At 37.1% G+C, this 72,089-nt stretch overlaps 1 protein-coding gene across 2 annotated transcripts; it reads left to right on the top strand.

The window, feature by feature from the left end:
* Positions 1–33,264: 33,264 nt before the first annotated feature.
* On the top strand, positions 33,265–41,498 carry LOC143619024 (uncharacterized). Of its 2 annotated transcripts, XM_077091055.1 has the most exons (7): positions 33,265–33,490; positions 40,291–40,370; positions 40,457–40,607; positions 40,702–40,800; positions 40,888–40,976; positions 41,074–41,173; positions 41,263–41,498. In XM_077091055.1, the coding sequence occupies exons 4-7, from the start codon at positions 40,717–40,719 to the stop codon at positions 41,392–41,394; spliced, it is 405 nt and encodes a 134-aa protein (XP_076947170.1). In that variant the 5' UTR covers positions 33,265–33,490; positions 40,291–40,370; positions 40,457–40,607; positions 40,702–40,716; the 3' UTR covers positions 41,395–41,498. The 2 variants fall into 2 exon arrangements, with proteins under 2 accessions (XP_076947170.1, XP_076947171.1); XM_077091056.1 differs by lacking the exon at positions 40,291–40,370.
* Positions 41,499–72,089: the final 30,591 nt, after the last annotated feature.

Below are 72,089 nucleotides of genomic sequence, written 5' to 3' on the forward strand. Positions count from 1 at the left end.
TAAATTAAAAACTAATCTCACTAAATATTTGATATACAAATCCTATAAAGTAGGAATATACTAAAAATTAATATTTGATTTATTTAAAAAAAAGATATATATAATTTATAATTAAAAAACCGATTTTATAGTAAAAAAAATAAATGGATCTTGGGTCTCATCAAACTCATATAGCTTTTAAACCGGGTTATAACATCTCATTTATTTGTGAAACAATTTATTATCAAACCATAAGTATATTATTAACTTTCATACAATAAAAAAAATAAAAATTCAAAGTATAAATAAATATTAAAAACATAAAATATAAAGTGCGATCTTGGCGTGTGTGGTTTAATTTCATCTGATTCTTTATGGTGGAATAAGTGCGAACAATTTACAAACATTTTTAGGGCTTTTGTGCTTGAATCGTAATTAGATAGATCGTCGACAGTGAAATGATGGTGACAATGATAATTGAAAGATCCAGTGGTGGTGATGGTTGTCGTTGCTAGAGATTAGATGGTGACAGGTGGTGGTGGTGAATAAAAAGAGAAGAGAGAGATTTTAAATTTCAATATATATATATATATATAGAGAGAGAGAGAGTTGATTTCATTTAAAAACCAGTTTAAGTTTTAGGAACTCGAAAGAACTCAACGTAACAATTTTTTGTTTTAATTTTTTTTACATATATGTAATATATGTAGGTTACATGTACGTAGAAAAATTAGAGCATTGTTTACGCACCGAATCGACTTTTTACATATGTGTAACAGACGATTGAATTAAGTTATAATCACTGTACATCTTTATTCTCTCTCTTACTTAATTTTTTTAATCAGCTATAACTTTAACCACATTGTGTGGTTAAGAATGAGGTTTTTTAAAATTCTTAAAACTCAACAAGTTCTTAAATTATCTATCTCATCTATAATATATATATAAACGAAAACATAAAAATCCTACGTGTCGCGATGTGGTCGCTCCCCTTTGTTTGGAGTCACCAGATTTGCTTAATATTTAAATAAAGGTTTCTCATGCATTTGACCCGAATTCATGGGTATAGGTCTTACCAAACCCGGATATTTCTTAAACGGGTTATAACATCTCATTAAATTAAAAACTAATCTCACTAAATATTTGATATACAAATCCTATAAAGTAGGAATATACTAAAAATTAATATTTGATTTATTTAAAAAAAAGATATATATAATTTATAATTAAAAAACCGATTTTATAGTAAAAAAAATAAATGGATCTTGGGTCTCATCAAACTCATATAGCTTTTAAACCGGGTTATAACATCTCATTTATTTGTGAAACAATTTATTATCAAACCATAAGTATATTATTAACTTTCATACAATAAAAAAAATAAAAATTCAAAGTATAAATAAATATTAAAAACATAAAATATAAAGTGCGATCTTGGCGTGTGTGGTTTAATTTCATCTGATTCTTTATGGTGGAATAAGTGCGAACAATTTACAAACATTTTTAGGGCTTTTGTGCTTGAATCGTAATTAGATAGATCGTCGACAGTGAAATGATGGTGACAATGATAATTGAAAGATCCAGTGGTGGTGATGGTTGTCGTTGCTAGAGATTAGATGGTGACAGGTGGTGGTGGTGAATAAAAAGAGAAGAGAGAGATTTTAAATTTCAATATATATATATATATAGAGAGAGAGAGAGAGAGTTGATTTCATTTAAAAACCAGTTTAAGTTTTAGGAACTCGAAAGAACTCAACGTAACAATTTTTTGTTTTAATTTTTTTTACATATATGTAATATATGTAGGTTACATGTACGTAGAAAAATTAGAGCATTGTTTACGCACCGAATCGACTTTTTACATATGTGTAACAGACGATTGAATTAAGTTATAATCACTGTACATCTTTATTCTCTCTCTTACTTAATTTTTTTAATCAGCTATAACTTTAACCACATTGTGTGGTTAAGAATGAGGTTTTTTAAAATTCTTAAAACTCAACAAGTTCTTAAATTATCTATCTCATCTATAATATATATATAAACGAAAACATAAAAATCCTACGTGTCGCGATGTGGTCGCTCCCCTTTGTTTGGAGTCACCAGATTTGCTTAATATTTAAATAAAGGTTTCTCATGCATTTGACCCGAATTCATGGGTATAGGTCTTACCAAACCCGGATATTTCTTAAACGGGTTATAACATCTCATTAAATTAAAAACTAATCTCACTAAATATTTGATATACAAATCCTATAAAGTAGGAATATACTAAAAATTAATATTTGATTTATTTAAAAAAAAGATATATATAATTTATAATTAAAAAACCGATTTTATAGTAAAAAAAATAAATGGATCTTGGGTCTCATCAAACTCATATAGCTTTTAAACCGGGTTATAACATCTCATTTATTTGTGAAACAATTTATTATCAAACCATAAGTATATTATTAACTTTCATACAATAAAAAAAATAAAAATTCAAAGTATAAATAAATATTAAAAACATAAAATATAAAAACAACCCTGTAATACGAGGGATAAAAACTAGTGTGTGTGTGTGTCTATATATATATATATGTTTAAAAGAGAACTACAAAATAGTGGGAAACCGTGAACTCCCTTAAGAAACCCTTGGATTTAAAAAATAAAAGGTTGAGATTAGATCTCACACTCAGGAAAACACAATGAGGGGTACATTTGAAAAAGGAATATTGGATTTTAATAATCCCTATTGAATGGTATTGGTCGATAATAATCCCTATTCATTTTATCGCCACTGATGTAACATTTCGGGTTTTCCGTTTCCCTTTCGGTTTCGGGTATTTTATCAATTAAGTTCGTTGTTGTTTAACATTCTATTTATTTATTTATTTTAATTGATTATAACTATAATTCATGTACAAAACTAACCCCTCAACTAACGTTAATATACTTTTAAACCATCAACCACTTATCAAGGACCAAACTGCAAATATTAATTAAATTCCTTTCTTCCTCTTCCTCACCTACGATCAGCCAACGAGAAACACCCCCCCCCTATCTTGGACCATAATTTTTGGACTAATTACGTGTAATTGATCATGCCCATATTATTCCTTACCTTAATTCGATTCTACCGACACTCTCTTCATGGTAAACGTTAAAAAATTGACAGCTATTATACCAAAACGAACCGCGACTGACCTCCTCTCCAAAACACTATATAAACACGCTTGTAATTCAATTAATCGTGCACACACACTCCCTAAACCAGCGCGAATCATAACCCTAACCTAATTGCAACGTACAGGTTCGTCAATATCCTATTCGATAATCAAGGTTGAGTCGTAACCCTAAGGTGTCGTTAACCCTTAATCCGCTACTGTGTCAGGTAACTAATTCATGCTTACAATTCGTTTATAACCCAGTAACATTAACCCCAAATCAGTTGTAACAAACATGGATCAATTATACGAAATTCGAATTCTAGGGTTTGTTTATGAAATTGGGGATTTTCTTTTGAGTGTATAGTTAAATATGATGCAGAATGAATCTTTCACATAATGGGTGGGGTCCTGTGTAGGGTTTCTCAAAATTGTTTTCAAAACTTTAGAACGACAAAAAAAAGGGAAATTCCTTAAGAAATCCCACCTTTTTGCTACCCTCTCCTTGAGGAAGATTCGTGGGACGGATATGTAGTAACTGTAAGAGTGACACACTTGTTTACCGAACACTTGACACCAAGGCTTGCGAGCCTAAGGAAGTGCAATGCGCATAAATCTCAACCAACCGCGAGACCTGGTTGCCTTCCTGGAGGGTTCGGTAAGGGTGTGGAACTTATTAGGCAAAAGCCTATCACACCAAACGTACCTGAATCTGCTACCCTCATTGTATCAAACGAGGTCATGTGACGAACACACTCTTAAATCAATGACGAGATTTTAGTTTAAATATATATATATATATATATATATTATTTTATTTTGTTAAGAATGAATATTTTCTCAAATTATCAATTTCATCAATACTCTAAGTTATGGTTCTTAGAATTTTATTTTGTATTCTCATGAATTTTCACAAAATTCGAAATTTCACATAGTTATACAATTTTTCTTTTTCCAAAAACATAATAAATCTTTCACGTGTCGTCATTGTAGAATGTCTTCTTCCCGCCTTATCAACCGTAACCGTCGCACCGGAAACTCTGGCCGCAACATGTCGTCCCGCATTGCTAAAGGCATCGTTGAAGCCCTCCCAACGATTATCTCTCAATTGAAAACTGTGAATGCTTCTTCATCATCCACAACTCCGAACTCAATTGCTTACCCCCTCAAACAATTCAAGAGTGCCAACCCGCCCGAATACTTAGGTATCGACGGTGTTACCATTCTCCTTCAATGGTTCGAAGAAATGGAGAGCATATTCTTCCATTGTGAATGTCCTGAGGAAAAGAAAACCACTTACGCCTCGAGCATGCTCAAGAAGAATGCCCTCAATTGGTGGAACGGTGAGAAGCGCACTCTTGGAGCTAAGGTTGCCATGGCCTTGCCATGGGATGACCTCAAGAAACTCATGCTCAAGAAGTTTTGCCCGAAACATGAGCTTCGGAAGTTGGAAGAGGAGTTTTGGAATTTGAAACAAGAAAGTGGAAATGACGCCATCTACAACTATCGTTTCCATGAACTGAGCCTTCTCATCCCCCACATGGTCACTCCCCTTGAACGTTCAATCGACAAGTACATCTCGGGTTTGCCTATGCAAATCCAAGATTCCGTCGTAAGTCGTGACCCTCAAATCCTCCATGACGCCATCACCTTAGCCGGTACCCTCACCGAAAACCACGTTAAGGTCGGACCTTGACGCGGAAAAATTCCAAGAAGCCCATTGATAAGCCAATATCCGAGCCCACCAAAGAACCTAAACCTGAATCTCCCAAACCCGAGTATTCTAAGCCCAAATCATTCAAGCATAACAACTCTCCCCAATACCGCAACAATAAAAGAAAGTCCAATTCCCAAAACTATGTCTTGGCCCAATCGCAAACCCAACCCACCAAGAAACCCTACACAGGACCCCACCCATTATGTAACTTTCACCATTCGCCTAACCTCAAGTGTCGACAATGCATCTATTGCAATCGATTTGGTCACCTCTTTACCACATGTCGTGAACGCAAACAACTTTTGATGCAACCATTTACCTCACCTATTACCCAACCCTTACCTTATGCTCAACCGTTTACTCAAGCACCCTCAACTATTAGAGCTTGTTACAATTGTGGAGACCCTAGCCATTTTCGCAATGCATGCCCAAGACCCGCACACATGAACCAAATTCAATCCTACCCAACTCAAACCGCTCAATATCAAGCCTACCAAGCCCAAGTAAATCAACTTCAACCAATCCAAGCTCAACCCATCCAAGCAATTCAAGCCCAACCCATTCAACCAATTCAAGTCAACCAAATCCCAATCAACCAACCAGCCTCAAGTGACGAAGCTACTCAAGGGAAAGTGTGCTACATCAACGGTTCCCAAGTCTAAGCCTAACCCTTTATGAAGACATGCTACGCAAGACGTTTCTTTTATTTAGTTCTTTTCATTTAAATCTAATGTATTGACTTCATTAAATCTCCAATTTTGTTATGAATGAGAATTATGGTTATTTATAATGGTGTTAAATCACTCATTTATTCCTATTTTGTCATTTAGTGCACTATTTATTATTACACAATTTATTATCATGATTTAAGTGGTCTATGACCGGTTAATTACTGGGACTATGTGCATGGTGATGTGCATAATTATCTAATAGTACCGTATTTGTATCATAAACTACCTATGACCAATTTCCTATACACGTTTTGGAAATTGGGACTATGAACATGTGTTGTATATAGTTATCTAATAGGAGTCACATGTTGATGTGCGAAAATATATATATAAATAAAACACAAGTCGCAACTAAGCTTTAAAAACCAAACAATCTATCTTAGTTCACACAAACGGCAAGTGTACCGGTCGCGTATAGCACAGATGAGAAAAGTCCGGATATCGAACTCGAAGACACGTGAAAACGTTTATAATTACGAAACTCTAACCAAGACTCACCAAAATATTTAATTAATTTATTTTAGAATTTATTTTAACTACTTAACTTAATTAAATGAAAACTTTTGACAAAACTTTGAAAACTTTGGTTTAAATTCAATGAATAAAGACGTACCTAGGAATGAATCATGTTGATAGAAATAACAAGACAACGGATTGAAAATATTCATGACACCGGTTATAAAAGATGACACAACTAAAACTTGTTTAAGAAAGTCAAATTACCTCTCAGTCTCTCTAACAATCTCTAACTTATCTTAGTTGATTTTAAAGAATAAACCGGAAAAACAATTATTAACGTGTTCAAATGACGACTCTCCTCTCGGTCTCATCGACACACGATCCTAATGGAGACAAATACTATGCCACCAAGGATAGAGGAACAATTTAACTTAACCCAAATTAAACCAACTAATTGCACATAAACACTCAAACTTGACAAGACAAAAACCCGCTCTCGCGCGGTCTTAATTCTAACAAGTAAAAGCAACGAAACAATATTACTTCTTATCACCTCTCGGTCTCAAAGAAGGTGTATTTTAACTGATTTTAGATGATTTATATTACCCACTTATCCCTACAGTTGTACACCCCGCAAATAAACCCTAAACACCAAGTCAAGAGTCTAACAAGCAATCAACTAATCAAAACTAATTCAATTAACTAATGCAAGAGGATTATAAGTAATAAAACATAAAACACAGCCATCACACACAATCTAATTTATGGTTTAGTTAAACTTTACATCAATAATTTAAGTCTTGAACATTAACAATCCATTATACAAGTCTAAACTACTCAACAATCATCTATCCTAGGCAGAACAAGCAAGTTTAGCCTAACATAGATTTTGGGCAGCCATGCATGCTTAAGAAAAACATCACAAACATCAACTTAAACATGATCAAATTCATTCAAGATTCAAACACAATCAATCACAAGTCAAACTATCAATCACTTGCAAAACAATCCAAAATAAAAGACCAATTAAACAAAGTTAGGGTTCTTGAACAATAAACAAAGTTTAAGGACAATTACTTAGGGTTTATGGCTGAGATTAGGGATGTTATTGATGCCTAGCAGCTGCACAAGATCTCCCTTGATGTTCTTCTTCCTCTCCAGCCGCCACAACACCTCAGCCGCCGCCTTCTTCTCTTTTTTTTCTTCTTCTTTTGGCTGCTGAAGTCCGATCGGACTTGTAGAAGGAATTAGGGTTTTTGTATTTTCGGGATTTTTGCTTGAATAATGGCTGAAAACTCTTTTAATTATCTTCATATAATATTACCTAAGGCTTCTAACTTGTGGGCTTGGGTTGGGCCTTGAGTTGTAGCTTCAAAACTTGACCAACAAGTCCTCTAGAATCTTCCAAATTGACTCTTTTTTCACCATCTTTCATAAACTATCAAATAACACTTAAACTTTGTAAATTATTGCACTTAGCCCCCAATACTTTCATAAAATAAACAAATAAGCATAAAAACCATAATAAAATCATAAGGAAAGTAAGTGTGTTTCACTACACATCACATGTACAAATTTTATTTCGATATTTTAATACATGGCTACCCAAACCCTCCAAACTCACCTCATCCTCATGGTACTCTTATCTAATCTCATCGATTTTATAATCTTGGTTTCAAACCTTATCTACTATTATGCTCATAAGTCATGTGATTTGTTTGTTGTGTGAACATATTTATTATTACGTGAATTTTCTCGAACATCGTATGTGTAAGTTACTTATCTAATTTTAAAATTTTTCTCTATCTGTTTATTTCATTTTGTTGCTATTACTCTCGATGGTTAACTTCAACAATTTCGTCATTTTTTTACTAGTTAATTATGTTCATCAATTTTCATTCAATTTTAAGTTCATTGCTCTTGATCAAATAATATCGATAAAAAAAAGTTTTCTTTTATCCTTGTTTTCAAACCCGCACAACGGGACGAACCATGTGCATCATGCGGTGATCTAAATAATTATGAGTTCACGCATAATTATCAAAATCCTCACATGGAACTCATGGTGAATACGGTTGTGTGTCATAACTCGGAACCTAGGGTGATTTAGGGTGACGGTACAAATATAGATGTGATAAGGGCATGGTGGATACGCCGCTGGGACATCCTATATATAAGTGTCCTTATCATACCTTCCATTTGTAGCGTTAAACAGTTCATTCGAAGTTCTGTGTTATTATTTATTAAAAAAAATTCTCTCTTGATTTTTGTTTTCCTCCTTTTTAATATGGTATTTTTTTCTTTATTCTTTAATTTCGGGACGAAATTAAAGAATAAAGAAAAAAATACCTTCGGGTTTTCCGTTTCCCTTTTGGTTTCAGGTATTTTATCAAATAAGTTCGTTGTTGTTTAACATTCTATTTATTTATTTATTTTAATTGATTATAATTATAATTCATGTACAAAACTAACCCCTCAACTAACGTTAATATACTTTTGAACCATCAACCACTTATCAAGGACCAAACTGCAAATTATTAATTAAATTCCTTTCTTCCTCTTCCTCACCTACGATCAGCCGACGAGAACCCCCCCCCCCCCCCACCCTCTATCTTGGACCATAATTTTCGGACTAATTACGCGTAATTGATCATGCCCATATTATTCCTTACCATAATTTGATTCTACCGACACACTATTCATGGTAAACGTTAACGAATTGACAGCTATTATACCAAAACGAACCGCGACTGACCTCCTCTCCAAAACACTATATAAACACGCTTGTAATTCAATTAATCGTGCACACACACTCCCTAAACCAGCGCGAATCATAACCCTAAGCTAATTGCAACGTACAAGTTCGTTAATATCCTATTCGATAATCAAGGTTGAGCCGTAACCCTAAGGTGTCGTTAACCCTTAATCCGCTACTGTCTCAGGTAATTAATTCATGCTTACAATTCGTTTATAACCCAGTAACATTAACCCCAAATCAGTTGTAACAAACATGGATCAATTATACGAAATTCGAATTCTAGGGTTTGTTTATGAAATTGGGGATTTTCTTTTGAGTGTATAGTTAAATATGATGCAGAATGAATCTTTCACAACCTAAAGCACCAGCCTGATGGCTGGTGCGTGTCCGTTTAAAACTCTGAAACGGTCCAGGGCGCGGGTTCGAACCCCCTGGACCCGTTTTTGTTTATTTTCTTTATATTAACCATTTTTCTTGATTTTTGGTTTATTATTATTACTTAATAAATTTTATAAATATAACTTTGGCAAAACCGAACCTTCGAGTCCCCTAGAACCCGGTTTTGTATTTCATTACTTATAAATATTAAGTAATAAATGTTATTTTCTTAAAACCGAACCTCTAAGTCTCACGAAACCCGGTTTTTATAGCTCTATATTTTTAAAACCTTTTTTTAATCAAATTTTTACATTTACATATAATCCAATATTTTGATAAACCGAACTTAAATTGTTCATAATAAATCTCCTATTAAAACTCCACATTAATTTATATATTACATAATATTTATCTTATTTATCAAAAATAATTAATAATAATAATAACAATAATGATAATCACGTTAATGATAATAAACAACCATAATAAAATGACAACAAGATTAATAACCTCATCGAGACCCAAAATCCGTCTTATTATTTTGTCTTTTATGTTTAACTCACTTTATCGTTATCAACTATGATTAATTGTCGGCAAATCTCGAGAAGTTTGACCGTTTTTATCCTAGCTCTCTCTTTTGTTATCTCGTCCTCGTTTATCCTACTCTATAAGGTGATTTTACATATCCTCATTTTCATCTTTTAAATTTTTGGGGTGGCATGTATACCCTATTTAGATTACTCATTTTTATTCATTTATCTATTCATAAAACAATTCAATATATGTTTATGTGTGATTATTACATGCTCTATGATAATGCTCTCTGTGCTTAATTGTTTATTTTATGTTTGGTGGTTGGTATCTCATCCTCATCTAGTATGATAATACACTTACCCAAGTACTTTGATTTCGTATCAATAGGAACGGGTCCACATCTATTTAATTGTTTACATTTTCATAAGAATTGTAATACTCATCATTTACATACGAATTGTGGTTTTTATCTATATATAACTCAACTAAAACTTATGTACTCTCACCAACATTCATGTTGACAAACTCTATTTTCATACATGTTACAGGTACAAGTAGTTGATATTATTCAAGATTGAAGACAATAGTTTGACCTTAGGATATTTATCCAAACAATAATAATTGTCTCTTATTATTAAATTTGTGTACTTGTTTGATGTTAATGAAATTAAATAATTATTGTAACTTTAATTAGTGTCTTTTGAGCTACTGTCCAATCAATACGTTACGCCCCGGCATGTTCCGCCGCTTTTGGTCGGGATGTGACAACTGATTGTCTCAAATTCAAAAAAGTTGGCCATCAATGGTCCCCCATTATAAATGACTTAACGACGTTATAGTTTTTTCTGAATTTCAAACCAATGTTTTAGGGCTTTTGATCGTTAGGAGGATACGAGTCATCGGTGCAAAACTTAGTTTGAAACAGTGCTTCAAAATGACGAAGCAATGCTTCAATTCGGGTGTTTGAACTTACAATTAACCAAATTTAAGTCGTTTAGATCATTGTTTGGAGCTAAGTTTTATATCATTCGACTCGTACTTCCTTCCAATTAATAACCCTAAAAAGTTAGTTTGAAATTCGGAAAAAAGTATAACGCCGTTAAGTCATTTTTAACGGGGGATCATTGGAGGCAAACCTTTTTGAATTTGGGACCGTCAGTGGCGATAAAATAAATAAGAATTATTATCGGCCAATACCTTTCAATAGAAAACATTAAAATACAATATTCCTTTGAAAAAAAAAAAGAGTAAAGGTCAGCTTCTCCTCCTCATTGATATATCAAGTTCTCAACCATGGAAATTGCGATCTCCATACCGAACCACCATTGCACCGGCAGTTATCCGTCCAAAGCCTCCTTTATCGCTTCCTTTATATTCTTCTATGAACGATCCATGTTTTCTGTTGTTGCCTTCCACTTGAATCGGATCTGAACCACATCTGAAATTGTAGTGATAACGACCCTAGTTCTTCTATTGAAGACGCTTCACACCATGCTCGGTGAAGAGGTAGGTCCCAGCAGAGCCCAGTTGGACCCGCAAGACTCACCTTGAAGAGGGACGTCTTCGCAAGGACCAACTGGTTCCGCAGGACCCACCATGCTCAGAGATGAAGACCTTACACGCAGTACGCCAGCTGTTCCCGCAGGGAAAGCCTCCCAATGGTGAAGTACCCCGCTTGTTCCCGCAGCTGCGGATACAAGCCATCAGGGAAGGCTACCCGCACTAATAGCAAGGCTACACGCACAAGGCACTAACTCTCAATAATACAGTGTCACCTGAAGGAATGAGCAAGGCGGGAATACTCCCGCCCAAATGAGCCAGTCCGTATGCTTCTGGAAGATCTTTTGTACTATACCTGCCAAGGTATGGACAAAATAGACAAGATCTGACCAAAGCAGCCCATGAACCAATCACAGGGTGACAGCTCACCGACAACAGTACGAGGAGGAGCATGCTCTAGTACTGTTTCACTATTAGCCGCTGCCTACTCACCAACCCTTGTCGTGGCACACACACAGCCTGCAGTTGGTGGAAAGGGAACAGTACACAGCCGGCCTTGTCACTATCAGCCGCTGCCTACCCACCAACCAGCATGGCACGTGCGTAGCCCATAGTTGGTAGAACAGGAATATTATACAGCTGGCTGTACCTGCTTGGAAACCTACCTTCGGCTATAAATACTCCAACACTTTGGAACGGTATCTTATCTTCTCTAGCAATCTCTCTTTATATACACATATTCAGAGCAATCTAGTCTGATTCTCACGCCGGAGGGTGGTCACAAGGAGGAACCCCCCCCCCCTTCTCAGTGACGAGCTCACGGTGTCTGTTTTGCAGGTCATCAGAATAACCATCTCTGCCGGACCTAACCCTCGTGGGAAACATTACTTAACCCCCAGATTATCCATAATCTGCCCGGGGTCGATTAGTGTTTCTTCATTGGCGCCATCCGTGCATAAAAGCTAGAACTAATTCTTTTTCAGTTTTTTCAAAACTTCTGGAAAGATGGTTAACGTTACTCCGGTCCCAAGGCCAGTGAGTGACCAAGAAATCCCGGTAACCACAACCCCAGCTACTGGGGGGAACACCGGTGGTTACACAAATTTTACGAACACTACCCCGGTTACCCAAGCCGGGGCAAGTGCAGTAAACAATATTTCACTGGGGTTCACTGATGCCCAGTTGGAGAAACAGACGAGGCTCCCTCGCCAAACACTCGATCAAGTTAAGGCGTGGGCCGAAGCACGTCAGAAGGAATTCCAAGCTGAGTTGGATGAACGCTTGCGTTCACTCCAACAGGCTGACGAATTCGGAAGCACTCAACAGCTCAACATGAACAGTGAGTGCGAGTACTCGGACGATGATCGGGAGGAATCCGACACCGACGCAAACCCTCGCTACAGGGCGAAAGGGAAGCGTAAGGAAACGGACTTCCAACCAAGAAGGAATTTTGGAGAAACCTTCAAACCAAGGAACGCGGGGGGAAACCCACGTGACTTCTCCAAAACCTTTAGACCAACTGCTGCAAATGCGGGAACGTCCAAGTTTGCAAGGGACATTGCGGAAGCAATCGCCCCGAGAAGTGCCAAACAGATGTCCAACATCGGCACTTATGATGGTATATCCGACCCAGACGATCACTTGAACAGATTCATAGCGGGGGCAACCGTCAGCAACTGGACGGAACCCACGTGGTGTTATATGTTCCAGATGACGCTGGTTGGAGCGGCCAGGGCGTGGTTCGATCGTTTACCGGCCCACCACATCTATGATTGGGCGGACTTTCAGCACAAGTTCAGCCAACACTTCAGTCAACAGAGGAAATATACTGAAGAACAGTGGACGATCCTCAACTGCGTTAGAGAGGAGGATGAATCTTTACTAGACTTCATCACTCGCTTCAACTCCAAAAAGCTGAGTCTGGGCAACATAAGTGAAGATCTTGTTCGCGCCGCTTTCATCCAGGGCGCCGAATACCCAGAGCTTATCCGCACGTTGACGGGTAAGGACGGCATGCCATCCACATGGGATGCCATCATGACGGCGGCCAAGCGCTTTGCCGAGACGGAGAAGCAACTGGGTAGGGATCTTCCCCAGAGTACACACCTCTACACGCAGAGGACCAGAGAAAACAACGTTCGGACCGCCCGGCAGAACAAAAAGAGGAAGCTAGGTATTTGGTAGTCAAGGGTAAACTTTGACACCACATCCAGCTCTCGCCCTCTCGTAGGTGGAAGGGATAACACGCACCCTTCAAACCGAAAACACCGGTGGACGCCACTCACCAAAAGCGTCACGGAGATATTTGCCACTGAAAAACTCCCATGGCCGAAAGCTCCAGTGATTCGGCAACGACCTAATGCGGATCAGAGCAAGTCCTGTGACTTCCACGGGACAAAGGGTCACAACACTGAGGAGTGTACATCCTTGAGGGATATTGTTGAAACATTCGTCAAGGATGGAAGACTTACACACCTTGTGGCATCAATCAAGAATGGAGGGAGGAATGATAACCGGTATAAAGGCAACGGACGAAAGCCCGTTGACATCAGCATCCACATGGTTCAGAGTAACATCAGAGGAAGAAAACGACGAACAACAGAACCATGCGCGTGGAAGGAAGCTGAGGTGCGCTTCCCGCGAGTGCCAGGAGGACCCTGCAAAGAAGGCCATATCGTCATCAGAAGCCAGCTGGGGCACTACATCACTTCCCGCACTCTTGCTGATAACGGCGCCTCGTCAACGGTTATGTACAGGCAGTTCTTCGACAAGCTAGACGACGAAGACAAGGAACGCCTGGAAACGGTCTATGCCTCAATGGAAGGGTTCGATGGCAGCACAAACACCCCCATGGGTATCCTATCTTTCCCCGTCATTCTCACGGATGGGAAACACTCCCGCAAAGAAGACGTGGACTTCGTCGTGATGAGGAAGCCACACCACACATACGACATTCTCTTCGGGAGAGACGGGATGGCAAGATTCAATGCCGTGGTATCTTCAGTCCACGGCATGATGGGATGGCCAACAGCTGAGGGTGTAACGATGATCACCGGTATTCCCCAGGTATGCATCGCATCTGTCTCATCTAAACCCAAACCAAAGATGGCTAAACCAACCATCACCGAACCAGAAAAATGGGCCCTCAATGGCAAATACCCTGACCAGGCTGTTACCATTGGCCCAACAATCACTGATCCTACGCGCACCTTACTCAAACGCTTACTACAGAGAAACGCTGACATCTTCGCGTGGACACCAGCTGACATGACTGGTGTACCTCGAAGTAAAGCAGAGCATAAGCTCAAGTGTGACCCGACTTTTACGCCAGTCATACAAAAGCGCAGAGTAATGGGGGCGGAACAGGCTAACGCGTGTAGAACCCAAGTCAAGGAACTCCTTGACGCGGGCATCGTACGCGTTAGTAGATATCAAACATGGGTTGCAAATCCCGTTATGGTACCGAAGGCTAACAAACAATGGCGCATGTGCATAGATTTCAAAGATTTATACAAAGCATGCCCCAAAGATTGTTACCCGTTACCCGAAATTGACCTCAAAGTGGATTCATTAGCACCGTTTCGCCTTAAATGCTTCCTTGACGCATATAAGGGGTACCATCAAATCCACATGGCCGTAGATGATCAGGACAAAACCGCATTTCGGATGCCCGATGGCACATTTTGTTATCAAATGATGCCATTCGGACTTAAGAATGCAGGGTCCACATACCAACGCCTGATGGACAAAGAGTTTTATGCCCAAATTGGGAGAAACTTGGAAGTCTACATGGATGACTTGGTCATCAAAAGCCCTGAGCCAGAAGCGATGTTGAAAGACATCGAAGAAACTTTCAACACGCTCAGAAAGATAAACATGAAGCTCAACCCGAGCAAGTGTTCCTTTGGGATGGAAGAAGGGAAGTTCTTGGGAGTCATTGTTACTAAAGATGGCTTCAGAGCGAACCCTGAAAAGGTCGAAGCCATTATCAAAATGGAATCACCTACTACCATCAAGCAAGCCCAGACACTGAATGGACGCCTAGTCGCACTTAACCGCTTTTTGTCAAACCATGCGGATAGGTCGTTCCCATTCGTGTCAACATTGAGAAACTGTTTAAAGAAAACGCACTTCCGCTGGACACCAGAAGCTGAAGCAGCTTTTCAGGAAATTCGGTCACGCCTGATCGAACTCCCGACGCTCACAGCACCAGAAGTGGGGGAGGAATTAATCATATACCTTTCCGCCACAGACAGAGCAACCGGGGCAGTCCTGCTAGTAGAGCGAAAAGGTATCCAGATGCCTATTTACTATGTTAGCCGTGTCCTAACAGACGTAGAAACCCGGTACACTACCCTGGAAAAATTAGTCTTAGCGCTTGTACAGGCTTCACGCAGGCTAAGACGATATTTCCAAGGTCACCCAATCACCATTCTCACCAACTTCAAACTTGCAAACGTTCTAGGCAAACCCGAGTTATCGGGACGTCTAGCCAAATGGGCAATTGAGTTGGGGGAATATGCGATAAAGTACAAGCCAAGACCAGCCATAAAAGGCTAGGTCTTGGCCGACTTTATTGCAGAAGTCCCCGCTTCGCGGGAGAAAGAGTGCCAGGAGGAGGCTCAACCCTCCCCAGCACAGGACATCGATGATGTCTGGCGACTCTACACTGATGGAGCAGCCAGCAACGAGGGTTCAGGCGCAGGGTTGAAACTAACCAACCCAGCAGGCCAAGAATACACTTACGCTATTCGACTGGATTTTCCAAGTACGAATAACGAAGCAGAATATGAAGCATTCTTGGCCGGGCTGAGAATTGCCCGTAAGATGGGAGTGAAAAACTTGGAAGCCCACGTGGATTCCATGTTAGTAGCCAACCAAATAAACGGGACGTACACGGCCGTGAATGACACAATGGCCCTGTACCTCGCACAAGCAAAAACCCTTATGCGCGATTTTAATGATTGTAAAGTCATACACGTCAAGCGTAGCGAAAACAAATCTGTGGATGCGTTAAGCAAGCTTGCATCATTAGCCTTCACCCATTTGGGAAAGGACATCCGCATTGAACTCCTTGAAGCACCATCAGTCCCGCACAAGGAAATTTGTATCATCCAAACCGGCACAGAAACGTGGATGACACCGATAATAAATTACCTTGCAGCGGGTATACTACCAGAGTCAAAAACACAGGCAAGAAAAATACGTTGTAAAGCATTAAACTATCAACTCATCGATGACATCCTTTACAGACGTAACTTTCTTGGCCCACTCTTAAGATGCGTGGACAACCAAGATGCTGACTACCTCCTAAGGGAAGTACACGAAGGCATCTGTGGAGTACACGCAGGTCCACGCGCTGTTGTAGCTAAGCTAAACAACGCGGGATACTTTTGGCCGGGGATGCATACGGATGCGCTGGCATACATCAGAAAGTGTAGGTCTTGCCAGCTCTACGCACCCAACACGCATCGCCCGAAGAATGAACTTGTTCCAGTCACCTCTTCATGACCATTTCAGAAGTGGGCCATCGATGTGACAGGCCCATTTCCTACAGCAGCAGGAAACGTTCAGTTCCTAGTGGTAGCCATCGACTACTTCACCAAGTGGATAGAAGCAAAACCCTTAGCCCAAACAACCGCAAAACATATTAAAAAATTTATTTGGGAATTTATTATTTGTCGTTTTGGACTTCCACAGACTTTGGTGAGTGATAACGGCACCAACTTTGCTGACAAGAAGCTACAAAAGTGGCTGGAAGAACTTCAAATCACCCACACCTTTACCTCAGTGGCACACCCGCAAGGTAACGGTGAGGTGGAAAGAGCAAATAAAAGCATCGTCGAAGGCATAAAGAAAAGACTCCTGGAACATAGATCCGGCTGGGTAGACGAAGTTCCACACGTCCTTTGGGCAAACAGAACGCTGAAAAAGGCCAGTACGGGAGAAACCCCGTTCAGCCTCACTTATGGCACTGAAGCCATGGTCCCAGTAGAAATTGGTTTGCCCTCACCAAGAGTCTTGATTCAGCCAGAAGACAATGATGCGGAAAGACGGTTAGACCTTATGCTAACCGAGGAACGCAGAGACTTAGCCGCAGCGCGTGAAGAAAACTACAAGCGACAAATGCAAAAGTACTACAACACGCGGGTAAAACTCTGCAACTTCAATGTAGGAGACTACATATTGCGTAACAACGAGACTTCAAACCAAGAGCGCCCAGGAAAACTGGCACCGGTCTGGGAAGGACCGTACATTATCAAAGAAGTTTTGGGAAAAGGCGCATACCGGCTCGAAAGGCTCGATGGCACTCCTATCCCAAGAACATGGAACGGAGCTCAATTACGCAAATGTTACATGTAGATCAATTCCAAACTTTTAAAGAAAAGGCCTAGAGCCACTTCTAATGGAAATGATTCTCCTTTCACATTGTGTTGATAGCCTTACCTTTATACTTATGAACTTCCCACACTGATATGCCGGTATTCACAGCATAAATATGGGAAGAAGTAAGTCGTTGCGTGTGGAAGGCGGCAAAACCCGCATAAACACATAAAACGGTAAAAATTTCTAAGGAAAAGATAAGGAAAACCTTCACGCAGGTCAGCTATAGGTGAAGTTTGGCCATCCCAATAAATGAAAGTGACGGTCCTACCCGCACAATCATGATAGAGGAAACTGAACATTAACCTATTGGCAACCGGGCGTCGAAAGGTTAACTTATTCAAAACACTTAGAAAATTTCAAAGGAAAAGATGAGGAAAACTTCCACGCAGGTCAGATATAGGTAAAGTTTAGCCATCCTACTAAGTGAAAGTGACGGTCTTATCCGCACAATCACGAAAGAGGAAGCAAAACTTTAACTTATTATCTGCCACGTTGAAAAGTTAACTTATCTAAGTACTCAAGAAATTGCTAAGTTAAAACAAAATATGCGCGAAATAAACAAGGCAAGGCATTAACAAATAATCTTTATTCCATCAACATTCAAACATTACAAGAATTGCTGGGTACATACCCGCATACAAGATTAGAAGTCTAAACAAACATAAAAATCTACTCTAATGGTGGAAAGGGATCTAAAGTATCAAGCTTCAGGACCACTCCCACTTGGACCCGCACCATCAGTAGAGTGTGGCGGTTCAAGGAAAGCTTTAAGGATAGCTATCCCATCATCAGCAGCAGCAATCTCGTTTACCTTCTCCATCACCGGATGCGGGAAGGCGGCATACTGATTCACTGCTTGGTCATACGCAGCTTCAGTATCCACATTGTAAAGAGGGAAGTTGGAAGGCGGAATGCCTTGTTCAACAAACCCTAGACCAAGCAGGAAGCCAGCCTTTTCCCCATCCTCATGAGAAGCGTTGAGGGCTGCTCTCATCGCATCGTCATATGATGTGTTCGTGAACACCCGATGCACAACCTAAAAAACAGAAGTATATCAAAAACTCTTCTAAGGAAAAGCATAAAGAAATTGTGAAACTGCGCATACCTGAGACAACGCTTCTCGGAGAAGCCATTCCTTGGTAACCAGAGCCTCCTGGAGGGCAGCTTGAGCTTCATTACGGGCGCGTTCGGCTTCGTTCTTTGTAAGGTTGGCAAGCAACACATCTTTGGCTGCAGCCTCTTCGACGCCCTTTAGCTTACGCTCAGTGTGGTCAAGCACCCCCCTCTGGTCCAAGATCTCTTGGAGCTTCTTGGCATCTTCCATGGCCAAGGCATCATGAGCCTGCTGGAGTCTCTCTAATTTGGCTTTAAGTTCCTCATTCTCGATGCGTAGAGGCTCAGCAGCAGCTTCAGCCTTGGTGGCCCTCTCGGTTGCGTTCCGTGCAGTTTCCTTAGCCAACCGAAGCTGTTCATTAACAGCTTGGGCGGCCTTGGAACGGGCCTCGAGACGAGCCTGAACTTCAACCTCAAGGGCCTTGAAGGCCTTCTCCTTCTCCGCAGCAACGGCGGAGAGCCTCCTGTTCTCCTCCCGGACAGCCCGCGCCTGAGCTACTTCTTGGATACGAGCTGCCTTTAACTTGTCGTTTTCACGACAAAGCAGCTCGACGCGCGGCTGCATCCGGGCTACGAGAATGCGGAGCTCATTTGTCAACCTACCCTCCTGGTAGCTTGACATTGCTTCCCCCAGCGCCCCACTTGGGGCGGCGTGGCGCGCCCACTCGACGCATTCCACAGGCGTCCGAAAAGTTGTTCCTCGGCGGATGTTCCATCGTGGAACATACACTTCATTAGAATCCGACACTGCAAAAGCAAAAAGCAGTTAGAAAAAGATGATAAAAAAAATATAAAATAAAATAATAAAAGGCCAAAATAACCCTACGCACCTGTAGGGTCGACGACAGGCCTGTAGCCGCCAAACCCATCACCCGAACCTAACGGATATCCATCCAAGAGGTCTGGCAGATGAGAAGGAGGCAGAGATTGGCTTGACGCCCTAACCCCGGACATACCTGAAGGACCGGCCGTAGTCGCCGGCGCCGGAGGAGGCATAGCGGAGGCCGCCGTGGTAGAAACCAACGGAGGTGAACTCACCGGAGGTGAACTCACAACCGCGGCCGCGGCTGTGGAAGAATCCACAGAAACACTCACCGCCGGCTCAGTGAAGGAATCAGTGAATATGGCACTGACAGCCGGCGGAGACGTCGTCACAGTTGGAACAGTTGGCTCAACCGGGTGAGCAACTGAACCAACAACTGAAGCAGGCGCAGTCGCCTGGGTCATCGCCTCAGGTAGGTTGACCAAACCTACCGTCATGGGTCCGGAGGTACTCCTCCCCGCTCCACCCTGGAATGCGGTAGCATCCACGCCTGCATAAAGAAGATATATAAGTATAATGGTGGAAAGTTATGCAGTTAAGATAAAGGAAGTATACTTACGGGTCCTTTTGAGCTTGAAGGTGCGAACGGGCGGGGACGAACCCGATGGAGCCGGCCTCTTCGTACCGGTCACCGTCGTTGTCCTGGGCTGCTCGGAGGTGACAGCCGTTTCAACCTCCAGAGCAGTGGTCTCAACACCACCCGGGTTCCCCGCCGCCTCTTCACTCTCGGTCTCCGACTCAGACCGGTTCACCTGGTCGGCAGTGGAGGCTACCTTCGCCTTGCCTTTCCCGCCAGCAGCCTTCTTCTTCCGCGCAAGAAAAGGACCATCTGCGGATTCCTCATCAGAAGATGACAAGATTAGAGGAATTCCAGCAGAGGTTTCAGCATTCAGAGGGCGAGGGTTAAATAGTCTTTTACCTGGCCGTGTGGCGCTCAGTATTTCGTGGCCTGGCGGGTAGGCCTCCACAAACCGATCCGCAGTCTGCGCAAGGATGGGCAACTCGTTCTCGTCAAGAGCACGAGTACCTAACCAAGCGGGACCGTCAGCTTCCCGCGGATGCAGGAGGGACTGCAAGTCATTTCCCTCTGAAATAAAAAGAAAAACAGTTAGAAAAAACCTTAAATCAACAAAGAAAACGGAGCATACTGTAAGGGATAAAGTTCAAACCGTATTCAAGTACGATGGGAATCTGTGGCGCATCCGCCCCAGCATCCTTCCACACCCTGCTCATACCGAGCATCACCATCCTGGACTCCGGAAAGCGGTAAACCGGAGTCTGGATCCGGGAAATCTTGGAGAACCATTCCGCCTCCTGGTAGTTGGAGGCGTGAAGGCTGGGGAGAGCTCTCCCGTTCTTAAATGTCATCGCTATAGGGACGACACGGGCAGAGATGTAAAAGAACTCCCGCTTCCAAGACCGAAGACTGCGCTCGGTAGCGCGGATCTTCAAACCCTTGATCCGGGTGACCAGGGTGTACCAGCCTTGGATGCACCTCCAGGAGTAGAAGGTCATCAGGCGGTCGACGTGGGGATCCACGCCAAGAATGAGGCACACCCACTCAAAATGGCGGATCATGGCGATCGCCATTGGGTGTACCTCCGTCAAGTGCACACCGTGTCTATCCAGAACACGGTATACAAACTTCGTCAATGGGAACCTAAGATTCCCATAGACGAAGAAGGCGGCATATACCCCTATTTTGCCCTTGGGTGCATCGTACACCGTCTGGTGTGGCTCCGGAAACTCAAGCTCGAACGGCTCGAGCATGAACTTCCGGACGATGTACCGGTAAAGCTCGACGGGAAGAGCACACTGGCATTCACCAGCAGTGCTCTTATCGTCCTTATCGGACGTAAACGTCGGGTTCTCGACATACAAGTCAGACTCCTCGACGGTAGCTTCTGGATCATGAGTAGACGACATGTTTTGGAGGTAAAGAAAAACGATTTCAGGAGAATGCTCGACAGAAAGTTAGAGTATTCGCCGGAAATCGCTTAGAAGATGAAGAAAGAAGTGAAAGTGTGGATTACCATGAACCCTATCCCCCTTTATATACTCATCGCAATGAATGCGATGAATTTAATGCGGAGGAGAGAGAAAAGAGCTGGTGCAATGAAACTATGACACGTGGAAAAAGCAAGCTGGCAACAGCTGTGCCGTAAAATCCGCACCCACGCGCCCGAAAAATAGAGCCCACGCACCTGAAAAAGCGTCTGGAATGACCATATACTGTCACGTCGTCATAACTTCCTGCACGTCCTGAAACTGTCAGAAGAAACCGTCAGACACTAACGTCCCTTCAGCAGTCTGGACTGTTCTTATCCTTTCACCAACTCTTCGAATTTCAAAGAAATTCAAAAAGATTCAAATATTCAAAAATAAGAGGGAATATACCCCCTTACCTGGGCAACCAAGTAACTATAAGACAGGTGCGGGTACAGTGTCAAGGCAAAACCCTTCACATACTTAGCACCCGCAGGGAATGGACGCCAAGAATACCTTGGAAGTAAGATAACTATAAGACGAGTGCGGGTACAGTGTCAAGGCGAAACCCTTCACATACTTAGCACTCGCAGGGAATTGAAACCAAGAAGGATCTTCTGGGCCATGCTTGCAGAAAGGGAAATAACATCCTCGCATAGCGGGAACGTTGAGAACTAGATTGTTTGAAGCTCCAGGATGGAATTGGTTCTTTAACATAATTGATCACTATGTTTAAAACTACCAAAACCTCGTGGAGAATCTACACAAGTGAAACTCAACGCTCCTGACTTGCGAGGAGGTTACACACCTACCCGCATCATACCCAAAGATCAAGCAGAAAAGTCGGGAATTTCTGCACGTGACATTAGGGAAACCGCGGGAAGAATCCCCACGGACAACCTTAAAACTAAATCCTTTTCAAAACCCCTTGCTTAAGTCCAAAGTTCACCTCACTTATTAACAATTCATGAGAAGAACATTGGACTGGGGGGACTTGAAGAGGTAGGTCCCAGCAGAGCCCAGTTGGACCCGCAAGACTCACCTTGAAGAGGGACGTCTGCGCAAGGACCAACTGGTTCCGCAGGACCCACCATGCTCAGAGATGAAGACCTTACGCGCAGTACGCCAGCTGTTCCCGCAGGGAAAGCCTCCCAATGGTGAAGTACCCCGCCTGTTCCCGCAGCTGCGGATACAAGCCATCAGGGAAGGCTACCCGCACTAATAGCAAGGCTACACGCACAAGGCACTAACTCTCAATAATTCAGTGTCACCTGAAGGAATGAGCAAGGCGGGAATACTCCCGCCCAAATGAGCCAGTCCGTATGCTTCTGGAAGATCTTTTGTACTATACCTGCCAAGGTATGGACAAAATAGACAAGATCTGACCAAAGCAGCCCATGAACCAATCACAGGGTGACAGCTCACCGACAACAGTACGAGGAGGAGCATGCTCTAGTACTGTTTCACTATTAGCCGCTGCCTACTCACCAACCCTTGTCGTGGCACGCACACAGCCTTGTCACTATCAGCCGCTGCCTACCCACCAACCAGCATGGCACGTGCGTAGCCCATAGTTGGTAGAACAGGAATATTATACAGCTGGCTGTACCTGCTTGGAAACCTACCTTCGGCTATAAATACTCCAACACCTTGGAACGGTATCTTATCTTCTCTAGCAATCTCTCTTTATATACACATATTCAGAGCAATCTAGTCTGATTCTCACGCCGGAGGGTGGTCACAAGGAGGAACCCCCCCCCCTTCTCAGTGACGAGCTCACGGTGTCTGTTTTGCAGGTCATCAGAATAACCATCTCTGCCGGACCTAACCCTCGTGGGAAACATTACTTAACCCCCAGATTATCCATAATCTGCCCGGGGTCGATTAGTGTTTCTTCACTCGGTTATTACAAGAGGTTAGTTTTTGCGTATTTACACACAATCAATCGCTTTTTCATAAAATTTCGACAATTAATCTGCTAATTTGATTAAAATAACAGTTTCTAGGGCTTGCGATTTGAATGCTTAAACATATGGTAGCAGTTATGAACACTAACGAGAACAATCATAATATACACCTGGTGGCTTTTGTTTATGACTGATGTATGATTAACAAATAATATAGTGACCTCTTTGTTGGTGAGACTTCTTATAGTTGCCACTCTAGAGAGAAAATGGTAAGAATCATGATGATAATATTGGACCAGAGTTTAGGTGAAGATGCCAAAAGATATAAATAAGGAGAAGATTATTAAGAAATAAAACAAATTTGATTGCATTGAAACAATTAAATAAATTAGTTTTATATTTATTTTGTTTTACAAGTAAGACAAATCAGGTTAACATTATTTTACATGTAAAACTTACATTGGATGGTGTCCCCGATTTTCCCTTTATTTGGGTTGGTTGGAAAATTCCCATGTTTCAAAGTGAAAGTGCCCTTATTAGGGGCTAGGGTGATCGATATACTGTTTCAATTGTTTCTTTCATATGTGTTATCAATTAGGGTCAAAATCATCAAATTTATAGATGTTAATGGTTGTAATGTTATATGACTAACTTGTGTTAATCCAACTAACTTTAACTTCTAATTTTTGATTCACCATATTAGTTAATTGACATTCGATTGGTTTAATTGACAATCATGGAAACCATTTTCTGTTGTGATTTGAGGTGTTAATGATTTTTATGAACCAGAGTTTTGTGTTCTCGCATAAGTTTAAAAAAGATGCCCACATGAAATTCCCAAAATTATTGGATAATCAAGAATTAGATTTAAGTTGTATAATTCCAAACGATTTGTTATCATTTTAACATAGTATCATGATAATTTATCTGATAAGACGTTCATCAAGAGTTGCTTGAATTCCATTTTTCTCAATAATATTTATTAGTAATTGGTGAAGGAATGAGTGAACTTATTTTAATGGTTCAAATATTAGATAAAACAGGTTTTGCATGGGTACGAGTAGCTAACAACGCTTTGTAGGAACCATGGCACGTCTAGAAGTACTTATTTTAACAAACTTAGACACAATTGGTATCATACATGCATATTTGTAATTCTGTAGTGTGAATGTATATGGGCATATGAGTTTCTATTTGTGTAAAGGGGTTTTAAAAAAAATTAGAAGGAGAAAAACATTTAGAGCATATTTTAGTTGCATTGCATCATTTTGTTGTGTATCTGTTAGAAAACCATGATTGAAACATAAACGCACCCAAATCCTATTAACATTTGCTTTTAGGTGCTTTTGGAGAGGCATTTTGGATATTTTGACTCTCCAAAAAGCCATAAGCACTTTTAAAAAGCAATCCCAAACGCCCCCTTAGTTCAAGAAAACAAAAACAAATTATAAAACATTCAACACTAAATTCTGAATCAAACTAAACTCAACAATTACAATTACAATAACAAATATCGCATACCAAAAATGATCTCTAGACTTCAATAATCTTCAAGAACATATACCGGAAACCTAAGAGATTTAGGGACCTTGTACCATCACCTTGTAAGCAGAGAGAATATGAGTATTATTGGGAGAGAATTGTAATTGTATGAATAATAATCCCAAATCTGTAACAACCCTCTCTTTTATACACCGTCACCATCCATTAAATTGCAAGTTCAGTCCTTCAGCTTTATTATAAACGCCTCAGCTATCCCCAGCTTCCTATTAGACAGCTATAGCCCTCCTACTTCCACTTTGACAGCTTCAGCCCTCAGAGTTTTAATCAATTCCTCACAATTAAGAAATATTTGAACTATTAGTTAAACAATTGAACCAATCTAATATAAGGAGCTGAACCGTACCTTGGAACAGTATCCTTTACTGAAATTGTTAAAACGTTGTATGTTTCCTTTATTAAATTTGCATAAAGGTAAGTTCATTTACATATTATTAGGTTAGAAAACATATTTTATGAATTAAACTTTTGGATCAAAATGTTATTCATGCAATCCTCATTAGATTCTACTAGTTACCATATATGTGATTTTTTAGTTGATTAGTTCAGCTCTTAGTTTAGTTTGTATCTAGAACTTTGTTTTAATGTATATAATATTTGGCTTAATAATTGTACTTCAACAATCTTTCTCTTTAAAAGGAATAATTGTGCAGGAAAATTTGGGCCTGTATTTGCACTTAAATTTAACAATCTTTATGGTTTTGTTGTTTTTCCGTTAGAATGACTTGGAGATTATGGTGCTTTTTTATGCAGATTATGTTTGGACGATGAAGGATGTTGTTATGGCACAAATTATGAAGGCTGTTGATATGGCACAAATTATGATACTTCAAGGGTTGCAACTATAGTGTTTTTTTTTGTTATAGATATAGTTTATTTTTTATCTTGTTTTTGTGCAATGTTTGTTTCAATTGTTAATTTTTTTTCTATGTTAAATAATTTTTTTTCATCATAAGTATTGTCCTTTTCTTTACATATTAAATATCAACAAAAAATTTTCCAATTTGTGTGCATTTTATTTCTTTTACATGTTAAATAGTCTATTTTATTTAATAGTTCCTAATTCCTACTCTACATATTAGGAATTTATCATCTAAAATTTTACTTTACATAAAAAATGTTAATTAAAACTTTTATTTTAGATGTAAAATTTTAATAAAAGTGGAGTTTTACATGTAAAATGTTAGAATTCGTAGCGTTACAGGTAACATGCTAGTTAAAAATATTGTTTTACATGTATAAATTTTTATAAAAGTGTTGTTTTACATGTTTTTAAATAATGAAAAAGATTGTCTTGCATGTAAAACATTAATTAAAAATGTTACTTTATATGTAGAATTTAAATAAAAAAATTGTTTTACAAGTAAAATGATGAAAATGTTAGTTTTACATGTAATACGCTAATTTAAAATGTTATTTTACATGCATTTTTAATAATAACGATTTTTTATATGTCAAAATTTGATGAAAACAATTGTTTTAACATGTAGATATAGATGTAAAATGTTAGATATAGATGTAAAATGTTAATTAAATTTGTTGTGTTACATCTAAATTTTTTTAAAATATGGTTGTTTTATATGTAACTAGGTTATTGACCCGTGGGCGCCACGGGTGGAAACAATTAAATTTTATAACATCAACCGATAAATGAAAGTGGAAAAAAAATTCATACATACATATGGCGACGATAAGAGAATATACATTTGTTAATAACGTCGGTAATAAAATTAAAACTTTGTTAAACATAACTTTCAAACGAAAATAAAATGCATTTTACAATCATTCGATAGATTAAAAATAACAACTTCATATATTACTAAATAGTTCCTTATAAACCACATTTGTAGTTTTATTTGTAACTTTACCCTCCTTATCTAATATAAGCATTTTAACACCGGCTCTACTCTTCACTCGGGATATAGCCACATATAACTGACCATGTGTAAACACCGAATGTCGAAGATATATTCCAACTCTTGCTAGTGACTAGCCTTGACTTTTGTTAATTGTCATTGCAAAACAAACTGCAACTGGAAACTGTCTTCGTTTCAACTTGATTGGCAATTTCTTATCTGAGGGAGTTAGAGTACTACGAGTTAAGTAAGTGCGATGACCAATGTTAGTACCCGAAATAACCTTTGCTTCGATAAAACGCCTCCCCAATTGAATAACTTGTAATCTTGTTCCGTTGCATAAACCATTTTTCTGATCAATATTCCTTAGCAACATTATTGGCACACCAACTTTTAAAACCAATTTATGATTAGGCATACCAAAATGCTTTAAACCATTTAGAAAATCTGGTGAGTGCAATGTTGGATCGAAACCAGGCCCAACACTATCAGAGTTGTCTATACTATCAGAATTTAAATATTCAACTTCTTCTCTCGGAAAGAAAGTTAAAACTCCGTCAATAATGTCTTGGACAACCTCGTTTAAAGGTGCAAGTATGGCCCTTTTTTGAAAATATGAAATAACATTAAAATTATCCAATAATGCTGGATATACAAAATCAATAAGTTCCAAAATTGGATCAGATGAATCACCGATCAAAAGATCATCTGGTATTTCTATAATGGAATTACCATCATTGTGACCACAAAGTTTACCTTCACCAAGTTCCAACAGCCAATCTGCAAACAGGGAGGCCTGTTGAAAATCTGATGGGTGACACCTGACGGTTAACCTCATGTTTTTGGTTAACCTAAGAACCTTGCAATTGGACCAAATGTGGGACGAACTGAGTGAAGCATTAAGAATGTCACTACGTGATCCATTTTGTATTACCGGTAGGATTTGACGAAAGTCACCCCAAAAACAACTCCCCCCCCCCCAATGGATGTTGAGAACTATTATGTTTAACACCTTTTAAAACATCTTTTAGACTCTTATCCAAGGCTTCAAATGCATGTTTATGTATCATAGGAGCCTCGTCCTAGATAATCAGATCAGCTTGCTTCATTAAGTTGCAAATATCTGGATTTTTTGTTATTGAACAGGTAGAATCCTCAGTTAAATTTATAGGAATTAGAAATCTAGAGTGAGCGGTTCTACCTCCCTCAAGTAACAAAGATGCTATACCATTTGAGGCAACATTTAAAACGATTTTTGCTTTGGATCTTATGGAAGCAGATAACGTCTTCCATAAAAATGTTTTTCCCGTCCCTCCATAACCATAAACAAAGAAAACACCGCCATTATTTGCATCAACTGCTTCCATTATTTCGTTATACACATTGCGTTGTTCATCTGTTATTGAATTATAAATTCGTTCAAACTCACCCGTCATAACTTGTGTATCGTATGCCAGCTCCTCGTTCATAAAACGATTTGTTGATGCCGCTATAGAATCATCATCAGGGAAAGGCATGGTAGGAAAACAACGCAGACTACAATTATTTCGCAAGAGGAAGTTTTGAATTTCAAATAAAGCGAGGTTCTTTAGTTGCACCTCTGAAAGTAACAAATCTGTATCGAATAAAAAAATTGTTAAAAATTTATTTTTTATAAACATATTTGTTAATGTGGATTACTCCATAAAATAGTAACCAACTTTGAAAGTTGTTCCAATCAGGTCACTGATAAAAACTTTTGTTCCAATCAGGTCACTAAACTTTTATTTTTGTTCCAATTCTAGATATATTACCTAGATAGCAGGTAATCTACGTTTTTTTTATTTTTCAAGGTTTTTACTTTGCATAATAACTTTTAAAGATTGCGAAAATTAGAAAAAATGCGAAATATAATTTTAAAATTCATAAAATTTGCAAAAAAAAGTTCGGAAAATTGCAATAAATTGCAAAAATTGAAAAAAAATGCAAAAATGTTCAAAAAAATTTTGCTCGAAACGGTCACTTAAAAAAAGGGCTGTTTTGGTTCGGGTCGGAACGGGTTAGGGCTAGAACAGGTCAAGGTCAAAACGGGTTTCGGGTGAGTTATTTTTTGCCAACGAATCAAAGTGTTTTCAACACGTTACAACTTGCTTTAACAACAAAAGCTTGTTTAAGCGATTTTTTCAATTTGTTTCAGCACTTAACAGCTCTTTTAAGCGATTTTTCATTTCGTTTCAGCACCTAACAGCTCGTTTAAGCGATTTTTAAGCCCGTTTCAGCACCTAACAGTTCGTTTAAGCGATTTTTCAGTCCGTTTCAGCACCTAACAGCTCGTTTAAGCTATATTTTAGTCTGTTTCAGCACCTAACAGCTCGTTTAAGAGATTTTTCAGTTCGTTACAGCACATAACAGCTTGTTTCAGCACGTTTTGACCAAAATGGGTTGTTTTGTTCGGGTAGGAACGGGTTAGGGTCAACAGGTTCGGGCCAAAACACGTCCAGGGCGGAATGGGTCCAGGTCGGAAAGGTCAAAACGGGTTTCGGGCCGGTTCAACGAGCTGTTAGGTGCTGAAACGAACTGAAAAATTACTTAAACGAGCTGTTCGGAGCTGAAACGAACTGAAAAATCGCTTAAACGAGCTGTTCGGTGCTGGAAAGAACTGAAAAATCGCTTAAATGAGCTGTTCGGTGCTGAAACGAACTGAAAAATCTTTTAAACGAGCTGTTCGGTGCTGAAACGAACTGAAAAATCGCTTAAACGAGCTGTTAGGTGCTGGAACGAACTAAAAATCGCTTAAACGAGCTGTTAGGTGCTGAAACGAACTGAAAAATCGCTTAAACGGGTTTTTCGGTGCTGAAACAAACTAAAAATCACTTAAACGGGCTGTTCGGTGCTGAAACGAACTAAAAATCGCTTAAACGGTCTGTTAGGTGCCGAAACGAACTGATAAAATCGCTTAAACGAGCTTTTGCTGTTAAAACGAGCTGTAACGTGCTGAAAATGCGCTGATTCATTGGTTAAAAAAACTGACTAGAAACCCGTTTTGACCCGTTTCGACCATGACCCGTTCTAACTCGAACCTGTTGAACCTAACCCGTTCCGACCCGAACCAAAACAATTTTTTTAAGTGACCGATTCGACCATAACTCGTTTCGACCCTACCCCGTTTCAACCATAACCCGTTCCGAACCATGACCCGTTTCGACCCAACCCAACCCATTATCTACCTTAACAATAGAACTAATAGAAGGATTGTAATTTATTACAATTTCCAAAAAAAAAAAAAATTGAACATTTTTGCAATTTTTTTTTTCAATTTATTGCAATTTCCGAACTTTTTTTTGGACCTTTCTTTTGTACAATGAACTGTTATCTTCATTAGTTCTATGTAATACCCTTAATACCATAACATAACACAGCAATCAAACTCAAAAAACAACAAAGTTCATGAGGGCATAATAGTAAAAAACCAAAAATACCAGTTGGTATTGTTGATGCAACTGTAAGCTTCAATACCGAGCTAAAGTAATCAAGATTAGCAACAACAATGGCAACATTGTTCGCTTAATTAGCCTTTGCAAGCGTGGCAATAGACTCGCCAAGAGCCCGGTAAGATGACGTGGACAAACCGGTTGTGTTTTTTCCAAGCCCAAATAAGCCGACCTATTTAAGTACGTGACCTGAAAGCAAAACAGATTATTTTTAGTTAATAATAATAAAAAGTAGGTTTGTAAACAAACCGTACGAACGGATCATGATGCAAAGTTGAACCTGGGTGGCGTTCTCGAGCCTTGTAACCTTGCAATTTAGCATACACAATAAACAGCCTCATCTGTTCAGTAACCTTCTAAAATTCAGAAGCGACATTCTCCTAACAATAGGCAATATCGAACCTTGAATCTGGGTGACGTTGCAAGCTCTTATGGTGTAGAGTCCCCTACCTTAATGAATAAAATCATTAAGCACATAACTATTAAAGTATGGAAAAAACAAATAGTTTATAATATTGAACTAACATTTATAATTTTGCCTTGGTTTTCCTTGAAGCCTTTGAACATTGGATTGTAAACTTTTTAAAGAGAGCTTCCTACACCTATGGTCCAAAACGATACCAATGGTTAAAGTTTCTTTCGAATTCCGCAACCTATCATTACGAAAACAATCAGTTTTAAAAAATGTTGAACAGTTACTTTTGTACTAACAAACTAAGTGGTGCATAAGCCCATTCTTGAGTGAGCTGGAGCGCAGCCATCTTATCCACTGAACTAGCTAGAAGCTATCGCTTTGGGTCAAAGCACTAAAAGAAAAGGACCGGGAAAGGCGGCGGCATAGGAACCACGGGATCCCTACTAGTCAAGGGAAAACGGAAGTGCGCTACTGCGCACCAGCTGAAAAAGCCCTTTCCCTTTTAATAAAAAGAAGGTAAGCTTCATAGCTCCAATCTAGTAAAGGGGCTTTGATGGATGCCCTTTGTATAGGTTGGGTTGCTGGATACGGGATCCTCGTAGTAGGCTGGACCAACATCCAATCGAAAAATCAGTTTTAAACCCATTGAATTTTTTTCATCTTTTTTTTATAATTTAGAAAAGGGCCGAAACGAAAATAGGTTTTGAATCTTTAGGACAATTAATATATTCGGAATCAACATAGATTCATAATTTAATTGAATAGATGTATCTAAGGAGAATTCACTTTGAAGCGACTGTTCCCTAGATACATACGTCGTGATATTTTATTTCACAATTGAATCAATTTAAAAAAGACCTAAAGTTAGGGATTTATCAATAGGTAATGTTGCACCAATACCCAACCAAAGGGCCACTGCAGTACCAATCAAAAATACGGTTGTCGCTACTGGACGACGAAATGGATTTTGGAATTTATTAACATTCTCTAAAAGTTCTTTCGAATTCCGCAACCTATCATTACGAAAACAATCAGTTTTAAAAAATGTTGAACAGTTAATTTTGTACTAACAAACTAAGTGGTGCATAAGTTGCTTCCTAGCAAAGATTACATGGTTACAAAAACACAGAATTACAGAAATTGTCCTTTATGTTTATATCATATTTCACTCGTTATCCTTTATCTTTAAAAGTAACATGATTTGTACTTTACGTTTGCAAAATGCTACACCGTTTGTCCTTTAACCCTAACTCAGTTACCTTTTCTCGTTAAGTCAGGTCATGTGAGGCGCACATGAGGGCAAATTAGTCATTTACCTATTTAATTAAAAATTGAATATTTTATAATAATTATATATAAAATGCTTTCTTTTTCACTCTCGTTTTCTTTTATCTATTTTTCTTCTTCTTCTACATACAGCCACCACCAACCCATCATAACCCATTACCACCGCCTATCACCACCACCGTGTGTCACCACCACCACCACCACCACAAGCCATTAAATCTGGCGACCAAAAAAACCTCATCTCCGGTAGAACACTAAATCCGGGCAAAAAAAACCATCTACGGGTAAAATACACTAAATCCGACCACAAAAAACCCGGTCTCTGGTAACGCACACTAAATCCGGCCACCCGGTGACCACCAACATGGATGTTCTAGGCTTCCGATATGCGTCCGGAGCTATGACCGGGATGTGCGTTTGGATACGGGTACGGAGCCTGATCCTCCCCATTGATGTCTAAAAGGTAACCGCCGCTGCAATACACCTCAGGTTAGTGGTTAAATGGTTGAGGATAAGGGTGTGTGAGGTGGTTGGAAAGTTTGTGCGGGTGAGATGCCACATATGGCCGGAAATTTGGAAAACGTTTTTACATCAAGGATTCAGACCGGAAGATGAAAAAGTTAATGAAAAGGGTTTTACATGTGTCGCCGGAAATGGGTGGTTGCTACCGGAAAATGGTGATGCACAGTAAGAAGATGAAGTTGGAAAAAGATAATGGTGTTGGTGGATGAGAGAGAGAGAGAGGGTTAATTATTAAAATGTTTTCTTATTTAATTAAATAGATAAATGACTATTTTGCCCTCATGTGCGTATCACATGACCTGACTTAACGAGAAAAAGTAACTGAGTTAGGATTAAAGGACAAACGATGTAGCATTTTGAAAACGTAAAGTACAAATCATGTTACTTTGAAGATAAATGATAACGAGTGAAATCTGATATAAACATAAAATACAATTTCTGTAATTCTGTCTTACAAAAATATCTTCAATCAAAATTAATTAATCAAAACCTAACCTCTTTAGACTAACGTTAGTAGAAAATATACCTTTAATGACACGCTAATCATGACACATGGTAATTTTATGACGTGTAAAAACCGCGTGTCACTAAATATTGTCTTCTTTTATCAAAATTTTTACTTGTCAATGTTTTAGTGTCATAAAAGGTTTAAAAAAAGTACTGGCTACACTTTTGAGTGTGTGTTATTTTTAAGTGTCACTTTATAATTTTGATTAAAAAAAAACCAAGTACAAAAACCCTCTCTCATCTCATCGACCTCTCATTTCTAGGGCTGAATCTCACTTTTCAATTTTGGTTAATCCATCATCTGTCTCTATATCTCTCATCATCGATCTCTCAATCTGATTCACGGCACTGGATTTACGGATCTGCTAGATCAGATTCACAATTACGGCTCTGGATTTAAGGATTTGCTGCATCTAATTCACGATTACGGCTCTTATTACTCACTGGTTACGGTATAATCTCTTACTTGTGTAAAATTGGGGCGTAAATTGGCTTTATGGATCTGTTGATGCATAAATTGGTTAAACTTAAATTGGTGCATAAATTGGTTAGGTTTAAGCTGCTTAATCTCTTGTTGTGTTAGTATATAAGTGCTAAGTGTAGTGAACCTATTTTACCTTCACAATAATCATTCTTATTTCTATATGTACTTAATTAACTCATAAATAGTTAAGATTGTCACAAATGTCATAAACCAAAACTGATGTTTAAGTTTATGCGTACGGTGTCTTCAATAGAGCCTTTATCAATTATAATAGCAGTTGAGGTTTTAATAGTCAGATAACTACGTAACTCCTGCAACATAAAGATGTAATTTAATTGATTGGTGTACAATATATGCCCATAATTGATCACAATTGAGCGCGACGCACAACACAAATATATATATATATATATATATATATATATGTGGTTGAAGAACTCTAAAAAAGTTAAGAACTTTTAGGAACCCTTAACAACAAAACAATTTTTTAATTTCTTTTATATATTAACATTATTTAAGAGTAGCTTTATCATATTTTATATAAAATTTTTTGATTACATATATTAATCACAAGTTTACATATATGTAAAATTTATGTACTAACAAATTTACATAAGTGTCAAACAAAACATAGATGTGTATAAAAACTAATTTTCAAAATTGTAATTGTAGATATAGATATAAACAATGATAAAACTAATCTCAAAGAACATTAACATACAAAATTTTTTATAAAAAAACGTTAAGTTTTAAGGGTTCCTTCAAGTTCTTAAATAATTTTACAGTTCTGTAATGATACTCATCCTATATATATATATATGTATGCATGAAATATATAAAACTTGAACCAACGAAGGCTTCCTACCATTCCATTTAGAAAAATAATGAAAATGGCGGCTATAATTGAAATCCCGGCACCTGATAATGATGCCTCTGTCAAATCTCTTTTTCCTGCATCAATTTAAAAAAATAAAACATAAATTATGTGAAAGATCCACAATATGTGAAAATGCATATGCTATAGGCATGCAACGTGATCAAATATCTAAGATGACAACATATATTAATAAATGTATTGAAAATTAATGACCAGAAAAAATCTATAGATCTTATCTTGGATGCAGAAACCATGATTAATCTGGAAAATAAAACCTAAAAAAAAAATTGAATCAAGGTGTGGTTTTTGGTATTGAATTTGTTGTTAACTGTGTTGTTTATAGAATGAAGAGACATTCTTACTCAAGTCCGGATTTAACTGCATTTCATATCAATTTCAGCCTTCAATTTTGGTTAAACTTAAACTGGTGCATAAATTTTGGTTAAACTTAAAATAGGTTCACTATTCAGATTATTTGGAGATGCATAAGTGTTAGGTTTAATCTGAAGACATGTTAGTTCTAATGTTTCTAGTAGGGGTGAGCAAACTGATAAGACCGGACCGAACCAAGTGTTAACCGACCCGAAACCGAAAAATAGTTAAAATCCATAACCGGGATCAGACCTGTGTAAAAAGTTCACATTTCACACTAATGTTGTACCATTTGTCTAATTTGATTGTGTTTTCTGATTTGTTTAGCTTTGATTTATGGTGTTATTTTTTTATTTGTGCATCATTTTAAAAGAGATTATGGTCAATAATTCTTGATTCCATTGATTTACAAAGGCCCTTTAAATAGGCATCATACAACCGAAAAATAGGAAGAGATATACATGAATATGGAAAAGATATACAAGGCAAATATTAAGCAACTAATTAGGCTATATCAATTCCTATAATAATGGTGGCATTAGTATCAGCTAAGACACCCCCGCAGTTTGAACGGGCGGCGGACAGACGTTCACACTGGACCTAAAAGATTGAAACAATTGTCGTGAGATTCCTTTTGTGAAAATATCCGCATATTGTAAGGAAGACGGAACATGAAAAACCCGAATATGGCCTATACGAACCTTTTCTCTGACAAAGTGAATATCAATTTCGATGTGCTTAGTACGCTGGTGCTGTACCGGATTATCTGAAAGGTAAACAGCTGAAACGTTGTCACAATACACAATAGACGCCTGTTGTAACGGAGTGTGCAATTCAAGAAGAAGATTACGAATCCAAGTGGCCTCAGCAACTGCGTTTGCAACACCTCTGTATTTGGCCTCGGCACTAGATCTTGAAATGGTTGGTTGTCTCTTAGAGGACCAAGCGATTAAGTTATCACCAAGAAAACGCAATATCCACTAGTCGAGCGACGGGAATCCGGGCAGCCACCCCAGTCGGCATCAGAGTATGCAACTAAAGTAGTAACCGAAGGAGTTATATGGAGGCCGTAATCTATGGTGCCCTGCAAATACCGAATAATACGCTTCAAAAAAGTAAAGTGAGGTTCACGCAGATCATGCATGAATAGGCAAATTTGTTGAACCGCATAAGAAATGTTTGGACGTGTAAAAGTGAGGTATTGCAATGCTCCAGCCAAGCTTCGGTAAAGTGTGGGGTCATTAAAGGGAGCACCATCTGTTGCACTCAGCTTGGCTGCCAAATCGACTGGGGTGACACATGGTTTACAGTTCGTCATGGAGGAACGTGCAATGATGTCCTTGGTGTATTGGGCCTGAGATAAAAATAGACCATTGTTGCTGCGGGTGGCCGTGATGCCCAGAAAGTGATGCAGATTACCCAAATCAGTCATGGAGAATTCCTTGGAAAGCATATCTATAATCTGCCGTAGTAGAACAGAAGATGAAGCGGTAAGAACAATATCGTCCACATACAGCAACACGTAAGCCATGTCCGTCCCGGAGTGATATATGAATAGAGAATTGTCACATACACTGTTTTTGAATCCCATTGAAAGAATAAAGTTGGCAAACCTTGTATACCACGCCCTGGGAGTTTGTTTAAGCCCGTATAGAGATTTTTTGAGACGACATACAAACTCCGGATGACGTTTGTCCACAAATCCGGGAGGTTGATGCATAAATACAACCTCATTTAAATGCCCATGTAGAAAGGCATTTTTAACATCCAATTGATGTATTGGCCAAGACCGAGAGACTGCTAAGGACAGAACCGTCCGAATAGTAGCCAGCTTAACAACCGGACTAAAAGTGTCTTCACAATCAACTCCAACTGTTTGAGATTTCCCGTTAACAACCAACCTAGCTTTGTACCATTCCAACGAACCATCAGACTTAAACTTATGTCGAAATAACCACATGCATCTAATTATCGGTCTATCATTCGGCCTTGGAACCAACTCCCAAGTATCATTCACCGGTAAAGCAGAAAATTCGGTTTGCCTTGCATGCAACCAATTAGGATCCCCGAAGGCTTTGGCATAGGTTGTTGGAACAAGAGAGATGGATGTGGATACAAATGTCTGGGAAGTTGGGGGCTGACGTGTACTGGCTTTGGAGCGGGTGGCCATTGGATGAGTGTTAGTTGGAGGGTTCGGTGCTGGTTGTGTGGGGTGACCCTGGGGTGTTGTCGGAGTTGCAGTGGGTGCAGGTGTTTGGACTGTGGCCGAAGGCTGTGTAGAAGTGGTAGGCTGCTGAGCAGTCAATGGGGGTGGTACGTGTCTAGCTCGGCGGGTGTAGGTAATGGGATAGGGTGTGATACGGGGGCGGGGCTGGTGTGCGGCTGTTGTGGGCCGAGTTGGGGTACGGAAAACGAAAGGTGGAGGGATTGAATCATCCAAGAACGCATAGGACCTGGTAGTGGATGGGATTGTGTATGGAAAGGTGTTCTCGTCAAAAGTGACATGACGAGAGATTTGGACTCTACCAGTGGTGGGGTCAAAGCACCTGTAGCCTCCAAAATCCGGGGGATATCCAAGGAATATGCATCGAACCGAACAATGGTGTAGTTTATGTGGTTGTGTGGCAGATGTGTTCGGGTAGCATGCACAACCAAAAACTCGTAAATGGTCATATGTGGGATGACGTAGGTATAGGGAAAATGTTGGTGTGTAAAAGTATAGACGTTTTGTTGGTAAAATATTGTGTAGATAGGCTGCGGTGTGAAGTGCTTCGACCCAAAACATTGGTGGTAAGTTGGCATGAATGAGTAGGGAGCGAATGATGTCATTTAGGCGACGAATCATGCGCTCCGCCCGGCCGTTTTGGGAAGAGGTTTGAGGACAGGAAAATCTGAAAAGTAAACCATGTTGATTAGCAAAGGTTTTGAAAGCATTGTTATCGAATTCACCCCCTAGATCACATTGGAATGTTTTGATGTTTCTGTTAAATTGGGTAGCAATTAATTGGTGGAATTTAGTGAAAGTTGTAAATGTTTCAGATTTATATTTTAAAGGATAAATCCAAAGAAAGTGGGAGAAATTATCAATGAGAACCATATAATATTTATAGCCACTTTTACTAGTTACCGGTGATGTCCATAAATCACAATGGATAATGTCAAATGGTGAAAAATTGAAAGAATTTGAAGCATAGAAAGGAAGTCTTTTACTATTAGATAATTGACAAGAATGGCAAAAAAAAACTTGTTTTTTTTACATGGAAAATTAAAATTGCGACTAAGAACATCTAAAACTTGAGCACCAGGGTGGCCAAAACGCTCGTGCCAAGGTAATGAAGTAGTGGTGATGAAACAAGCATAGGGCAGAAGCTGAGGAGCGGTGAATGGGTAGAGATCCCCGGTGCTATTGTGGCGCGACAGAATTCGTCCAGTTGTTAGGTCCTTCAAAAAAAAAAACCAAACGGGTCAAATTCAACAGACAAATTATTATCGCGAGTAAAACACAGAGATAAGATTTTAATGATTTTGGGGCTGTAAAGGATATCGGGTAGGATGTATGTGCGGTTGAAGACGGTATGAAAACCTGTCCCGGATCCGTATATTGGTAAACATTGACCATTGCCTACCAAAATTTTACTACTAACAGAAGAAGATAAAGGTCGTTGAACCATACCTTGGTCCTGAGTGACGTGTCGTTCAACCCCAGTATCCATGAACTTAGTGGGGTCCGGTTGTTGTGAAAGCAGCCTGGAGATCGGACGGGCACAAAGCATTGTATCCGGGCGGTAGTTGAACCGAAGAGGCTGCAGGAGGGAACTGACTCTGATCAGGCTGCTGGTACATGAAGTTAGCCTGCAGAGTAGAAGGTTGTCCTGCTGACCGGAAAGAGGACCCCATGCTGGCTGAGTTGGGTACGGGCATGGAGGCGTATTCCACCAAGCCCATTGAGGGTACCCGGCTGTTTGATAAGACCAAGGGCCGTTGTTAGGCTGCTGAAAACATCCACCCCCGCGTCCTCGACCTCCGCGACCACGGTAACCTTGTCCACGACCCCGTCCCCGACCTCGTTGGTAACCTTGAGGTGGCGGGTTAGGGTTGTGGGAAGGCTGAGAGGGTGGTGGCTGGTTGGAAGAAGGTGGGTGAGGATTTGGGGCTTGAGGAATGAGGAGGACAGATTGTGTGCTTTGGCGTGCAGCTTGGCGAATTACTTCATCTTGCAACATACTTAGTGCTAGATCCCAGTCAGCGTCTTGTGCATTGATAAGAGAGGCGGTAGTGTCAAATTCAGCGGGTAAGCCACGTACCAGTTGTAACACAAGTCGAGACTCGGTCACGGGCTGATCAACGTCTCCAAGTTGATTAGCGAGATCTTTCAGATTTTGGCAGTAATCGTCTAGAGAAGAACAGGCTGACAATGTGAGATTAACGAATTTAGTTTCGAGGGCAGCCGCGCGTGCTTTCTTATTACTCAAAAAAATCTTCTCAATCTTGACCCACGCAGCACGTGCTGTTGTTTCGGTTTCCAAGACCCGAATTAGGATGTCATCTGGTATGGTACTATAAATCCACTGTAACACGAGGGCATCAATTTCCTTCCACGATGTATAATCGACTGAGTTTTCAGGTGGAGGTGGGGTATTATTAAGGTGATCGAGGACCTTATAGGCAATGGCATGGAGTTTGAAAAGTTTAGTCCAAGATGAATAAGTCACCTTGGAGCCGTCTAGGGTCCGACTCTTTGTTTGAATATTCGTGACCGAGTAGGCTGGGTGAAGAGCAACAGGTTTGAGAGAACTTTCTGCTGTGGCATCATCTTTAGCCATGGGGACAACAGTAAAAGGAACAGGGAATAGGGTCAGAGGCTGTCGAAACAGTAGGTGATCGGAAAAGAGAAAAAAGAGAAAAAAAAAGAACGAGAGTATTCAGAACCTAGGGCTCTGATACCATAAAAGAGATTATGGTCAATAATTCTTGATTTCATTGATTTACAAAGGCCCTTTAAATATGCATCATACAACCGAAAAATAGGAAGAGATATACATGAATATGGAAAAGATATACAAGGCAAATATTAAGCAACTAATTAGGCTATATCAATTCCTATAATAATGGTGGCATTATTATCAGCTAAGACATTTGAATGTGGTTATTATCCTATTGTAATCATTAATTATATAATTTGTTGGTTTATTTTGTTAAGCTGCACAAGTTTCATGATTTTGAAATTCAATATTTGATTTTTCAATATTCATTTGTTGTTCAATGGAGAAACTTATTAGTTTGTTTTTAACTTGTCAAGCTTGATTCAAATCTAAGTAGTGTTTTTGTGATGAAACTATTTTTGATTCTACTGATACTCATTTGAGTCCATCCGAGCGTTGTAGCTGAAACCGGAATGAACATTGACTTTAGTTTCATTTTATTTTAGATTAACTTGTTTTTGCTAAATTTATAAAGTATGAAAATGTATATAATCTTTTTTCTTGTCATTAAATTGTTTTCTTATTTTTGGCTTTTAGAGTTAGTTGCTTCTCAAAGATCTCGCCAAGATGCAGACCGAAGAAGGGTAAAACATGGATCTCGATATCCCCGGGAAGTGGTATGTTATTTTAACTTTTATAATAATTCAATTTACACAATTATTTGTTGATATATTAAATTAACATAATTGTTCTTTGTTTGCAGCTCTGCAACCAACAGGTTGATCACTTCAAAGGACCATGCTTCTGTTCAAATCAATGTTGGTCATTTGGATGATTCTGGCTAATACACCTCTTCAAGTTGTCCCAATCTTCATGTTCTGAATGCATCATACTGTCCAAACATTACTCTTGAGGTAGTTTTTGTCTGTTACTCTGTTAGTGTTTGTTTTGTCATCCAAATTGAATCATTAATGTTAATAATACATACCCTTCATTGTTTGCTTGAAGTCTGTAAGGTTGACAATGCTTACGGTTCTCAAGCTTCATAGCTGTGAAGGCATAACTTCAGCTTCTATGGCTGCCATATCACATAGCTATATGTTAGAGGTGAGAATCTTCTCTGTTGATGACTTTGGTTACACTAGCAGTTAACTTTTTCAACTTTAATTGTTTCGTTTACTTTTTTCCTCACAGGTTTTGGAGCTTGATAATTGCAGTTTATTGACATCAGTCTTCTTGGATCTTCCTCGCTTGCAAACTATCAGACTTGTACATTGTCACGAGTATAAAAACTCTAAACCAAACTACATATCTTTTATAAGAGAACATATTCTGTCAGTATAAATGTATTGTTAATTTTTCTTGCTAATGTGGTTGCAGATTTGTGGACTTGAGTTTAAGAAGTGCGGTATTATCATCCATTAAAGTCTCTAATTGTCTTTCACTCCAGCGAATCAACATTGTATCAAAGTCACTGCAAGTATGGTGTAGTTAGTTATTATACTTGTTCTTTTGGATTCTTATTTCTGATGTAATCTGCAATGTTGAATTTTTGTTATATGTATGCAGAAACTAGTTTTGCAAAATCAGGAAAGCTTAACTTCATTAGAGCTGCAATGTCAGGGTTTACAAGAAGTTGACCTTACAGACTGTGAATCTTTGACAAATTCGATATGTGAAGTCTTTAGTGATGGAAGTTGATGTCCCATGCTCAAATCATTGATTCTTGACAACTGCGAGGTATTTAACATTTTAACTTGCTTTTGATGTACTTGCTGACTTTCTATAAAAAATACTTTTATATACTGATTGGTTACTCATTCGTCAGAGCTTGACGGCTGTTGAATTATCTAGCAAATCATTGACTGGTCTTTCCCTTGCTGGTTGTCGTGCTATTACTTCTATTGAACTAATTGCCCTTATCTTGAGCAAAGTGTCTTTTGGATGGATGCGATCACCTTGAAAAAGCAATCTTGAGTCCAGTAAGTGAACCAATCATATGTATTACAATTTCAACGTTATGCATCTCATTAAGTGGTTTTATGACTTTTATCATATTGTTAAAATATCTAGTCAAAAGAATGGTTTTCATGATCGTTTTTATAATGGTTTGATCACTGATTGCATGTATGATAAATCTCTTGGCTTTTTTTTGCAGGTGGGTCTTCTCTTAATTTGGGTATATGTCCCAAACTAAATGCACTCAAGATTGAAGCACCATACATGGTGTTACTTGAACTGAATGGTCAACTTTTGTGGCATCATTTATTTACCAATGAATGTTCGTATCAATGTTAATGAAATGTTAACTTTGAAGTATTGTTAATTTTGAATGTTTGTTAGTATGTTATAAAATATTATAAGAAATGAATTATTTTGCTATATATGAATTTTAGTGTTATTATGAGATATTATTTGTTATTATTTAATGTGGAAATTAAAAGGATGTCAATAATGTTTGTCATAAATGTTTGTCATAAAAATAAGACACACAAATTTGCGTCATCTTTTCTTTATGACATGGCCTTCCTTGACACGTGATGGCGGGTCATCTACCCCTTTAATGACACGCATGGCGTGTCATTAAAGATCTATTTTCTAGTAGTGCGAGTAACATGCCTCTCTTTCTGCTTTTGAGATACACAACCACCGTAACTATCATCGATATTATTACTTTTATTATTAACTAGGTTAGGTACCCGTGTACAACACGGGTTGAAAAATTAAATTATTTAAATCTTAAATGTATAAATAGAAAATTAATAATTAAGGATGATAAGCAAATGTATCTACAAATATGAAAAAGACTCTACATGTTAGACGTGTATAATAATCGATAACATGAGACAGAAATTAACTTCGTTATACTACAACATGTGATGTAAATTATAAATTCAACTAATAAAAATTACAAACAAAGTAAAAGCACATGTTGCCCCCATTTACAAAAGGTTAGGTAAGTTGTGATACAATATGCAATGATCATATATATCATCATACATTGATGTATGATAATTGAAACCTATTTAACTGAACTTTACAAGCCTATTAACAACAGAGAAGAAATAATCATATGACCAAAATACTTAATGCCTAAACTACCTTTACTATCATTTGGACATATAATTCACCTTGAAATTTGTTTCATTCAACTCCTTTTAAATTTCAGTTGTTTGTCTGTTTCAATATAAATAATTTAGTAAAATATAATAACGCAACAAAGCAAACATGAATATACACAATTTAATTATACAAAATTTAACTTCTTTTAAAGGAAATGCTATAAATTTAAGAAAAACCACTCTAAAAGTGGCATGCACCTTCTCAATGGGAATACCTCCAACTCACGGTGAACCTAGGACATGAGGCTTCACCTCTTCACCTGCAAATCATCTAAATTTTGATGTCCTCATGTGCAGAAAACAGTAGAACGAACTTAAAGAAAGACTCCATGGATATTTTTATATAGAAATTTATGTCCGACTTAGGAGATCAAATTCTTCACAATTGATTAACCTTTTTTAATAAAAAAAACTGTACCAGGCTCTAATTGTATAAAAAGTGAAAACAAAGAACCTGATGGAAACTAATATTCTTATATTTTGAAACAAACTAAAATATGGTGTAAAAAATCTAAACTACTTTAAATGTATAAAGTTCTCTGATATATCAACAACCTTTAGCATAAGCACTGCACATGTACAACATGAAGCATATTTGACGAATTATGTTTCAAACTGTTAATCTTAATCAAAGCACAAAGATGCTCAACAATACTTCAATTTAATCAAAAGAAATATATAATAATGTAGAAAAGAAAATTCAAAAAATGTATCATTAAGGCAAGACATAGTTTTCCATAAGAAATTGAAAATACAACTCCTAATCCAATGGCTACATTGCTCGGTAATGGTTGATATTCTATTCATGTGTGATATTCATCCTTGATAAGGAATAAAAAGCTTACATATGAAGATACAATAAAAGAAGTATTTACTGGCGTTATATTAGAACCCAAATTAATGAAAAAGTGATCAAGTTAGTAAGAAAAAACTAAAAATCACGTGTAACAAAACACCTATCGGGAGGTTAACAAAACGCATGACTAACATGAATTAAAATTTCATTGAGGCAATTCATCGAGCACTTGTGTGCAGATTAAGACAAACCTTTTTTTAGAACAAATTATGATGTCATATCTTAACAATCGCTTGATTATTCAAAGCTGCAAATGTGTATTTAGTGCATAAATACTTTTAAACACAACTTATTCAAAAACGTACATCATAATCTAATTAGGGTTCATAATGTCATCAATAAAATAATAAAAAAATAAAATTCAGTGAAACATGAATCAATTCCGTGATTATAGTTAACATTGTAACATCCCGTTTTTCGGGTTCCGGTTAATAAATGAAATATGAGTTATTATGAGTCGGTCTAGTGTTGGGTAAATGGATATAGGTTATGGACTTGGGTTATGAAAGAAGGAAAAAGACCATGGGCTTAAGCCCATGATCCATAAATATATAAACCTTTAATAACCCATTAATCATTCATTTCACACATATTCCATACACCACCAAAACACACACTTAGCTCTCTCTCATCTTGCTCTCTCTTTCTCTCTAAGCCGAAATCACTAAGGAAACCGATCTCGATCCAAGGTAATGATAGTATGATACTGTATGATGTTAAACCCGTTAGATCTAGTTGCGAAACGACGAGCCGACACAGTTAAACCGTTTAAGTCACGAGATCCGGGTGGAATCGGGTATAAACCGAACCTATGATGAGCTTAGGGGTCACCCTAGCTCAGATCTGGATCGAACGAGACGAAAAACGATGAAAAACGAGTTAAAACTCGTTTTTCCGGCGAATCCGCGGTTTTCCGGCGGCTTTCCGGCTGTGGCGCCGGAAAGGCGGCGCCGGAAAAGTTAATACGAGGTAAGAATGTCAGGGAATGTTCTGACATTCCCTGATCTAACCCTAGTTCGCTAAGGGGTAACTAACGAATTAGAAGTAATTTGCTAGCAGATTCGTCTAAGGGAATATAACGAACTAGCTTCAGTTCGTTAAGGGAAAAGATAATGAATTACCCTTGATTCGCTATAGTTAAAAGATAACGAATTGGAAGGTCCAATTCGTTACATAGACTGGTTCGCTATGGACTGATTCGTTAAGGGTCCAGTTCGTTAGAGGGTTCAATTCGTTACAAGAACCAGTTCGTCATGACAAGTCAATTCGTTAAGGATAAGTAACGAATTAGAAGTTTAACAGAATGATAGAATGGTCCCTGGACTTAGAAAAAGAATGATTTAATTACAAAGAAGCCCTTGAACTTTTAAGTTAGCCAATTAATTAATGATTCAAAATCTAATGGAAAATGTGATAAGACAGTTAATGGAAAAAAAAAATTTCTAAGCTGCCCTGGTAGCTCGACCCCAGCCAGGGGCTCTGCCCCTTGGATCCTGCTAGGGGCTGCCGCCCCTAGACCCCGCTACCAGGGGCGCTGCCCCCGGACCCCCGTTCGTTGAGGGTTATAATTGGAATAGAAATACGATATGGATAGTGATAGTAATTAATATGCGTAATTGTTATACAGTTAGTCGTGCTCAGCTTAGGAAGGTATTAACTATAAACGGTGAACGTAATCGCGTTGAGGTGAGTTTCTAGCCCCACTTCCTTGTTATGTTTTCGGGGCTGTGTGCATACTCGATGTGATAGTTAATGCACTTACCTTAAGTGGTAAGTGTATGCCTTGTATGATTTATGTATGATGATTGCTTGACGGTGCGTGAACGATCTTCGGATATTGCATGTACCGTCAGGTGGTAGTTAAAGATATGATTGATATGTATAATGTAATATATGATGCATGTATGAATATATATGATGTATGCATAATGTATGTATGATATGTTGATGGTACGTGAAAGCTCTTCGGAGATTGCACGTATTGTCAAAGAAAGTATGTAAGAACACGTATGGTACAGTTGCATGAAACAAAGGGACCAGTCCCTAATAATATCTGTGATGGTAGGGGCCAGACCCTAATAATACCTGTGATGTCGGGGACCAGACCCTTTATAATTCTGTGATATTAAGGACCAGACCCTTATAATATCTGTGAGGTTATAGGGCGGAAGGCTCTTTAAATAGGATGGATAGTTATATATGAAGAGTAAATATGATTAATGTACACCCCTTCGGGCACGTGTGCAAGTATGAGAACAGATTGTATGTTGTATGATTAACTAGAACTCACTCAGCGTAGCTGACTTTTAGTATGCACGCAGGTGAGTAGATTGAGGCAGCTTGCATAAGAGGAAGCACATGGCATGAACTTGAAGAAGCTGGCATCTCAAGAAATGTTATGTTATTTTAAAGACAATGTTTTATGTTTAAATAATTTGAATGTCTGTTAAGATAAGAAAGGATGGTTATGTAACGTAATGGTTTGAACGTTTTGATATTCCGCGAATGTTTTTATTAACTCTGATATTATGAACCGTGTTTATGAGTAAATCCAACGTCCAAAGTAGGGCACCGGTAACGTGGCCTTAAAAACATGAAATCAAACCCAAATATCTAGAGTTCATAATCATAATATCCTATCTGAATTGATATATTAGTGTTTATACATAACACCTTGCTGAAATCAAATTTTTAGGGTTAATAAAGATATAACTTACTGCATAAATCGAGAACTCATGATTGGATGGATAGTGATTGGAATTGTTAATCGTCGCTTATGATTATAGCCGAAACTACTTTTGCGATGAATTAATTGAATGGAATTGGTATGATAGATTTGTTGTACATGGACCCAAATTGTTAAAAACCCGTAGAGAGAACATGAACAATTGATGATGGGTATTTTTTCTATAAAAACCCTAAATAAGTTAAATAAGTGATGAGCGGGAAAATAAAAATCTGGGTGATTGTGAAGAGGACAGCTGTCACATATTGGTTTCATTTATTATATAGGTTAGATATTATTACAACGAAAAACGAATCCAAACCAACTATAGTTTCAAAAGCTACAAAAATAATACCTAAAAGATCATGGATCACAAATACTATTTCAACCAATTTATACGAAAATGAAAAGCCATACACAAAACATATCACTCGATAGTCACCATGAAAGACTTTAAGCCAACACTATATTAACGGTATATGATTTAGTCAAACAACTAACATTTGAATTAGATAAAATTTAATAAATCATAAAGTTAGGAAATACCTTTTATAGGCTAAGAGGGTTACATGTTGTTTTGTTAACTAATTCACAATTTTTTTGGTTTCTTTTGGTTATTGTCATATATTTTAGTATTTTTCTCACATCACACATCGGTTTATAGACAAAACGTATCGAAGCACATTACACAATTTAAAACCAAGCATACCTAAGAGCATTGTCTTCTTTATCTTATAAATTAAATCTTGTAAAAGCAAAAAAAATGTAGTAAAACAACTAGAACCTATTAACAATATAGAGAGAATAGAAGAATGGTTTCTTATTGATATCTCAATAAGTGTAATACAAAGCCTCTATTTATAGGCTCAACACATTAATACAAGATTAATACAAAGATGATGAAGAGTCATCATATAATGGTAAAATATGTGGACAATCACTCTAGTAAAGATTAATTCATGACACTCCCCGGCCCTTGACTATCCATATAATGAAATACGCTTAGTGATGTTGCCTCGTTAAAAACCTTGCTAGGAAAACCCAGTGGGATAAAACCATAGCTAAGGGAAAAAGAGTGCAACACGTATTATACTCCCCCTCATTTATACATCCTTGTGACATGTTTCGATCTTGTGAGAAAGTTTGTTTATGACTTTTGTAGTAAACAATCCGCCGCTTGATCTTGTAGTGTACGCTTCCTTATCTAGAGGAATGATGTATTATCTTCATGTATGACTTGTAGTGCCTCATCTTGTAAACATGAGATCCATGACTTTGCTAAATCACATTCAATGCGTTAATACGACTAACCAAATCTTTCTTTTACGGGTTAGTAAAATATAAACTCATATATTTCTTGCACGTATCAAAATATTTATATTTAACTCATTTTAATATCTCTTTACTTGAAACAAATTATATCAAAAATAAAATAAATAATATATCTAGTTGTGTATAACTAGCAAGAAATATTGCATCAATTGCAATAAAGTATGGTACTTTTGATCAAAATTTATATTTAGAATAAGGGTAATTTGTTGAAATGAACTTTATCTCATTAATATATTTCAACATCTTCTAAATAAACTTTTATTGATATAAAATATCATTATACAAATGCTCGACGTGTATACCATCTCTTTATGAGATACAATGCAATAATCAACATGATATTGTTAATTTAAAATTAAACTATTAAACACATGGATCAAATACATCATATGCATATCTCTTTTCACGAGATAATTACCGAGTTAATTATACCATGTCTAACTCGACTTTTGTAGTCCACATATAGAACTTGTTAATTTCATATAATAACTTTTTCATGAATGCCTCATGCATATATAATCTGTCATAGACATCCTTCCCTATTGAATAATCATGTATACAATATATTACTCAAGAGTTTTTACAATCCGTCATGGACTTCCTCCCATGTTGCTTAACCATGTATACAAATGTACTCTTCTAGAGTTTGGCATCTATTTACCACATCACTTTCTATATTATATTCAAATATGTCATCCATAGTTATATAATTATCATTTTATACTTTACCATTCTTGTATATCGTTTATTGAATATCACCATATGCTTATTGGTGCATAGGGATTACATCATTAAGATATTTATTTTATGCACTAACCCTGAGTTTATATTGTAATCATATCGTTCTCGAGAACTTATTTTACATGATCTGATAATTCAAGTCAATCATAGATTTTCTTGTAAATCTTAGTATCAACTGAATAACAATATTTATTGGACGCATATAAATTCTCTTTTTGTGTTACCAGATTGTTTAATTATCGGAAAGTCATTGTTTCCACCATTGGAGAATGTGTCTCATCATAATTAATCATGGGTCTTTGAAAAATTCTTTTGCCCTCAATTTTGCAATTTATCACTTGATGAATTTTCATCGCTAATATACAATACCCGTTTTTATCTAACACATTTTACAACTTTAGTTGTATGGACTGCTGGTCCAACATATTTTCCGTTATTTAGAGAATTCAACTCTGCCATGTTTGCGTCTTTCCACTTTGGCCAATCATTTTTATAAATTATTTATCAGCAGAACTTAGTTCTTGATCCTCAACATTTTCATTATTTCAAGCGCTATACAAAATTATCAACGATGTCGATTTTTTCGATTCCATATATATCTAGACATGATATAGTTTGTTGAGATCTCTTTTATTTTCATATAGTTGAGTTTCTCTTCTAGAACCATCATGTATATCGTCTCTTAAATAGAATCTTTCATTATACCACGACTTGACCATTTTCATTACTTGCTCCAATTTCGAGGATTTATATTCTTGAACCAAATAATCTAACACGCTCCAGGCGTGCCATAAACTCATTACCGGTGCATGGTTATCCTTTTAAAAACATTTATTGTAGCAATAACAATTGTTATATGTGACTTAGCTAGTCAATCTATTTAGGTCAGTGAATGCATCTGGTAGTTAATTCGCTAAATTTTGTAAATGAATTGTCTTTTTAACTTCTTGTTTAAACTTTTTAACTTGAGGATCAACATAATGATAACTTTTTAATTTTCCAATTGCTTCTTATTTCCACCTCATGTTGGATATATTATTTTGTTTAAGTAAAAATCAATATTGAGTCGTAGACGAATCCCGCATTGATGACTCTAAATACATACTTATCAATACTTTTTCATATCCAAGATATATTCCCAACCTTCCCTGATGTCTCATTTTTGTGCATTGCAATGTGTATTGCACTTTTAAAAACTATAAATGAGAAATATTTGGTTCTTGACTGAAAACCAAATGTAATGGGGATGAAGTATTATAACTTATTGGCCTTATGTGAATAATATTATCTTGTGTAAAAACACATGTTCCAACAAACAAATATGAACTTTTGCTCTCATGATTATTGGATTTGTATTTAATCATAGACGTTTGTTCATCGTCTTTGACAAAAAACATTGTAACAATAATAATCACATGTTGTTTAACACTTATTCCAATAATCATTAGTAATATGGGAATTAAGATCACCTCTAGAATAGTGTGCTTTCTATTAGCTAAGTCACAAGTCACACAAACTTCAGGTTGCGAATTTGATAACCATTTAGACGATGCGTCAATTTAAAAACACTAATTGGTATCATGTCAGGATATACATATTCTTTTATCACTTTCATAGTATATTAGATATTTAAACCCAAATTAGTTGGTTAACAATTAACTTCCCTTGAGAACAAACATTGTATGTTTAATTACCATGAAGAATCTTCTAGTTCTCCAATAAATTCACTACATCATGACTCGGAATGGTCAAACCGGTCAAGCCAATATATTAAACAATCATGATCCATAAATTTATGTATTATGATCATATAGTATATCATCATTCTAAACATTCATATTAAAACACATTTCCCATGTTTTATTCTCGTATAATCACTCACTTAGCGTGCCACTTCTTGTGGTCAATAGTAACATCGTTAATCTCATTATCAACGTGAGGGTCATTATAATGTCCTCATTTACCAATATCATGACCTTTATCACCGATCATTTTATAATCGTCACATTATTAACATAGTTGATCTCATTATTAACATGAACATCATAACAATTTATTCAATTACCATGATCACAGAGTTTGCTTCGATCAATATATCATCACATTCACTTCAAAGAATGAATTATTAACTAGATAACTTTCATGGTGTCATCATTATAATTTTCTTAGTTATGACGGCAATCTTTACTTTAATCAGTTTATCATCACATTCATTTCAGGGAATGGATTAGTACCACACACTTTCATGGTGGCCGTTTTCTTGGTATTCTTTAACAATCTTACTACTTCAAGAGTATATTTGAGGTTAGTCAAAGGAAATTGTATTATTCACAACTTGTATAAATAATCTTCTTATCATATAACATCATTTGAGAAGAAGTTATATGCCAGAATCATTGAGATTTAGCGATCCAAAATCTTACAACTTCCATAAAATTATAATAAGCTTTATTGAGTTTGGTACATCGGTGTAATATTATAACTCTTGATCACAATTCAAGAATGTTTATATCATGTGGTCATATACCACAACTTTGGTCATTTATTTGATTTACCCATTAATGTATAACAACTAGAATTCATATACATTTCCAACAACAAATCATATACGCATTTTCATTATTATAATACACTACAATATAAAACACGCTTTTTATAATAATGTAAATCAAATAAATAACATGAGTTATTGGTCATCTTTTGTTATCCACATGATCTATTTTCACTAAATTAAAACATGAAAATTATTATTGTCATAAAAATTCAAAAGTACCACTAATCAAAAGTCTACTCGTCCATACGCATTCGACTTATAAACTGACCAAGTTTATGTCTAATATATATAGAAAATGAAGCAAGAATATAAAACCATCAATAATCATATCATCATTTTCCAAGAAACATATAGTTATCTACCATAGCAAACATCCTCAAAACAAGTATATAGTTAAAGTTTATCATATTAAATGATAGACATATATTAAGCTTCTTCTAAGCTCCTTGAGGTGAAGTTGTAAAGTGTGTGTATTCACATTTTATGTGATTCAAATTGCATGAATTATTAACTTCGAAACACATTAAAATTAATCTAAACAATTGTTCCTCGTGATAATACACAACACATATAAATTATGCAGTATTATCTTTTTATCATATCATCATAAAAGTAGTATGTATTATAATGTCCTTATACAAATTGCAATCGTGATTAAATAAAACTCATTATACATCATTCCTTATTTTATCAACATCAACTATGTGAGTTTCAATGTATTGTTGTTTCATTATGGTTAAAACTAACATAATGTGAAAGACGTCATGAAAGATATCTTGAATACTTAATTATAGTTATATGCATGCATATAGAATTCTTACGAGAATCTTGAACTACATTTATACACAAGTCATGTTAATACAAAAGGAATGATCTATACTAATAGTTGGCTTAAATTTCTAAATTTTCATGAAATAAAATGATACATCATTATTATTAATTATAAGTATTTGTCACTGACGACAAAACTAAAAATTAACAACTTCTATACACAATCCATGTATCTAAACATTTTCACAACATGTATGCAGTTTTGAACATGTACATAGAAACAAGTAATACATCTTATAGTAACATATGCTTTTTAATGTTTTAAGTGTGTAGTAATACATTGAAAACTTTCATGTAACTACCTGATGACCAATAAAAATTAGAAGTCCACATTGAATGCCACATAATATTTAGAGTAGAGGTAAATAAAAAGACATTTAACTTATGAAAGTATCAACAATACATTTAATTATTGCAGAAAATTAAAAGATATTAATAATGTGCAACATCTTTCGATTTATACATAAATCGCCTTTTAAAATAAGTACCACATGTTTCTTTCATAATTTACAGTCAAATAAAATTAATTTACTTGAAAAATATGATTATTTATCAATAATAATTATTTGAAAACATATAAGAGTTATAATAAAAGAATTTAATATTTATGTAACTATATAATCAATTCGAGAAGTATGTTTAGTCTAATTATTTTATTTATTGAAACCAAATTAAATTACTTGAAAAATATGATTATTTATCAATAATAATTATTTGAAAACATATAAGAGTTATTATAAAAGAATTTAATATTTATGTAACTATATAATCAATTCGAGAAGTATATGTTTAGTCCAATTATTTTATTTATTGAAATCAAATTAAATCGTATGCTTAAACGTAGGTTGGAATTACCATATTTATAAATTAAAAGTGTATATTAATAATAATAATAATAATAATAATAATGATAATAATTCTTTAAGAAAATGTATATAAAACAACTGATCATATGCATATAACACACAAAACACCTATTTGAGTCTCTCCCCTATTAGAGAGTCAATAACCAATAGAAACAAAACAAATCATATACGAGTAATATTTATATAATCCTTCATCTTGTACGCATATAATCCAATTAACTGTAAGGCTAATAAATTATAAATTAAGATGGAATTATAATGCATGGATGTAATACATTTGAGATTAAAATAATTTAAACGAAGAACATATACTTGCCGCAAATTGTGAATTAAAAGCTTAGATCCAATATTATACCAATAAACCAGATCTTAAACATGAATCTCTGTTTAACCGAAAATTTTATAAATCACAATAGGGTTTATGTTCGAGAGAATAAAGAACAAGTAAAGTTAATTAGTAGGCGATGCTTATATCATGAAGGTGTGAACAGACTCTAATAGCAACTCGTGCTTATAACGTGTTGTAAAACAACTAGAACCTATTAGCAATATAGAGAGAATAGGAGAATGGTTTCTTATTGATATCTCAATATGTGTAATACAAAGCCTCTATTTATAGGCTCAACACATTAATACAAGAGTAATACAAAGATGATGAAGAGTCATCATATAATGGCAAAATATGTGGAAAGTCACTCTAATAAAGATTAATTCATGACAAAAACTAAATTATCTACAAATCTTTGGTAAAGCAATGGATTTTGTAATTTAACCCATCAATTCATAAGCAATAAAACGAAAACATAATACCTTGCATATGCATTAATTATATAAGGGAAAAACTTTGATTCAAACATGACCATGGCAGAAAGAAAAATCTTAAGGGCAACTTGCTGCGTTATTTTTACATATTCACCGGGTCCAGATACCAGAATACTCGAGTGCCACCCACCTTCAATCTTAAGGTCAAAAAATAATTAATTTCTGAAAGAGAAATTTAAATGATTATGGTATAATCTAAAACATGATAGAAACTATCACTGATGAGTTAGAAAAGTAAATCAACTACATATTAGTTGCCATAGGTGCAAATATCAAAGTCAAAGTTGTTCGTAACGCAAACAAATGCAGAGATTGGAAAAACCTCTACGAGTCCTGTAGTTTCTATGCATATGTTTTCATAAGTACTAAGTTACAAATTAATTTGCATACATTGATTAGGAAAAAAAACACCTATTAAAACAGATTAACAGTTTCAGATGGAAACATATTAACATGGTCGTTAAAATTCAAAAATGGTTTGAACGACCCATTTGCAATTAATTTCAGTAACTTAAATTCTATAACACAAAACCCTAAATTCTTACCAAATCACATACAAAATCAGATTCAGCAAAAGCAGAAACTGACATGACGATTTTATCACACAATTTTTCGGTATAGGATTAGGGCTTGAGTTAACCTAATTCTTCAAATCATATTCATTCGAATCCAAACAACTAATTAACATAAAATTGCGCAAGTAATCACAGCTTTCACGTTCCAATTCGATGAACAAATAGCAATTGAGACTACAATTTTAAGCAAGATTAGGGTTGCCTTATAAAATCGAGTGCAACCCGTCTCATACTTTCAGTTAGTTGGAAACCATATGCTAAAGCCGATCGATTAATACCCATATGCAAGAAAAGACTTTCTTCATCTGAGCCTCATAATGAGACCTGAAAAGAACAACGATTAAGGAAGAATGGATAGAAAGAGCGACAAAGGATAGGATTTATGAAGTGATTAGGGCTAGGGAAGATGAGTAGAGAGTTGTTCTAAGACGTGGTCAGGGTTTTAGGACATGATTGAATAGATACCTGTGATGAAGATATAACCCATTTAAAAAAAACGGGTCACGCCTAACCCAATTTGAGACAAAGGGTTAAATCAATGAGAGTTCCCCATTTAGAAATCATGCAATCTGGTTGCTCTAAAAGGAGTGGGGAGCGACGTGAGAGTGACACTTAGGATTTTATAATAGACAATTATATAGATAGTTAGATATATAGATAAAGGATCTAATACAATAATCCATAATCGTACATTACGTATGCGACTCGTATCCCCGTCGATTTCAAATAACACGTGATGGCAATATTGTAATTTTCATCAAATCTGATCCACTGCTCCTATAGCTTCCGTCCACCTTCACCATGACTGTTCAACAATCCGTCACCATCCAACAATTCTGTCCACCATCCACCATCAAACGATTCCATCCACCGTACACCATCTTCCCCCGTCGACTAGTTCACAGGTGGATAAAATTGGCCAATTGAAATTGAAAATTTTGAATTAATTGATCAATTAAACTTTGAAATTGGTCTAATTAATCATCAATTTGAAGTTTCAGTTGATCAATTTTGAGTTTTGAGTGATGGGTTTTAACTGAACGTTTAAAGTTTTAAGCCCTGAACGTTTAAAGGTTTAAGGCTGAAATGTTTAAAGACGTTCTTTTTTCGGTCAGAACTTCTTAGAATGTTTAAAGATGATCTTTATTGGTCAAAATTTCTTAGAATGTTTAAACATGTTCAGTTTTGGTCAGAACATATTAGTTGAACGTTTAAAATTTTTGTTCATTTTAGTGTTCATTTTGGTCAGAACTTTTAAATTTGTAGTTATGGTCAGAATGTATTAGTTGAACGTTTAAACTTTTTGTTTATTTTTAGTGTTCATTTTGGTCAGAACTTTTAAATCTGTAGTTATGGTCAGAACGTATTAGTTGAACGTTTAAACTTTTTACTCTCGAGAACACTTCCTACTCGTAAGCATGGCTATGTACTAGCGTGCTCGTAAAGGGAAATATGGTGTGCTCGGGATCAAAAAGTTTGTCTTTGTGAAACAATTTCAAAGTTTTAAAGAAACTTTTGAGATATTTGAAGCAGTTCTTTATGGAAGACATTTACCCAAGTTTTAAACTTTTTGTTCATTTTCAGTGTTCATTTTGGTCTAAACGTTTTTACTTTAGAAGTTCTAGAAAAAAAATTTAGAAGTTCTGTACAAAAAGTTTAGAAGTTCTGTACAAAAATTCCAGAACGTTTAAAGTTTTGTGCAAAACGTTTAAATATGAACCCTAATCATAGCTCAATTAAGTGTATTATTCTGCAATTTCATAATCGATTGATGATTCTAAAGCCTCTTACACATCAATTCAATTGATTAAATCAACAATTTTTGATAAATTTGAAGATTATTAAACTATTGCGATAATGGGTTTATCGATTTTGATTATGCTTTAGTTTTGTGGATGATTTGATTATGGTTGAAGGCTTGCAGCAAATGACGATTTGTTGTGCGAGAAATATTTTTTGATTTAATTACAATTATGCCACCGCGTAGTTTTAATTGCAATTTGGATCGGGTGGTGCAGGGTCTCGCGTACATAATGTACGATAACCTATTATTGTAAGTTAACCCTCCCCTATATATATATATATATATATATATAGGCGGTCCCAATAATAGTTTCATGGGGGGCGGAAATTTTTGGGGGTCGTTTGTCTATTGCTTATCAAATTAATTTTCCAGTTCAATTCGGGTTAAACGTCTTTACAAATCCATAATTGAAAGCTAAACTTTTTAAAGTTGTTTTCTACGGGTTTTAGTATTTGAAATCTAACCATTACCGTTTTTATACCATAACGGAGATCGAACCAACCATGTTACTGGTCCACAGGTTGGAACGATCATATCGGTAGACTTGTTCATTTTTAAATAAAACTTTTATCGAATTACATAATATAATAAAAGTAACGAAAAGTGAAAATGACGTAAAAAAACTAAGTGACGCGTACAAATATAAGAATGTCACATGTATAGTTGAAATTTTATTTAAAGTATATTATATTAAACATTATAATAAAATACAAAATATATTGAAAGTTATTTATAATACTATGATTGAAATACATGCAAATTGATAAATTATAAAACAATTTGTATAGAAATCGAGTATACATTCTAGACTTCTAGTAATTGATAAGCATTGGATAAAGAATAATAATAATAAGTCCTATGAGTACACCAGTAAATAGCATAGACTTATTTAAATAATACAAAAATAAATCATATATTTAAAATAATATAGCAATCGGATTTTAAAACATTTGGTTAAATATATTTCAATGAAGTTTTGACTTTTTCTAATGGTGTTGTTCCCAAGACTCCCACCTCTTTCATCTTCCTCAAACATAACCTGCAAAACTCTACCATTTATATCAGCTCTATATTCATCAACAGTTCAACACCCTCATCTCCAATTAAACACATATCCAATGCTTACGGTTTACAAAATTTTATGGGGGCTGTCAAAAAAATTAAAAATTTAAGGTGGGCAGCTGCCCCCTTCCCCATAGAGTAAGTCCGCCTCTCTCTCTCTATATATATATTCACTGTAAACTATATAACTAACATATCAGCAAGGACATTGAAAGGATGAAAGGTGGTGAAAGAACACAATGGTTTTTCCCTTGGAATAACTGGGTGCCATTGGAAGTAAATTACTTCGCATGGAGGGTAGAACTTGCTAGGATCCCAACTGTGGAAGCATTGGTGTTTTGGGGGGGTAATTCGCAAGATATCGTGTGTATAAACTGTTGGTTAAGGATAGAGTCAATTGGCCGTATACTTTTCAATTGTCCATGGTCTGGGGTCGTCTAGAGTCAGGTGTGTGTGGCTAAACATACGGAATATTGTTTATCTGTTGACACTGCTGGATTAATATGTGCCATGAAGGAGTTAAGTGAAAAAGCAAGGTTGTAGCGAAAGACTGAACACACGACCTCCTACAAAGACAAATCGAAGTGGTGTGCTTATCATGAAGATTTTGGTCACCTGACTGATGAATGCATCGACCTTAGAAGACAGATACGATACCTCCTCAACAAATGTCATTTAAAAGAACTATTGGGCATGAATAAGTTAAGGATCTAGGATCCTGAAGAAGTTCCAGAAAAGGCTGCTCCACCTCCAATAGATATACAAACAATCAACTTCATCTCTGGAGGATCAGACATCTGTGACACTTCTTTCTCGTTAGAAAATCGACACGCCAAGGAGACCAAATGTAAGGCCCCGTTACTGGTGCCCTACATTGGACGTTGGATTTACTCATAAACGCAGTTCTAAAGATCAGAGTTAATTAAAACCATCGCGGAATAATATAAAACATCAACCATTCGTTACAAATATCCATAATTTTGTCTTTTAAACATAACATAAAATATAACATTCAAAACATCATGACAATCTTCAGATGCCAGCCTCTTCAATCCTGCTATGTGTCCATCTCAAAACAGCTGCCTCAATCTGTTAACCTGCGTGCATACTAAAAGTCAGCTACGCTGAGTGAGTTCTAATTAATCACATAACTTACTTTACATACACTTATACGTTCCAGAAGGTACGCATTACTTACATAACCTGTACTTCATTCGTCCATACACATTTATAGCTAACCTTACATTTTAAAGGGCATTCCACCCTACATACCTTGGATATTATTAGGGTCCGGTACCCTCCATCCTCGGATATTATTAGGGTCCGGTCTCCCTACATCCTCGGATATTATTAGGGTCCGGTCTCCCTTCATCCTCGGATATTATTAGGGTCCGGTCACCCTCCATCCTCGGATATTATTAGGGTCCGGTCACCCTTTCTTCCATACCCTCATACCATACTTTTCTATATACGTAACTGTAAGTTTCATGCATACATACATCATTCATTCTTCATACACAACAACTTTATCATCAAACTTTTACCTGGCAGTACATGCAATATCCGAAGATCGTTCATGTACCGACAAGCAGTCAATCATACCTTTCACATAGAACATATATGGCATACACTTATCACTTAGGATAAATGTATTAACTAATCACATCAAGAATGCACATAGCCCCGAAACATAACAAGGAATGGGGCTAGAAACTCACCTGAACTCGATTACGTTCACCGTTAATAGTTATTCCCCTTTTTAGCTGTGCACGACTAATTGTATAACAATTACACGTATCAATTAACTATCACTACCCATATCGCATTTCTAGTCTAATTATACCCCACAACGGAAAGGGGTCCGGGGACAGCGCCCCTGGCAGCGGGGTCTAGGGCCGGCAGCCCTTAGCAGGGTCCAAGGGGCAAAGCCCCTGGTTGGGGTCGAGCTGCTAGGTCAGCTTGGAAAAATTTTATTTCCATTAACAGTTTTAACACATTTTCCATTAGGATTTTAAATTATTTTCTAATTCGCTAACTCATTTCTTATAACGAATTAAGCCTAATTCGTTATCTTTAGTGATCTGGTTCGTTAACTGATCAGCATCTGATTTGTCATCTGAATCTTGACTTAGTTCGTTAACCAGTTCGCTATCCTAGTTCGTTAGCCTAATTCGTTATCTGACGTAACGAACTGGATGAGCTAATTCGTTATCTTCTTCCTTGACGAATCACTAGACGAATTGCGTCTAATTCGTTAACTTCCCGTTAACGAATTAGGGTTAGGTCAGAGAATGTCAGAACATTCTCTGACATCCTTAACCTCGTATACCCTTTTCCGGCTCCGCCGCTGGAAAACCGCGGATTCGCCGGAAATACGAGTTTCGACTTGTTTTTCACCGTTTTCGTCCTTTCGATCCAGATCTGAGCTAGGGCGATCCCGAAGCTCATCTTAGACACGGTTTATACCCGATACCACCCGGATCTAGTGACTTAAACGGTTTAACGGTGTCGGCTCATCATTTCGTGACCAAATCTAACAGGTTAAAGCTCAAACAACATCATACTATCATTACCTTGGATATGAATCGGTTCTCCTTAGTGATTTCGGATAGAGAGAGGGAGCAATATGAGAGAGAGCTAAGTGTGTGTTTTGGGAGGTGTATGGAATGTGTGCAAATAAAAGTTACTTGGTAATTAATGCTTATATAATTATGGATCATGGGCTTAAGCCCATGGTCTTTCCTTCCTTACTTCCTAACCCAAGTCCATAACCCATATCCATTTGCCCCAACGCTAGTCCGACTCATAATAACTCATATTTCCTTTATTAACCGAAACTCGAAAAACAGGATGTTACAAGTCTTCCCTCCTTAAAGAGGTTTCCTCCCCGAAACCTAGCTATTACATAAACAAATTTGGATAAATCTTATGCATCTCTTCTTCAACTTCCCATGTAGCATCTGATCCCTTGTGATGCTTCCATATCACTTTCACTAGTGGGATAACTTTATGACGAAGCTGCTTTTCCTTGCGGTCAACTATCTCGATTGGTTTCTCAATCTAGTTCAACTGTTTATCAATATCAATTTCCATTAATGGCACATGAGACTTGTCATCGGCTAGACATTTTCTCAGATGAGAGACATGAAATGTAGAATGAATTCCTTCCAACTCTTATGGTAAGTCTAGCTTGTAAGCTACTTCACCTACTCGATCTAGAATCTCTAACGGTCCAATGTACCTCGGACTCAGATTTCCTCTCTTCCTAAATCGAATAATTCCTTTCCAAGGCGAGACCTTGAGCATCACATTGTCACCAACGTTAAACTCGATTGGTCGTCGCCGCTTATCAGCATACGACTTCTGTCGGTCTTGAGCAGCTTTCATTCTTGCTTTGATTTGATCAAACTTTGAAGAAGTTTCTTGCACAACTTCTAACATCCCTCTCTTTTTGACCAATTTCTCCCCAACATACCGGGGTTCTACATCATCTACCGTAAAGCATCTCGAATGGTGGCATACCAATACTTGAATGGTAGCTGTTGTTATAAGAGAACTCTGCCAGATGTAGATGATCATCCCAACTTCCTCCAAAGTCTAAAACACAAGCACGTAGCATATCCTCAAGGGTTTGGATCGTCCTTTTAGACTGTTCATCTGTTTGAGGATGATACGCCGTACTGATGTTTAATCTCAATCCCATAGCTTCATGGAACTTCTTCCAAAACCTCGAAGTAAAATGAGTATCTCTATCAGACATGATCGACAGTGGCACTCCATGCTTAGATACGACCTCTTTGATGAACAAGCTTGCTAACGTTTCTGATGAGATAACCTCTCGTATAGGCAGAAAGTGAGCACTCTTGGTCAAACGGTCCACAATCACCCAGATGGTATCATGATTCTTAGCTGTACGAGGTAGTTTAGTTATGAAATCCATGGTGATGTGTTCTCATTTCCATTCTGGTATCTCTAACGGTTGCATCTTTCCATAAGGCTTCTGATGTTCTTCCTTGACTTGTAAACAAGTTAAGCAAATACTGACATTATCCGCTACATCATTTTTCATTCCTGGCCACCAGTAATCTCTTTTCAAATCCTGGTACATCTTAGTAGTTCCTGGATGAATCGAATATCTTGACTTATGAGCTTCATCTAAGATTCGACCTCTGAGATCTCCACGGCGTGGAGTCCACATACGGTCAAACCTAGTCTTAACACCATGAGTGTTTTCCATCAGCTTGTCTTTCTGACCGAAAATCCTTTCTTTCTTCACTAGTCTTTCATCTACCAGAACTTCTGACTGCACTTTGATGATTTCTTCAAAAACACCTGAATTCATAATCAGTTGGTATAACTTCACTGTTGCGATGACTTCCTCATTCTTACGGCTTAGCGCGTCGGCGACCATATTAGCTTTACCTGGATAATACTTAATATGGCAGTCGTAATCCTTTATCAGTTCTAACCATCTTCTCTCCCTCATGTTCAGCTCTTTTTGTTCGAAGAAGTACTATAAGCTTTTATGATCTGTGTAAATGGTACACTTAGTACCATACAGATAGTGTCTTCATATCTTAAGAGCGTGCACTACTGCTGCTAGCTCTAAATCATGCGTCAGGTAAGTACTCTATGGACCTTCAACTGTCTAGACGCGTAAGCTATCACTTTTCCTCGTTCCATCAACACGCAACCTAACCGACGATGCGAAGCATCAGTACAAACAACCATATCTTCATCACCATCGGGTAAGGCAAGGATTGGAGCTTGCGTGAGTCTCTTATTTAATTATTGAAAAGCCTCTTCTTGAAACTTACCCCAACTGAATACTATCGACTTTCGGGTCATACCGGACAACGGTGAGGCTATCTTGGAGAAACCTTCAATGAATCTCCTATGGTAGCCAGCTAACCCTAGGAAGCTTCGTATATCAGTCGGATTCTGTGGAGTCTTCCAATTCATTATCGCTTCAATCTTAGCTGGGTCCACTGTAATCCCTTCAGGATTGATCACGTGACCTAGAAATTGCACTTCTCGCAACCAAAACGCGCACTTCGAAAACTTGGCATACAACTTCTCTCTCCTCAGAGTCTCCAACACTTCCCTCAGATGCTCGGCATGATCAGATTCGCTCTTTGAATAGATTAGTATATCATCGATGAAGATGATAACTGACTTATCCAACATCGGCCGACACACTTTATTCACCATATCCATAAATGCTGCAGGAGCATTTGTTTAACCGAATGATATTACGAGAAACTCGTAGTGTCAATACCGCGTTCGGAACGCTGTCTTAGGGATGTCTGCCTCTTTCACCTTCAGCTGATGATAGCCTGATCTGAGATCTATTCGTGAGAACCAACTTGAACCTTGCAATTGGTCGAATAGATCATCAATTCTTGGCAAATGATATCTATTCTTTACCGTAAGCTTGTTCAACTCACGATAGTGTATGCACATTCTCATACTTCCATCCTTCTTCTTCACGAACAACACCGGTGCGCCCTACGGGGAAAAACTTGGCCTTATGAAACCTTTGTCGAGGAGTTCTTGCAGTTGGGACATCAGTTCTTTCATCTTGGACGGCGCTAGACGGTAAGGCGCTTTCGCGGCAGTCCCTAGCAGGGTCCAAGGGGCAGAGCCCCTGGCTGGGGTCGAGCTGCCAGGTCAGCTTGGAAAAATTTTATTTCCATTAACAGTCTTAACACATTTTCCATTAGGATTTTAAATTATTTTATAATTTTCTAACTCATTTCTTATAACAAATTAAGCCTAATTCGTTAACCAATTCGTTATCTTTTGTGATCTGGTTCGTTAACTGATCAGCATCTGATTCGTCATCTGAATCATGACTTAATTCGTTAAGCAGTTCGCTATCATAGTTCGTTAGCCTAATTCGTTATCTGACGTAACGAACTAGATGAGCTAATTCGTTATCTTCTTCATTGACGAATCACTGGACGAATTGCGTCTACTTCGTTAACTTCCCCGCTAACGAATTACCTCTAATTAGTTAACTTCCCGTTAATGAATTAGGGTTAGGTAAGAGAATATCTGAACATTCTTTGACTTCCCGGAAAACCGCGGATTCGCCGTATAAACGAGTTTTGACTTGTTTTTCACCGTTTTTCGTCACGTTCTATCCAGATATGAGCTAGGGCGATCCCTAAGCTCATCTTAGGAACAATTTATCCCCGATTCTACCCAGATCTCGTGACTTAAACGGTTTAACGGTGTCGGCTCGTCATTTCGTGACCATATCTAACAGGTTAAAGCTCAAACAACATCATACTATCATTAGCTTGGATAGGGATCGGTTCTCCTTAGTGATTTCGGCTAGAGAGAGAGAGAGAGAGAGCAATATGAGAGAGAGCTAAGTGTGTGTTTTGGGAGGTGTATGGAATGTGTGCAAATGAGAATATCTTGGTAATTAATGCTTATATAATTATGGATCATGGGCTTAAGCCCATGGTCTTTCCTTCCTTACTTCCTAACCCAAGTCCATAACCCATATCCATTTACCCCAACACTACTCCGACTCATAATAACTAATATTTCCTTTATTATCCGAAACTCGAAAAATGGGATGTTATACCAAATTAGAGTACGGGGGTTGTTTTTATATTATTTGTTTCTAATATTTATTTTTTTTTGAATTTTTATTTTTTTAATTGTATGAAAGTTAATAATATACTTATGGTTTGATGATAAATTGTTTCGCAAATAAATGAGATGTTATAACCCGGTTTCAAAGCTATATGGGTTTGATGAGACCCAAGACCCGTTTATTTTTTTTACTATAAAATTGGTTTTTCAATTACAAATTATATATATATATATATATATATATTTAAATATTTCATATATTAATTTTTAGTATATCCCTACTTTATAAGATTTTTATATCAAATATTGGGTGAGATTAGTTTTTAATTTATTGAAATGTTATAACCTATTTAAGAAATATCTGGGTTTGATAAGGCCCATACCCGTGAATTTGGGTCAAATGCATGAGAAGCCTCCATTTAAAAATTAATCAAATCTAATGACTTCAAAAAAATGGGGAGCGACCGCATCGCGACACACAGGATTTTTATGTTTTCGTTTATATTATATATATATATTTATATATATTCACTGTAACTATAGAACTAACATATCAGTGCTTGGATTGTCTATCGTCTCAAATAGATAACAGTAGAAATATTTATGAACTTAATTTGCGTAATAAGAGTTAACGTTTAACAAGAACTAAAAATTACAGGTGTTGTAGTTTGAGCTTGAAACACTGATGTGCAGAACGCGATCTATTAAAACCTAACCTAACTTAGACACACTAGTTTTAAATTTATAAATCCAGATTCTCCTAATGCTAAACCACTAGACTGGAAAGTGTACCTATCGACTGTAGTAAAGCCTAATTAAGTTCGAATATCGAACCCAAAGGACACTAGCGACACTTAAACTAGACATGGGCAAATAGGGGTAAAACTTAAATAGGAAAAATAACTACCTAGGAAAGGAATCCTACTAGTTAACTTGTAAACTCTCGGAATTGGATTTAGGATTGGTAACCGGGTTCTAAAAATATGACACTTAAGAAATAACTAAAGTACGCTAGATCACCTCCCGGTCTCACCAACAATACCTAAGAACCCTAAATATCATGTAAACTCCATGGTTTAATGGTTCGGAACACCTCTCGGTCTCACCTTACCTAACTATGCTAAGGTACCCAAAGATTAAATTACCTCCCTGCCTCTCTAATAACAAAACACCCTAAGGCGTAGAGGTGTATTATTATTATTTAGTTCGGTTATAATTCGGATCTGTAAGAATCTAAAGAAGTCTAGGGTAACTCACTCCCGAACAATCACTACCCAAACCCACAAAAGACCAAAACAGACGAAACTTAATTACCTCACGGTTTCTCAAGTGGCAGAATACTAGGTATCTCTAAACTTTCAATTACCGCTCCTATGGAATACGTTAACAATAAACCATAAACTAGTTGTAAACACACAGTAAACAACCTAATATGCATCAACACATGAAAGACATTCACAAAGACGCATATGGAACAATACTTTAATATTGAATTAACCATATACGCATATGCATCACAACCAAACAAAATAAAATTTTTACCAAAGCATGAACCAATCAATATTAATCCAAGACCGAAAATAAACGAGTCTAAAAAGTATTCATCCAAACCCAGGCAGTATAAAAGTTTAGCCAACCATAATAATTGATGAAACAAGGATAAAATAATTATTGCGGTTCATCGTAAAAGAAATAAATATGATTGAGCTACTAGCATGCTTGCTTTAATTAATTGAGCTGTGTGGTAGCTAGCTTTTTAATTCTTTTTGCTTTATTACTTTGGCCGTGACTTCTTGAGGTGTTTGCTTGCTTCAACTCTTTTTTTTTTCTTTTTCTTTTACTGTTTCGCCAAAAAGGGGGTGCCACCCCTCTCACCGAAGTAGGGAAAAACCTTCAAACAATTCCAATTTATATATTTTGCTATTGTATGCGCTCCACTTTGTGTTTTGGGCCTGCCATAACAAAAGAAATTAATAACTATAAAAGCCAATTATCTTAAAACATGAATTCGGTGGACCTTTACATGCATTTTGTTTATTTTTAACTTTAAGCATAGTAGCATTTTTTTTCATATGCATGTTCATTCACATATATTCTTTTTTCTTTTTAAACTTTATTTATTTTATTTAGACATTAATCAAGTAATACTACTTATTATAAACTTTAGGTTAGAAAAATATATGAGGATATTGCAATATATGTTCACTGGTCACAAATTTAATTAAAGCACCCAATCTTAGCTCGTCTACTTTTGTAATCTTTAAAATTTATATATGAACCAAATAAGAGTAATATTCAATAAAAACTTAGCTCAAAGTACTTAAAAGTATATGAAATATTTATATAATAATATGCATATTTTAGAACACATCAAATATCCCCACACTTAAACCTTGTTCGTCCCTGAAAAATATATTTTGCAATGGAATCATAATTCGAAATTGATCTTTAAAAGATATATCTTAGGATATCTTTTAAGCACAGATAAACGTAAAAACCGCGATTGCAGATATTGTTGTCCACTTAAACCCAGCCACTAGCCTATCAAGCCTCCATCATATTTAACGATTAATTTCAAGTGTTATCAATAAACCTAAGGGCCTCACACCTAAAGAGCTACCGATCCGCTTACCCCCCATCTCAAGAATAATCAAGACAATTTAAATCGGGTTGAAACAGACTGGTTCAACCTATCACCGTAAGCTAAAAACCCTTTAATGGTAAGAAGAAAATACACTTAGATGGAGATATGGTCAATGGAGGTCGTACGAGCATGCCCTAAATATTATTGGACTTTGTCCTATATATTCCCTACGAAAATATTTATTGACTAAAAACCTTGAGCCCAAAGAGTGTATCCTCAGAGTCACTATCCCCTTGGTAACACGTAAACTCCCAGTCCTGTCTAGTATGTGCACTTTGGCCTCTTTTTCTATTTTTGAGAATACTTCTTTGGCATTTTACAATACATAACTTTCTCATATATTTTTTTCGGACCAACTTTTGGAATACTTATAACTTTCATAACATACTTACTTTTTTTGTGCACTTTGACATCTTTACCCTAAAAAATATAACTATTGACTAAAGCTCATATAAAGAATAGACATGGCGGGTGCCACCACTCGTTATTTACTTTCATAAGACAGAGTGGCGTGCTAGTGTAAGTGCATTTAATTCTCACCACTTCAAGGTATTCAGATTACGGTAATACTTTCTATGCCTTATCGAATTTTCAGCTTCACTATCACCCCTCAAGATGAGAACCCACAAGGTTTATGATTTATTAGGTATATTAATTATAATCAAGGGAAACTTTTCAAAGCCAGTTGGGCCTACCGACCGATCCCAAGCTTAGTGCGTTATCTTTTATTTAATCTCATATATAATAGTATTTTCAAAAACCAATCTCAATTTTTTCTATCATTTTCCATTATTTGCAAATATTTTCAATAACTTTTTGGGACATTTTTCGATTTTTTTAGTATTTTTTAAACTCTTAGTTTATTATTTTTTTATAATTTTGAATTTTTTTTATAAAACGTCAGTTTCCCATCCCCACACTTAAATGTCACATTGTCCTCAATGAGACAGGAAAAAGATAAAAATTAAAGCACATTCAAATATAAGTAAAGTGGAACAGATTCCCCTGGTAAATATGACGATAATGCCTCACTAGTCGTGTCCCTTTCCCTCCAATTCTAACAAAAGCCTCACACTCCAGTGCTCTCTACGAAGCTGTCACTAACGAACGAAAGCGGAAACCAATAAGCAAATGGCCTCCCCACACTTGAATCAAACTATATATCATCAATATTCCACAAGAAATCCTTGACCAACCTGAAAACAAAAACAGAAAACACACGGCCAATAAAAGAAAGCAAGAAACCCAAAAAAAAACTAAAAATAAAAATAAAAATAAAACAAAAACTTACTATCGGGTTGCCTCACGGTAAGCGCTAAGTTTACAGAAGAGTCTTCAGCCGGACTCCCTCCGGATTTCTTAATCAGGAGGCTTTTCTTTTATCCAACCCCGGTCTAACCCGTTTAGTTCCACCGTCCAACATATGTTAACAAATAGCACACAGTGAAACTTCAAAGCATTTTAAAACATTCAAATGGGTCGGACCACTAATACTTAAACTTACCCGAACCAAACCTAATACGTGGCATATAATGAGGAAAATGGTTTATCTTACATTTCAGTGTTCTCTTACAACTCTTAATATACCATTTTTGAACACTCAAAACGTGTTTATCCAAGCACTTCCACTTCCTCTTCTGTGGCTTTGTCGTTTTAGGTGGCGATCCACTATCTAGTTCTTCCACAGACCTGCTAACATTCCTACGATGTGGCGACTCAACTACCACCATATTCTGATCCTCATACGTTGCCACTTCCTCTTCTTTTTCGTTTGGTGCACGCTTGATCTCCATTGTTAGCTTCCCCATGATTAGTTTTTCTAAATAGATAAGATCACCAACAGGGTCAAATTCTTCATGTTCTTCATAAACTGGTAAACCCACTAACTCAGCACCAAACTCATCATCCCAAGATGGTACATGCTCCTCCTCTTCGTCATTTTCCATCTAGTCAAGTGGCTCCACAACGACATCTTCACTCGGATTCGTGTAATCAAGTAGCTCCAACTCCTTATCTTCTATCACGCCCTCATCATCATCATTCCAGAAGTCATCATCCGTTTCATAGACGGCTTCGCGCTCCTTGTAAGAAAAACTCTCAGTTTGATGTCTAGCACTTATCTCGTCTAACCTAGCTTCGAATTCCTCTATCTTACGGAGTCTTTCTAATTCTATCAACTTATCAAGCCTGGCTTCGAGTTCCTCTATTTTACGGATTCTCTCTTTCGATCAACTTATCAAGCCTGGCATCCATTGCCTCAATATTTTGGAGTCTTTTATGTTCCTCTTGCTCGACTCTTTCCAACATCATCTCTTTCCAACATCTTCGACATAAAATACTCCTAAACTAACTGGATCTACTAAACATATTAACTAGACTCGATAAAAAAAATACAAACTAAATTATCCTAAAGACGCCTAGACACGCTTAATCTAAGACACGAAATCAAAAGATACACCACAACTCAAGACACAAAAGACCAATTAATCAATTAAGTTCAATCAAAGCTAGTTTCGCTATCGCCTAAGTATCCCCGGCAACTGCGCCAAAAACTTAATGTACAAAACGCGGTCTATTAAAACCTAACCTAACTTAAACACTCTAGTTTTAAATTTATAAATCTAGACTCTCCTAATTCTAGACCACTAGATAGGAAAGTGTACCTATCAATTGTAGTAAAGCCTAATGAAGTCCAGGTATCGAACCCAAAGGACACTAGCGACACTTAAACTAGACACGAACAAATAGGGGTAAAACTTAAATAGGAAAAATAACTACCTAGGCAAGGAATCCTACTAGTAAACTTGTACACTTTCGGAATTGGATTTATGATTGGTAACCGTGTTCAAAAAATATGACACATAAGGAATAACTAAAGTACGCTAGATCACCTCCGGGTCTTACCAACAATACCTAAGAACCCTAATATCATGTAAAATCAACGGTTTAATGGTTCCGATCGCCTAACGGTCTCACCTTACCTAACTATGCAAAGGTACCCAAAGATTAAATTACCTCCTGGCCTCTCTAATAACAAAACACCCTAAGGCGTAGAGATGTATTATTATTATTTAATTCGGTTATAATTCGGATCTGTAAGAATCTAAAGAAGTCTAGGGTAACTCACTCCCGTGCAATCACTACCCAAACCCACAAAAGACCAAAACAGACTAAACTTAATTACCTCACGGTCTCTCAAGTGGTAGAATACTAGGTATCTCTAAACTTTCAATTACCGCTCCTATGGAATACGTTAACAATAAACTAGTTGTAAACACACAGTAAACAACCTAATATGCATCCATACATGAAAGACATTCACAAAGACGTACATGGAACAATACTTTAATAATGAATTAATACCATATACGCATATGCATCACAACCAAACAAAATAAAATTTTTACCAAAGCATGAACCAATCAATATTAATCCAAGACCGAAAATAAACGAGTCTAAAAAGTATTATCCAAACCTAGGCAGTATAAAAGTTTAGCTAACCATAATAATTGATGAAACAAGGATAAAATAATTATTGCGGTTCATCGTAAAAGAAATAAATATGATTGAGCTACTAGCATGCTTGCTTTAATTAATTGAGCTATTTGGTAGCTTGCTATTTAATTCTTCTTGCTTTATTACTTTGGCCGTGACTTCTTGAGGTGTTTGCTTGCTTCATCTCTTATTTTTTCTTTTTGTTTTACTGTTTCGCCAAAAAGGTAGTGCCACCCCTCTCACCAAAGTAGGCCACAACCTCCAAACAATTCCAATTTATATATTTTGATACTGTATGCGCTCCACTTTGCGTTTTGGGCATGCCATAACAAAAGAAATTAATAACTATAAAACCCAATTATCTTAAAACATGAATTCGTTGAACCTTTACATGGATTTTGTTTATTTTTAACTTCAATCATAATATCATTTTTTTCATATGCATGTTCATTCACATATATTCTTTTCTATTTTTTAACTTTATTTATTTTATTTAGACATTAACCAAGTAATACTACTTATTATAAACTCTAGGTTAGAAAAATATATGAGGATATTGCAAAATATTATTCACTGGTCACAAATTTAATTAAAGCACCCAATTTTAGCTCGTCTACTTTTGAAATCTTTTAAAATTTATATATGAACCAAATAAAAGTAATATTCAATAAAAACTTAGCTCAAAGTACTTAAAAGTATATGAAATATTTATATAATAATATCCATATTTTAGACCACATCAAACACTCAAAAGCAAGTAAGCAATTGAAGGATGAGCGAAAGAGAAACAGATCGGAGGTGAGCAACGGATAAACTGGCCCGAGGCTAGAGTAACTGATCGGTGGAGAGTGGCGGAGGAAGTGGTCGATAGCAAGCGGCGGAGGAGTTGATCGGAGGGGAGCGACGGAGGAACTAATCGGTGGTGAGTGGAGAGGGAAATGATCTAAAGCGAGTGGAAGAGGAACTGATCGGAGGCTAGCGGAGCTGATCGGTGGACAAACTAGTCGGTGATAAGCGATTGAGGAACTGATCGGAGGGTAGCGGCGGAGGAACTAATCGGTGGCGAACGACGACGGAATTGATCGGAAGCGACTGGTAGATGAGGAACTAGTCATAGGAGAACGATTGAAACGTGACTAATTTTTTTTTTGTTGACTAACCTAATTTCTTTAATTACTTTCTTATTCCAAAAACACCCATGGTTCCCTAGTTCCCCACCTTTTTTGTGGTTCCCCAATGAACTCACCCATATATATATATATATATATATATATATATATATATATATATATTGATGATACACAGTTTTATGTCTCGGTTATTGTATAACGTATTTGGTTAATAGGTATCTTGGTCATTAACGTAAGGTTCATTTGTTAGGCCTATCTAATGAATGAACTTGTCTTCTATATATACCCTGTAGTTATTCATTATCTATAACAATTCTGATTATTATTAATTGAGCCTCTTTACTTTGTACCTTTTGATGAGGCAAAGAGACTGACGATGGTGGAAGGACTGCAAAGTCATACCTGGGGAGACGGTTGTGGCTTAACATCGACTGCTGGTGACAGATATAGGCTTCAGAAATAAGCTGACTGTTAGAGAGAAGAAACGTACACCTAGAAATCGATGGGGAAATTTGAAGAACGAAAATCTCCTAATGTTTAAGGATATACTCATACTGCAGACGCGAGATCGACTAAATGGGGACTCAACTCATATATGGGAAGCTATGGAGACAAAGATCATCCAAGTAGCAAAGGAGACTCTCGGGGTCACAACAGGAAAGGCAAGTGGGCATAAGGAGTATTGGTGGTGGAATAAGGTCGTACAAGACAAGATAAGGGATAAACAACGATGCTTTAGGGAGCTTATGAGGTGCACGAATGAGGAGGAGCGAGTGGAATTGAGGGAGATCTATAAAACGTCCAAGAGAGACGTGAAGAAGGCAGTGGCAGAAGCAAAGAACGATGCTTATAAATGGATGTATGAACGTTTAGAAACAAAAGAAGGGGAACATGATATGTTTAAGATTGCCAAAGCCAGGGAGCGTAGAAGGCAAGATCTAGGGTCTGTGAAGTTCATAAAGGATACAGATGGGCATGTACTGGTCAAGGAGCATGAAATCAAGCTAAGATGGCAAACCTACATTCACAATCTTTTTAACAATGGGAGGGCTTACCAAGAAGAACATCACAACACAACCTTCCAACGACAACAACCGAATAACTGCTATTGCTGATGAATCACACGAGAAGAGGTGCAGACTGCACTTAGGAGGATGGGAAGGGCTAAGGCGGTTAGCCTAGACAACATAACCATCGAGGTGTGGAAGTGCCTGGAGAGGAAGGAGTC

Source organism: Bidens hawaiensis, unplaced genomic scaffold, assembly GCF_021521415.1.
Source record: "Bidens hawaiensis isolate Kalapana, Puna unplaced genomic scaffold, B.hawaiensis_p1.1 tig00002355_1, whole genome shotgun sequence".
Taxonomy (NCBI): Eukaryota; Viridiplantae; Streptophyta; class Magnoliopsida; order Asterales; family Asteraceae; genus Bidens; species Bidens hawaiensis.

What these genes read in the sequence shown, in the direction of transcription:
- LOC143619024 (XM_077091055.1), top strand. Translation starts at nt 40,717, where the DNA reads ATGCTTACGGTTCTCAAGCTTCATAGCTGTGAAGGCATAACTTCAGCT. An exon ending in CACATAGCTATATGTTAGAG is followed by an intron (nt 40,801 to 40,887) that starts GTGAGAATCTTC and finishes TTTTCCTCACAG; the next exon opens with GTTTTGGAGCTTGATAATTG. An exon ending in AGACTTGTACATTGTCACGA is followed by an intron (nt 40,977 to 41,073) that starts GTATAAAAACTC and finishes ATGTGGTTGCAG; the next exon opens with ATTTGTGGACTTGAGTTTAA.